Source organism: Solanum pennellii, chromosome 11, assembly GCF_001406875.1.
Source record: "Solanum pennellii chromosome 11, SPENNV200".
Classification (NCBI taxonomy): domain Eukaryota; kingdom Viridiplantae; phylum Streptophyta; class Magnoliopsida; order Solanales; family Solanaceae; genus Solanum; species Solanum pennellii.
Window position 1 is genome coordinate 52,092,216 of NC_028647.1, and position 72,089 is coordinate 52,164,304.

The 72,089-nt window shown below is 34.0% G+C and overlaps 1 long non-coding RNA gene and 2 pseudogenes across 1 annotated transcript; all 3 read right to left on the reverse strand.

Moving 5' to 3' along the window:
• Positions 1–2,326: 2,326 nt before the first annotated feature.
• LOC114074759 lies at positions 2,327–25,091 on the reverse strand (annotated as a pseudogene).
• A 9,967-nt stretch (positions 25,092–35,058) lies between these two features.
• On the reverse strand, positions 35,059–42,636 carry LOC107004390 (annotated as a pseudogene).
• A 24,616-nt stretch (positions 42,637–67,252) lies between these two features.
• On the reverse strand, positions 67,253–70,456 carry LOC114074822. The gene is made up of 2 exons (XR_003575111.1): positions 69,993–70,456; positions 67,253–67,683 (listed from the first exon to the last, which is right to left on the reverse strand). It is a non-coding gene; the product is annotated as an uncharacterized LOC114074822 (long non-coding RNA).
• Between the last annotated feature and the right edge of the window lie 1,633 nt (positions 70,457–72,089).

Consider the following 72,089-nt stretch of genomic DNA (forward strand, 5'->3'; position numbering starts at 1 on the left):
GAAATTCGTAAGGGATTTTCATAAGTAACCAAAAGTATGCATTGGATAATATTTCTGAAGTTGGATTACTAGGAGCGAAACCTGCAAATGTTTCTGTGGAGTAAACCCACAAGTTAGCCTTAGTAGAAGGAAGTCAACTTGCTGATCCAGGGAGGTATCGAAAATTAGTAGGTCGTCTCATATATTTGTTCTTCACTAGAACAGAGTTGTCCTATTATGTGCATGTACCATCTCAATTCATGCATTGCCCATAAGAAGAGCACTGGGAAGCAGCGCTACGAGTTGTTCAATTTTTGAAAGGAAAACCTAGACAAGGTATCTTATTGCGTAGTGCATGTGATCTAAAGCTATATGGATGGTATGATTCAGATTGGTAAGGTTGTCCTTTAACACGAAGATCTCTCACTAGGTGGTTTTTTCTCTTAGGCAATTCACCAAAATCTTCTAAGACTATCTAGGAAGCAACAAACGATGTCCAGGTCATCTGCAGAAGCTGAATACAGATCTATGGCCACCACAACTTGTGAATTAAAGTGGCTAATGGAAATTTTGTCCACTCTAGGGGTGACACATCCAACTCAAATAAGACTATAATGTGATAGTCAGTCAGCGTTGCATATACCAAAGAAATCCAGCATTTCATGAAAGGACGAAACATATAGAAATAGATTGTCATTTTCTCCGTGATGAGATAAACAAAAAGGGCAACAACCATCCAACATATGTTTCCTCGAATGTGCAGATCGCTGATACTTTCACAAAAGCATTAGGAAAGAATCAATTTGACTACCATCTTACAAAGTTGGGCTTCAAAATCTTACGCACCAACATGAGCGGGTGGGGGGGATTAAGCAATGCTATGTGTAAATATAGTAATTTAAGATTGTGTATCTAATTTTGTGAGAAATATTCAATGAGATATTATATGTTATATGATAGGAATAAGATTTTCTCATAATATCTTTAGGAACTATTTTAGGTGTAGGAGATTCAGTCTCATGTATATATATTCTTTTTTACTGGAATGAGATGGGAGGTCAGATTCTAAAACACTTAGCACTCTTTTCAAAAAAAATATTTTATGATATCCTCTAATTAATTCAATATCAACTATCGTCTATAAGATTCATTTGTTGACACATTTAATTTTGTTCTAGCTATTTATTCATCTTCTTGTGAGACCTCTGAAGGATTTTCAGTTCGCTGAAATAACTTCCTTCCATGTGGCTTTATCTCTATCTATCAACTTTTATCACTTTAAAATTTCAATTATCATATAATCACTTGGGCGGACTGAAGGATATATGTAAGGACATAGCTAAATCTTCTCAGACGACATACTCTCATTTATCTTATGTGTTACGTGCACTTAAGTTGAACGTGGTCATTTCTAATCTTGTTCAATATAGATCCCACATCCTTCTAATATATGTAGTTATATTTTTTGTTGTAGTTTTTAATTGATACTGGCCGGAGTTTAATGAAGGTTTTTTGGTGAACCTCAGGATTTAAGGACTGATCAGTCCATTAAGACCGAAAGTGAGCTGGATCATGACTTGTACTTGGAAGGTTGTGATTGAGGCCCGGAGGAATGGAGAAGATTGGTTTTTTAGTAACATAGATTGTAGTGGTATTTAGGTCTAAATTGTTGTAAATATTACACTCTAGTTTTTTAAGCCAACTTAGAATCTAAAGTATAAGTGTTAGTAAATATAATCCCTCAAGTTTCAGTGCCAACTTAGAATCTAAAGTATAAATGATTGTATATATAATACCTCTAGTTTCAGTGCCAACTTAGACTATAATATATAAATAATTGTAAATATAATCTCTCTGGTTTCTTTTGAGGACTTGCTAGTTATCGTCCTTTTCATAGTGACCTTTCAATATCATCACTATCGATCACGCCAAGAAGAAAACGTTTATGATAATTATCCAAAAACTTGTTCAGAAATATTGTAATGGAAGAAACATCATTAGGAATTTGACAAAACAAGATTGTTCAATTTCTATAAAAATCTATCACTAAAATATCTGTAGATGTGGATAAGGCTAAATAGAGCGAAAATGGTTGAGTTAAAACTCTATTTGGATAAGTTGAATGAAAGGACAAAGAAGTAAACCTCCCCCACAATAAAGTTTTCATTATTTACAGACGTTACTTAACACTTTAAAAAAACAATATACTAGAAAAAACTATAACAACTCTTTGAACAGACAGGTCCACGGATTATATGGAACTAAACTCCTTTTCATAAGTGAGAAAATATTTTTTTTCAAGATCCAAAATCTTGGTTCATTATAAACCTGTTTCAGCTTCAGTTCTTCAATCTGCCTTGGTACTCTCCATGGATACCGTCACACCAACTTCAGCTGGCGGAATTATTCGGTCATGCAAGGTGTACCCCGACTGCAACAAGACGCAAAGTCATGTTTGTTAGTCATTCGACTTCAATGAAAATGGATGTCTAAGTACATTCTTGATTTGCAATAATCAATAATTATAAAGAGCATGACGATTGAAATAGAAAATAAAACACACAAATGCTAGAGAAGAAATTCAAAACAGATACCTTGAGGCAGACAACAACCATGCCAGGAGACTTTTTAGGATCTGGTACTTGAAACACTGCATTATTCTTATTTGGATAAAATTCTTCATTTGTAGGATCATATTTTGTTGGAATGTATGTGTCCACTTATTAGTCAAGGACAAGGTCCCTTGACTCATCAAGAACAAAACTAAAATATATGCAGAAAGTAAACAACTTGAAGGAAGATCTGGATAAGTTGTTTACATGGAAACCCCCTTGTTAAGGGCGGTGAAAACCACGACATGTCCTTACAGGCTTTTCAACCAAAAATCCAATTCACTCAAACGGAGCAACGATTCAAATTAAAACTTCTTTCCACCTAGGAATTTACCTCTAAATTCCTTCCCCCATAATGTAGTAACTCTACTACAAAGAAAGCAACTAAGCAGATACCACACCGCCCGCTAAATTACCTAACTCTAGATAACTTAGAATTTGACTAAGCAGATACAATACTACCCACAAAATAAATTAACTCTAACCGATTTTGAATTTAACAAACCAAACAAAATATACGAATCCTTTATACATCAGGAGAAGATTTACAATGTAAGCACGAAATATATAATCCTAAGTCAACTAGACAGCTTTATAGCTCTATCGGGTCCTTGTTTCTTTTGAGGATGCTTCTTCTTGAAAGTAGGTATTTGCAAGTTTTCCTGAGAATTTTCAAGTTGCAAAAACCTATAAAATGATAGACAAAAAACTCAAGCTCAGCAAAGATGCTTCAACACTCTATCAGATCCTTTTGTTCAGTATAAGCATTGTTCTTCCTTGAACATGACCTTCTTTTCAAGATTATGAATTCTCATAAAAATCCCAATGTTTTTGTTTGTCAAATCTTAAGTTTGTATTTTGGAGAAGAGACTATATAAAATCTAACACAAACTCGTTGGGACTGCTCATTGGCTGAAAGCTTGTTGTTTAGAAAATTTGTGCACTTACCACATCAGAGGTGACAGCTTTTCTGGCAGTTGTCTCATCACACTACAACAAAAACAACTTTTAGCGGCATTAAATATTGATATTAATAAAAAGTATTAAATTCTTTACCGACATTAGATAAGTGTCATTATAACCAATGTCGCTAAAGTGTTTAGGTACATATACAAAGAGTGTCAATTACCACTAAAATACATATTTAACGGCAATTAAGAATTAATTGTCGCCAAAGATCATTTTTGTTGTAGTGTCACCTTTTCATATCGCAGTACCCTTGCAAAGTTTTCTTAGTAGCTTCTTGAGAAGATGTGCTGGCTCACTCTCCTTTTGAATGAATTAAATTGATGTTTGTCATGTTGACTATGTCAACCATAAAGAGTTGTTAACCGTTGAACTAACAACTTTGTCCACTCTAATTGGTGTAGTATGTTGACGCGTCACCAACCTCTGACACGAAAGCTTTACAGTTGTACCCCATTATAGAACTAGACGAGAGAACTCATTTAGGGACAGGCCCATGCATCTGTGACCATTATAAAAACACCTAGAATATAACATTTCCCCCTTTTTTTGATAATTACACACATATTCCTGACACTAACTTTGTTCATTCGTCTCACTGTGATTAGTCCCTATAATAAGTATCTGGTTCCTTGTTAGATCTATAAATTTGTTAAATCATCAAAACTTATCATCAGCCCCAAATTGACATATTCCCCCTTTTTGATGATAATAGACTTTTTCACCAGTTCCCCCTATCAACAAGAACACTTCACTAAAGTTTTATCATCCCCAAAGTTTGTCAAATCATCAAAAAAGCATTTCCCCTTTTTAATGATGACAAACAATTTCTTCCCCTTATCGGCATGACCATGTCCTCTTCAATTAGCTAGCATTGATTCTTTATATCGATATGGACATGTCTTCTTCAAAGTAGCTAACATCATTGATCTCATACCTTAACAATTTCCCCGCTTTTGACATCATAAAAAAGGGTCAAAGCAGTAAACCAATCAGACAGAAATGGAGTTCAAGCAAATTCATGGACACTCGGGGTACACTAAGCATGGGTAAAAATTCATAAAGTACTGAGACAACTAAGTAGAAATAAGATATTTCTTATTCATAAACAAAAGATTAGCAATAAAAGCAAAATATTATTACAAACTAGAACCAAAACAATGCCCACTCAGTTTCGATAGAAAATGAGGAATGAGGAATGAATTAGAAGTTAAGAAGAGAAGAGATGACTTAGAGACAGGGGATTTAAAGAACACAATCAATGAGCATATCCTTTAGCGTATTTTCAGAAGCCTCTTTTGAAGTTCATATTCTTTGTTGTCCTGGCATCATGTTGAACCTTCCAGGCAGCCTTTTTTTTTCAACCAGGTCCCTCTGATAGTGTTATGCCAGAAGCTCAGCCTTTAGGCAAACCATTTCAGTATCCCTGTTAGCAAGTGCAATTGTCATAGCTTCCAACACCAGCCAGAGTTTCTCATAACAAAAAGATTTGTAAATCAAACTTACTCAAGGCCTACGAGATGAATTAATCAATAATTGAGAACCAAAAATATTGCATTTAATTTTTTAGTTTTTTTTAGTAAACACCCTCCTATTCTAAATACTTTAAGTTATCAGAGTATCAACATCCTTCCTTTTTGAGCATCACCTTTTCCACTTCTTCTATTTGCTTGGTGGATCTGGTCCCTCTTCACACTTAAAAACATCTTCATCAAAAAGTTCTCCAGTAAGAACAAAGAATTTAACAATTTGAAGTGTTTTTGAGAGAGGAGAAAAGAGGGTTTCGAAAAACTCTTATATTTGGAAGTGAAACTGAATTTTCTAGGGAAATGAATGAAATATGGAATATAAAAAAGTTAAAAGGGTTTATCATGTTCAACGAGGTGTCATTTGGTATTTTAAAGATGGGCCAGTGGTAAGATACCTGAATGACAGACATGTGGCAATGCAACGATTCTCATGCATAATTCAAAATGCAATGTTAAGAGTGCTAACCTTCGAAAACGGACTAAGTCCCTCTCTATGTGATAGTCTTGATCTATCTTGACCTCAATTTTCCATCGGCACTTTTGTGATGTTTGTATGCCAATAAAAGGTATGGGACTAAACTTGCTAAAACATATATAACTGAAAAACAAGGATATTTGCGCCCTTTGCATAGTCATGAGAGAACTGATTATTTAAGGCATGATCCATTCAAAAATGTTTCAGCATTCCAAACTTCAGTTTTAATATCTTGGCCAGGTCTTCTAATAGCTTCAAGTTGTTGCTTGATCCACAAGATTGAGCCCATCAAGCTGCACCTTCTACATAGTCTGCCTCGGTTGTTAAAAGAGCAACTGAATCTTGTCTTTTAGTTACCCATGAATGAGAGATCATCCTTAATCATAAGCCATTCATGAAGTACTCTTTCTACCAACTGGATATACAGTATGATCAATATTACCACATCTCTCCAAATAAAAAAAAACTCATGATGAGCAGAATAGAAATATGTCCATGTCTTCTTCAACTAACTTAGGATTTTCTGAGTTGCCTTCAAATGTGATTCTGGTGGATAATGTTCGAATCTTGCATAAATTCTTACACTTGAATCATTTACATCTAGAACATATTTATCCCATATCCAGGTTTGATTTGGTCCCCATGAGAGTATCAATTGAATTGACATCCATAATATGAAACTCCTTCAACAACTTCTCTGAGCTGGTACCACGTTCCTATCTTAGCAACCCTTCATGATGACATTACTCCTTTTTAGCATTGTCTTGACATCAACTACTTTAACCCTTTGAGCATCTCCTTGATTAACTTTTCTTGACAAACAATGGTACCTTTAGAGGTTTGTTGAAATTGTAGTTCTAAGAAGAAGTCCCCCATCGTGCTCATTTAGAAATCACAGCCTATGAATGCGGCAAAATCTTCAGACAACAACTGAAAAGGTTTCTTCAAAGATAACATCGTCGATATACACTTGAATGATAAGCAATTCATTTACTTGTGATTTCAAAAAGGGGATTTTGTCAATTTTACCTCTTTTGAAACCATTGTTGAGAGGAACTTGGACAACCTGTCACCGGGTTGGGAAACAAAGTGTCATACTTTGACTCTTTCAAACTGGGCTTTATTAGATTCTCCATTCTCATCTCCATGATTCACATTTGAGTGTGAACTCCATTAGCTTTGTTCAATAGTGTCCACAATACTGGGTCCCTCATCAGGTTCATAATTTGAATCAACTTCCTTGAGATTGTTGGATTCATAAAGAAGATGTTCTTCAGCAAGATCACTATTTAGACTACCTCTCTGAATTTGAAGTATCTCTTAAATCTCAAAATCTTCTTTGTTTTGCAACTTACTTCTCAATTCTTCCAGGTTCATCAAAAATCATATGAACGTCTTTAACAATGCATAATTTTTATACACCAAATAAGCATTGTTGGAGGATGAATATCCCATACATACTCTATCAAACCTCATTGATATTGAGCTTCTCAATATCATAATTTTGACCACAAAATATGTAACTCATCATTTCAGTCCGAAGGATCTTTAAAAGATTATAAACCTGCATATTTTACATGAAGGATGGTTTGATTTGCTTTTCATTATTACCAATTTCACAACCTTTGTTATCTACAAATTTCATTTTGTGTAGACTAGGACCAAGTCCCTTGATAGAAGTTTGTGTAGTAGAGAAACGTTTCCAAGGGCATGTCTCTCATGTCATACCTCAATATTCTCAATTTGAGCACTAAAGCAAGTGAGAGTGTCACAACGATTAGTAATCAGATCAGTAATACACACGCTCTTGCATCTCTATTCTATCAAGATCATCACCTAAGAGAGAAAGTTTTTGACCACACGTTCTTTTTTATAAGAACTTACCTTTATTTCATTCATCACAAATCTAAACACTTAAAATATTGTACGTCAATTATTGACATAGTATACATCCTTAATAGTGTGTTCCATAGATTTCCCAAACATGTCTGCCCCCAAAAAATATACCCCTTATTTCTATCGTCAAATGAGACAGCTCCACCTTGAAGTGTCTTGAAAGAGAGGAAGTATTTTAGTTTTCCCAGTCATTTGTTTTGAGCAATCACTATTCATAAACCAACACTGACTGATGCTACCTCCTCTCATTTGCATAGCAAATATCTTGTTAGCCTTCGGAACCATTTGAGATAGAGTCCCAGTAAGCATATAACTGAGTGATGAGTGAATCCTTTGTCCAATAAGGTAGGATGGTTTTCTTCAACTCTGGAGCAAAAGCAGGAGCACTTCCTTCTTATGTCTGTTCATGTGTTAACTAGGTCCCTTCTTCTTCCTGTTCCTCTATTTGGAATAGTTTGAGACGTTATCTTCAGTCATTTTCCAAGATGAACAATGATTCGTCTAATGACCATCACGACCACAATAAAAGCAAAAAAAGTTGTTAGACACAGCCACATAATTTCTGCGGAAATTGTAAGATAGACTTTTTCTTGAATTTCCTAACCCCTTCTTATCATTTTGACCTTGACCAGTAAGATTGGCAAGCAATTTTTAAGAGGTGGTCCATTTGAGATGTTTTGTCAAGTTCTTCTTTGACATGGATCAAGTCCCTCCCTAAATGATTCGTTCTCTCCAAGGCCATAACAAGTTTTGTTCAGCAGTATTCAAACTAGTTTCTAGCTCGACTTGCACGTTGTTGGCCTCCCCCTTACCTCTGCCACATTCTCACTCAGCAAATTTTCCCTAAGTTATAGATTTTCAACTTCTACAACTACTAATTGTTGTTCCACAACAGTCATTTGGTTAACCAAGTCTACTTTTTCTTATTAAAGTATATTTAGGTTGTTGTTCATCAGATCATCTTCAGTTGTAAACTCAATGAACGAGTCAATTAAAATAGTGGCTAGATTCCTTAACGTCTTAAAAGAGTAAACTAGCAAGTTTTGTTTTAGATCAGAAAGGGTTACCTGTCTTTGGCTTCTTAATCATCAAATTTTTCCATAAAAGCAACCATGGCATCAAACAAATCTTCATCATCTTTGAATACAAGCATGGATGCATCTTTAAGATGTTCTTACACTCCTGAGTCACTTTAAGAATCACCCTAGACAAAAGATCCTTCTTCATAACACAGTCAACAGATCCGGTTCTTCTTGACTTGTCATGGACCTGGTCCCTTCTTTCGTTTTCGTCTTTAAAAGTGAGACAGTACTTTCTTCTGTGCATCTTCTAAACTTGAAGATGTTCAAATAGAGCATTAAACGATAGTACTTCACTATCCCTAGCTTCATAGACAATATCAACTTCATCAGTCCAAGATCTGGGGAAAATCTCAAGTATCTTATTGACCTGCTTCCACATAGTGACAGGTTCTTCAAGAAACATGAGCTCATTTGTGATGGTACAGAATATAGTACGCGTTTCTTGAATAAATTCACCTTCTCCCATTGTGAAGCTTTCAAACTTAGTAGTGAAGAGGTCTAATTTAGATTTCTTTGTTTATTCAGTACCTTCGTACATTATTTTCAAAGAATTCTAGATTTCCTTGTCTGATTCACTAGATAAAATTAGATTATATTCATTTTCTCCTATTCCACACATTCAGTGCTTCCTAGCCTATTTATTTTCTCAACATCCCTTTTGTCGAAGTCATTGTATATTCGTCGGGTTTTGAGAACGACCCTTGTAACATTTCCCTATTTTACTTCTATAGTTGGAACGTAGGGACCCTCACAAATAACATCCGACAACTCACAATATTTAGCCATTATATAGTCAAACATGCTCCTTTTTCACCATCAATAGTACAGACCATCAAACAGAGGTAGCTTTGTTGGAGACCGACCTTATTGCATGCTTCATGGCGAAGCCATTCTTCACAGGATTCTCTCTCTTGGTGTTAACCAAATAGAAAGCCCAAGCTCTGATACCGATTGTTGGAATGATTGTGCCCACTTATCTGTCAAAGACCAGTTCCCTTGATTTAGAAAGTAAAGTAACTAAAATATAAGCAGAAAGTAAACAGTTGGAAGTAAGATCTGCAAAAGTATTTTACGTGGAAATTCCCTTTCTCAAGAGTGGTGAAAACCACGACCTGTCCTCTCAGGCTTTTCAACCCAAACTTCATTTCACTCATACAGAGCAACGATTCATATTACAAGGTCTTGCAATGTAGGAATGTACCTCGAAATCCCTTCCCCCCTAAATGTAGTAACTCTACTACAAAGAAAGTAACTAAGGAGATACCACACTGCCCACTAATCTACCTAACTCTAGATATCTTAGAACTTGACTAAAGAGATACAATACATCCCACTAAATCAGTTAACTCTAACCGATTTAGTATTTTAAAAACCCAACAAAATATCTGAATACTTTACAGATTAGGAACAAATTTGCAATCTAAGCACGAAAGATAATATCCTAAGACAATTAGACTACTTTCATCTCTATCATGTACTTGTTGCTCTTGAGGATTCTTCTTCTTGAAAGTAGTTCTTTGCAAGTATTCTTGAGAATTTTAAACTTGCAAAAACTTATAAAATGAAAGACACAAAACTGAAACTCAACAAATATACTTAAGCACTCTATCATATCCTTTTGTTGAGTTTGAGTACTGTTCTTCCTTGAAGATGACCTTCTTTTCAAGCTTACAAATTTTCACAAAAACATCCAAGTTTTTGTTTGCCAAATCTTAAGTTTGTGTTTTGGAGAAGAGACTATATAAAATTAACACAAACTCGTTGATACCACTCATTGGCTAAGAGCTTGCTATTTAGAAAAGTTGTGCACCTACCACATCAAAGGTGACAACTTTTCTAACAACTATCTTCTCACCTTTCATATTGCAGCCTTGCAGGGACCAGATCACTTGCAAACTTTTCTTAGTAGCATCTTGAGAAGACGTGCTGGCTCACTCTCCTTTTGAATGAATTAATTTGTTGTTTGTCATGTTGACTAACTCAACCATAAAGAGTTATTGACTGTTCGACAAAATAACTTTGTCCATTCGGATTAGTGTATTACGTTAACGCCTCACCAACCTCTGACATGACAGCTTTACATTTTTACACCATTATAGAACTGGACCATAGAAATCAGTCAGGGACCAGGTCCCTGCATTGAAGAGGATTATCTAAACACCTATAATATAACATATTTTCCCACACCAATTTTTTTGAATACCTGAAAAGTAGCGAGATGTAAGCAAAAACCCGCACTAAGAAATATATAATGGAGACCTCCTCGTGGAGGTCTTTTGAAGACATTTAAGACGAAGAAGCACCGATAACATATATCAGAAGGAAACAGGAAGGATTCCAAATTCAACCCCTTGAAATTATTGAACCTTACATTACAATTGGAGTAACAGTAAGCATTTTACTAGTATTTTTCCAATATCAAAAAAAAATGTTTGGATCTGCTCTTCCAGTTGCATGTATATATAAAGCAAACTGCAAACCTTCTTTGCTTCTCCTTCGTTTCATTAGCTGGGTGGGTCATTTAGCAAAAGTAGTGTTGTCAATATGTGTTAGAAAAAACCAGAATTATTGATTTTGATAAATTTTGCAGAAATAGGAAGTATCCAAAATTTACTTCTCTGTAAGAAAGAAGAACAAAAATTTTATTTACAAAAACTAAAATTCTGTAAAACACGTACCAGAATCTAAAATATTTTAACAGGAAAAAGATCAAGTCCACTGAACTCACAGTGTCGCCTTAAGGAAATTATTCCCCTCTAATATCTGAGGTTTAATTTGGAATATGATCAACCAGGGTAAAAATGATCTCAATCAATAGAGTATTAGATACAAAAAAACTGTGGTGTCAGTGAACTAGGCAATAACAGCAAAATACGCGAAGTAATTTATTGTGCAGAAGAAGAAGAAGTGATCAAAAAAATTAATAAAGAAAATTCTGAAGAGTGAATGGTATTTATAGGCAAGAGGAACAGGTTCCGAATGGTTGCAGTCCTTTCAAAAATCACACGATCATCAATGAAACTTTGCAACCTTTCTAATGATACTGGCTTTTCGTGAAAGTTGAAAACTTTCACAACAGTCATTTCCAAAAATGGAGGAAATTTTAAATAAAATAGAAAAGTTTTTTAAATCAAACAGGTCGCGCGCGGATCCGAGTCGGGTCGAGTTAGTCAACTAAAAAGTTGAAACGTTTCAGTTAATTTCAACTAAATAACTGAAACCGTTTCTGTTATCAACTAATTAATTGAAAACATTTTGGCTATTTAATTAATTAATTAAATAAATAATTAAAATAAAATTTGTCCAAAATATAATTCCTCGATAAGCCGAAGCCGAGACGAGCGAGCGACAACGGCGCGAGGCGATCCCTCTTTTCGACCCTTTTAACAATTAATAGGAGTGTTTCAATATTTAAACTCTTCTATTTTTCTTTATACCACCGATGAGGGACAAATGCCTTTTCATTAAAGCATAAAAGGACTTTTCAATTTCCCATCTCTTCAAGTTCTCAACTTTTCAAGTTCCTCTATTTCTTATCAATTCTTACTACATACCCAACAAGTTATTGAGCAGCAATGGGTTCTAGGGCCTAAATCTGTAGGATTTTACACTGCCTTAAGGGGTAGTTTTTGGAACTATCTTGTTGAGATTTACAACTATAGTCTTCCGGAATTCACCCTTAAAGACCTAAAGTTGTTTGTATATTATGTTTGTAAAAAAAGGTTGAAGTGTTACATAGATGAATTCAGAGTCTACCAAAGCAGTAAGAAAGAACATAGGTCATGAACTATATTTAGGTGAAAAAGTGTACCTTGGAAAGTTGTTTATCAGTCATTTCAACACCTTCCAGAAGTGTCTTAGAAGTGGCACAGCACCAACAGTATCCTTAGATTCATCAATTTTGGAGAAGCTCTCTTTATAACAGAAGAAACTCGTTCCATATTATCAGCAACATCTAGAAGAGATTTCAAAAACTTATGCAATAGCATTAATGCAGAAGATAAAATAAAATCACATGCATAACATATACTAATTAGTGAATGCAGGAGCATCTGGTAAAGCATGTGCCTAGAAAAACTAACTTAAATGACAACTTTTTTCTTCATTTTCTGAAACTCGTAATCTTTTATCTTTAGGAGTTCTTCCTTCTCAGCCACTAGTTTCACCAAGTCATCCCTAGAAAGATCCTCTTTATCTAAATCAGAATCACAATCAGAATCAGAAGATACAGCTTGTTTAGTATGTCTTATTCTTCGTTTTACATTTTCATTTGTGTTATCTTTGGATGCTAAATTAGGACCGGAGTCATCATTCTCTTCTTGACCCTGAGAATCAGCAGAAACTGAAGCTTCATATTTTCAAATCACTTCTCCATTCTCTTTTGTGCTTCCTGGTTTGCTTTGGGATTGAGATGTTTCTTTTTCATTATACTGGGGGATGCAGAGGATGAAATTCCGAACCGTTACAAGACATGATCATGGAATAGAGTAACCTTATTCACTATTAGCAGAACAAGCAATATTAAGGTGCATATGAAAATTGAACATTTCTTCTTTTCAGAAGTACAGAGTAACTCATACATAATTTCTCAAAGCATCAAACTTAGTGGAACCTGACAGGTAACTATTTTTCAAATTATGTAGGTCTGGATGTCCCTTTGAAACCTGACAGAGCCAATCCAACTGATAAACAGACTACAACTCCATAACCCACTCAATACCAATCATCCCAGGAACAAGCTCGAAATATTGCAAACTATCTCAAAATAGTTGTTTCTAAAATTACGTAAGCTGCTAGCATCCAATTAAGGTAGAGAATCAAGAGTATATGCATGCAAGCTGATTTAATGTGTGCAGAGCAGGGTAAAAATGATTGCAAGAATGTAACACAAAATTTCAGAGTCAATATGACAAATTATTGATGTTGTAACGAAAAATCAACTAAGCACGATTTTCTCATATTCCATGATTATCACCGATTGTTTTACATACCACGATTTACTTCAAACATGGGTATCAACAATTTCTTAATTCAAATTCAACACAACGGATGATGGTAAGCTTCAGGTATTTGAACAAAATTACGATTGAATTGTAATTTTTTTCGTGATAACTTTAGTTGTTTTATTAAATATATTTAGACTTTTTTTTATGATCATTATCTTATGATTTATTATTTTGGGAATTTTTCTTTTTCTTACAATCTGTATCTTGTGTACATAGCAAGAGTAAATGGGAAATGGAGGAAAGATGAGAAAAAAAGAAAATTGAAAAGTAGGGAACTTGAAAAGTCCTCTTATACTTTAGTAAAAAGGAATTTCTCCCTCATTAGTGGTAGAAAGAAAAATAGAAAAGTTTAAATAGAGAAACAATTCTATTAATTGCTATAAGGGTTTAAAAGAGGGAGCCCACCCCCCTCGCGTCATCGGCGTCATCACTCAACTTTGACTACGGAAAATGATCAAGAGATTATTTTTTGGACAAATTTTGTTTTAATTATTTAGTCAATTAATTTTATAATTAGTTAAATTAAATTAAATGACCAAAACTTTTCAATTAATTAATTAAGTCTAACCCCCCCCCCCCNCGGAAAATCTCACCACACACTCCAACTTCAGATATGTCCTATTACCCGCTTGAACTTTATATTTCACGATTTTTGACACCTAAGTCCTGACCTAACATGGGAGGTGTTCTCGTCGCCTCTAGGTGCGTTAGAAGGCAAAATTTGACAAAAAAATCCGCCTTCTCCAATGGTCATCTTCCCCACCATTAAATAAACTGTTGTTTCTTCTTCCCCACCATTAACCCTTGTTCCTTTTATTAAAAAAAAAACACGATTTATTCTCAAAATTAAGTAGGATGTAGTTGTTAATGTTCATTTCTACTTTAAATCTTGAATTCAAGATTTGTAATCTTCTCTAATTTCTTAGTAAGGTCTTTAATTTGATTTGAATTTTCTCAAAATTCATCAAAAAAGGAAAATGAAAACATGAATAAGCTTTGTATGGAGGACTTAGACCCAATGCTCTACGTTGTAGTGAAATGCAAACAAGGAATTTTGCTGATTCTGCAAACTTTTTGGTCTAAATTAAATCCGAGAAGAAGATTTTGGTCTTGCCCATCCTATCAGCAGAAGACCAACATGGGTTCTAGGGGGTTCAATCGAACCCTCTCGGCAAAACATTACACGGTATATATAAGGTAATCTCCTGTATTTATATGTATATATGCAATTTGAACCCCCTAATAACAAATTGAAACAGATAGCCCAAACAAAGATTCCTGCGAAATTAACCTTCATATCTACGGTTCAAATCCTTATGTTAGCGATTGTTTTTACTATTTCCGTTTCAATTTTTTTTAAGTCTTAACTCCGGACATCTTTTTTTCTTTAGTTTTTTATTTTATAAAACATGCTAAAAGGGTGGTTTTAAAACAAAAAAAATTGAAGGGTCCGCCACTAAAATTATATACTACTAGTTCCTTCAAATTTTGTTTTGATGACTTATATACACATTTATACTTCTATTTTTGAAACCCCTAGACGGAAATCCTTGGTCCGCCATTGCATGCTATGGTGTATCTGTTTTTTCTTGTATTCTTGTTACACTTTATTTTGGACGATACTAATGTAATGTACTATTTTGGATCATCTTTAGTCTAAAAATTACAAATTGTTTCGATGGATGGACAAAGAAAAAGTTGATCCAAGATCAAGTTTTATCCTTCCAAGATTTGTGAACAAAATCAATATGTTGAAGCAAGAATTACGTATTAGACGTGTTCATATTGACAACTTGAGGAACTCTAATTTTTTATTGGAGAGTAAACTCAATAGAATGTTGAAATGGTGTAGGTTCAATAGGAAAATACTTTTGTGTATTTTGACTTGTGTTGTTGTTGTATTCATAAGCAACCAGTAGTTCATGTGTTGCATATTTGGGTATCTCTTTGATTTTGTTGTTGTTGTTATGTTTAATTAAAATTGTCAATGTATGTGTCTCATTTTGTATCTCTGATATCTATTGAAGCTTTTACTAATATGCAACACTTCATCACAACCAACAACCTAGTCATCCATTCCTATTTCAACATAGACAACACAACACCATTTGTAAAACACATAACCAACATAACATATGTACGCACACTTGAATAGAAAATACAATTCGTTAGAAAACACAACAACCATTTCAAAACACAACATCATCATTCATTGAAAAGGCCTCACATAAGGCAAAATTTACAAATATAACGCCTCAGACAAGGCAGAATATACAAAAATAAAGTGATATTCATGAGGCCTCACATAAGGAAAAATTGACCAACAAACAAAATCCAAAATAGCAAGTCATTTATGCAATTTGCATGGGCTAACTTAAAAGTTCTTAAATACATCAACATCACTACAATTTCCATGGCTTCTTTGATATTGAAGAAGTGTAATTTTTACTTGAACTACTTCTCATTGTATTTTTTCTTTGCTTCTCTCTAAGTTCATGGAGCTTTCTTGTTGAGAGTGATATTTTACCATTCCATTTCAGCTTAGTTGTATTACTTGATGTATAACCAATGTCACCAGTTACATAAGACGATCTTGTCACTTTTGCTTGTCCAGTATAGATCTTACTACTTGGCATGCCAGGCTACAGTAAAATTAGGATTATATAAATATTTAAGTTGTTTAATAAAATGAAATTAGTATTGTAATTTGATTTTTAAGTTGTTAGCATAAATCAAAGACTCGTATTCATGACTTTGAAGCTATTTGAAGTTTGGAAAACACCCATTCCCATGACACTTCGTCTTTTCTTTGGAGATGTGTTTCCCCTACCTCTTCCTCTTTTAGTAGTACCATCTATTGAAGATGATGCAGATAAGTATGAGGAGCAGAAGAGGATGCAGGAAAATCAGTAGGTGCAGTAGGTAGGGGAGATGCACTAGGTGCTACTGATGATGTATTTGTTGGTCTCCCTCTTCCCTTTTTTTAGTGGAGGCTCACCTTCTGATGGTGCTGATATTTTTTATACATATAAGAGAAAAATTAAGTCATAAAGTAAGAAAAGGTAAAAGAAGTTCAAATATTACCCTTGGTTTGCCTCTTCCCTTTGCCTGAACATGTTGGTTCTATCCTTACTGATGCATTAGGTAATGGTGCACTTTGTCTTGTTGATGATTCAACACCTTCTCTTTGAGGACACCCTCTCTTGTTATGGAATCTAACATGGCATATATTGCATGTCATTGCAATTCTAGTCCTAGGAAGCTTCCCAAACTTTTTAGTTTCTCTAGCTTATTTACTTCTAGCCTTAAGTGGCCTACCAAACACGTTTGTGATTTTTAGTGACTCAATAGTGGAGTTTGTAGAAACTGACCAGATCTCCATATTTTTCAGTGGTTAAATAACGTTGGCATTAGTCCTCAAGTAACTTTCCTTACAGTAGCAGTTGTCTATACAGTCATAAAGAGAAAACTTCTTAAATTATAATGTAGCCACTGCATCTGCACATGGTATGCCCCTTAACTACCACACCCTACAACTATAAGTTCTCCTAGCAATATCCGCTTTGTGTTGACAAAGCCATTATTTCACTTCAAATCCAGCAGCTATGTTAAACTCAGTGGTATAGTCTATAGACCTACTAATGTTCTCCTTTAAATCCTTCAGAGCCATCGGAGAGAAACTACACTTCTATGTACTTGAGGACTCCCTTAAATTTCTTTTTCTTGTCATCATCTTCACTATTATTTCTTGAAGCATAGTAATGATGGTCTTGTTTCTAGCATCCAAGATCCATGCAATAAAACACTCAGACATGTTGTTCTCTACTAAGTCAAACTTTACTTCAGTATTGAAACAAACTTGAGATAATGCATGAGTACCCCCAGACTATGATCGAAATCCTAGAGACACACATAAACTTAACTAGGGTCCTATTACCCCACCACCACCACCACAACCAAACTAGTTTAAAATGTAATAAATACACCATAGAGAGTGTGCACACTCTAGTGAAGGCAAGTGATGAGTGCACAAATTCGAGACGTGTCATTTTTTATTGGTAACTTTATAATTAGTTAGTACATATTTACTGAGAATAAAACTTATATATATTTAATTATTTTTATATCTTTATTTGTGGAATATATTTTTAATTTCTTTTCACTTTAAACTTTTTCTAATTAATTATTTATTTTTTCACTTCTAATCATACTTAACAAATTATGTGTATTTTCTTGAAAAAAAATTAATTGAAAAAGTGTCCTCTATTTTTAGCATTTGAATTTTATATGTTTTTTTTATTTTATTCTCTTATTTTGATATCCTTTCACAATTAACTTATTCTAAATATAAGACATTTGAAATCAAATCAAAATGAAAGATAATAAAATAAAATCAATAGATAAATAAAAGAGAAAAAATAATGAATGTAGGTAACAAAAAAAAGTTTGGTACAAGGTAAAAAAAATGTGTATTAATTAATTTAAATACCATATTAAAAAATTAAAAAAAATTATTTATTTTTGTTTAAAATAATTTTAATAAAATAATAATATATACACACGTGGTGAGCGAGTGTATACAAACAGAACGAACTTGGGTGGTTGAACGTGCCACATCAGCAAAAAAGTGCACAAAATACGAATAAAATGAGTTTCGGGTAATAGGATCTTAGTTAAGTTTAAGTGTGTCTCTGAGATTTCAGTCCTAGTCTAAGAGGGTATTTATGCCTTATCCCAAGTAAACTTTGCACCAAAAATTAATGTTGTAGTACATTAAGTTATCCATCATTTATTTCTAGACCTAACAACTTCATCTTCTCTATATATATTGTTCCTTAATTGAGACTCAATTTTACTCTTAGCTATATTTCAAAATTCTTATCTTCCTTGAAGACCCTCCAATCCTTGACCCAGTTAGCTAATATGTGCCTATACCACATTCTATGTTCACACTTAGGTAATACATTTGTAATTGCTAAAGATACTCCCTGCAATAAATGATTATTAGGCCACAATTACATATATAAATTGAAAATTACAAAATAAATTCACATACTTTTTGCATTTTTGTAATCAAGGTAGACCTTCACCATCTCCAAGCCCCAAATAATCCCTTATAAACTTGAGAAACATGGTCCATGTGTGTTTGTTCTCCTTTTGAACTACTGCCCAAGAAAGTGGCAGCAGCATCTGATTGTTACCATGCCTGGACACAACAACTAAAGATTGGCCTTTACTAACACCTTTTAGGAAACAATAATCTAATTCAATGAACTTCCTAGAATGTATCCATGCCTTCGTTAAAGCATCAAAACAAACTATGCATTGCATAAGTAATTTCTAGTTGTCTTGTTCCAAGTATGCTTTGGATTGTAAGTTCTTATCATGAAATTATTTGTCCTCTTATCAAGACATCCATACAAAATCCCTGGACAACCATCTTTGCATCTAACTCTAACTTTCTTTTGCTTATTCACCCACTTCTCCAATTGAAACCTCCTTTTAACTGCATATTTAATTACTGCTTGTCTAAACTCTTTTACATCTTTAAAAACCATTCCCAACTGCCACACAAATTTCTTTGCAGTAGGATCATGAATGATTTTTTGAGGTTTTGAACTCCTCTTTCTTGAAAACTTTACCCCAATTGATCTACCAGATTCATGTTCATCATTATTACAACATTCATCTTCATCTAACTCAAAACTACCCTAATCAGAACATCCAAAGTAAGACTCATCAACTCCTACCCTTCCTTCATGACTTACTTTACCTGTTCCAATTTCATCAAAACCTAAATCTAGTCCAACTTCACCTACTAATACTTCTTCATTGTCAGCTTCTACTCTTTTCCTTCTTTTCCTCCTTTGAAATCTCCTTTTTTTCAACCCTCAACTCCCTAACCTCCTCATGTACATCACTACCATACTCTTCTTCATCATCATCTCCAACTAATTCAGCTTCAGACTTAACACTATCCTCAGTTGAATAATCAGAATCCTCTACTTCTTTCATCCAAGAAATAAGGTCCAGCAATACAAACATCTATTTCACCATCTGCACTAGCACCATCTACAGTAGCAGTATTGAAAGGAGGTGTGGTAGTGAAAGGAGGTGAGGTTAAAAAAGTAGCAATAGGGTCCTCACTGTTTAAGTGGTCTTCACCTACCCTAAAGTTAAGGTTTTCACTTTCACTAGGCCTTGTAATAAAAGATGAACAAAATTCTCCCATATCCACATAACTAACATTTTCTATTAAGATGGGCCCCACAATTGCCTCATCAACCAAATGCCTAACAATTACCTCCACTTCATCCTATCTTCCAAAACACACATTGTGTCTTAAATATCTTTATCATTATCAATATCTACCAAAATGCCAATTTTAGTTGCTATAATAGTAAAAGTGCAAGTTGTACTATGTCTCAATTCTCTAATATAGTCTTTCAACTTAAAATATGACATTTTATCTACATCAATATCCAGAAATTATATAACTTTTCCACCATTATATATTGGTTCCGCACTACTTAAATATACCACCCCACCATGGTAACACCTTAGAATTATCAAAGAAAACCGACTCATCTATTACTTGAAGGTAATAAAAAAGCAGAATAGTAATTATTGACATACTCTAACTTGAGCGCAATCCAAAAAATAGAATAGTACTTAAGAACGAATAGAATACAAAACAGTAGCAACCAAACAGAATACAACAAAATATTTAGCTTCTCTATGAACATAATCTATGAAAATAAATACAGCGCAACAACAAACTAGCATCTTATCTATGGACATAATAGTAAAAATAATATATAAATAGAACACTCGATGAACATAATACTAAGACGAACTAAATACAAAACTTATGTGACATAGACGAGCATGGGAAGAACTAAATTTCATGAAAAATTTGGTATATTATGGTGTAAATGAACACCTAAGACAATAATTGTAAGCAACACGTAAGATTTCACACAATAATGCTCTAAATTTCATGAATCAACAGCAACTACAAGGGATAAATCACAAACTCAAAATTAAGGGATAAAGAACTAACCTTTCGATGATGGCAAAATCGTTTGTTGATAAACTACTAAATGAAGTTTACAATACACAGTGAAATCGTTCGATGATGGCAAAATCATTTTATGATCACCAGAAATGGAGAAGAGATGAAAATGAGGAAGGAGGGTTTTCTTTGTTCTTTTACGTTTTAGAGGGAAATGGGGGAAAACAAGAAATTGGAGTTTCAAGGCGGGGGACCGAGCACATGGAATCACATAGGATGAATTGTTTGGTTTATGTGTTGATGTCAGCACTTAGCTTTGTAGAAAATAGAGAAATGTAAAGCTCAGGTGGCTAATAGGACACTCGTGAAGTTAGACTGTGCAGTTGGGATTTCGGCATAGGTTCGAGGGGGGGGTTGACCATTTTCTCATTAGTAAATTAACCGAAACATTTTGACCCAACTCAAATCGCGAGCGACCCATTTTATATAAACTTTCCTATTTTATTTGAATTTCCCGCACAAGGTTGCAACTTTTGGAAACAACCATGACTGTTTGAAATGTTACAAACTTTCAAGAATGGTCGTGTCGATCCTAAAAGGTTGCAACCTTTCGAAATCAGTTCCTCTTGGCTATAAATACTATTGATTCTTCAGACTTTTTCATCACGATATTTTCAGATTTCTTTTTCTTTTTCTTCTGCACAACGTATTTTCAAGTACTTTTACTGTTGTTGAGTGGTTCTGTGACACCAATAATTTTAAGTATCAATACTACTAACTGAGAGCATTCTATCCATGTAGGACATATTCCAAATTAAACCTTAAATACTAGAGGGGAATATTTTCCTTAAGGGGACACTATGTATTCGGTGGGCTTGATTTTTTTCCATTTTGTCTTTTTCCAGATTTTGGTATCTTTTACAAATTTTAGTTGTTGTGAATTCATTTATGTTCTTCTGTTCTTAGTGATTCATTAAACTTTGGTAATTTCGTGTTTATGCAAAGTTTGTCGAAATCAGTAATTGTATTTTAAACACAGATTGTGCAACAATCTTAAGAAAATTAGTATTTTGTATTTAATATGTTTTTTTGGTGGAGACAAAAATCTTCATGGTTATATACTCCTATTAAGTCTGCAATTTTAAGATATAGTCTACAAAGTCTATATCGTTTTTTGTTTATCAAAAATGGAAAACAATAATGTTATGGCGGCGGTTGCTGCACCAACCTGAACTATTGTACCACTAGTAGAGAAAACGTGAAAGTTCTTAGGTGTGAATTTCAAAGGATGACAAAAACGGGTATTTTTTTGCTTACCACTTTTGGTCTGCAGATGGAGAAAAATCATAATTATTGAAGCGTAGAAACATGCAGATTTTCTATGTACATGCTACATTCTAAATGATTTAAAGGATGACGTATATAATGTCTATAGTGCAATGACAACTTCAAAATAATTGTGGGATGCACTTGAGAAGAAATACAAGGCAAAAGATGCATGCTTAAAAAATTTTATGATCGCAAAGTTTTTAGACTATAAAATGTCATATAGTAAAATTGTTGGATCACAAGTGCAGGAAATTCAACTTATTTTCCATGATATGATTACTAAAGATATGGTAGTAAATGAGTTTTCAAATGCCTGCAATGATCGAGAAGTTACCTCATTTGAATATCGACTTCAAGAAATTCGTAAAGCACAAGCGTCAAAAAATGAAGCTTGAAGATCTTATGATTGGGCTTAAGATTATTAAGATAACAAAACCGTAAAAAAGAAGTCTCATAAAAGTTCGACAGCAATTAGTGTTAATATTGTTGAAAAAGCTCCTACAAAGACAAGAAGAGAAAGAAGTCCAACGAATAGTACTCAGAACAAGCGAAGAAGAAATGCAAAAGCAATTGTAACACTTGTGGTAAGGCTGGTCATAAGTCTTCTGACTGTTGTTCTCTAAGAAAGAATAAAGAGAAAGACAAAGGCAAAAGCAAAAGTCAAGCAAACATAGTGGAAGAGATGGAAGATGCATATGACCTTTGTGCAATAATCTTAGTGTGTAACTTGGTTGGAAATCCCAAGGAGTGGTTTCTCGACTCAGGTGTCACTAGACATATTTTCTCTTCAAAAGAAGCCTTTTCAACTTACACTTCTACTAAGATCAATGGAAATTTAATAATGGGAAATACAACAACAAGGATTGCAAGAAATGGGAAAGTAATGTTGATAATGACATCCGACAAGGTGTTGACTTTAAACAACGTTCTACATGTCCCTACTATTAGGAATAATTTTATTTCTGCTGCACTGCTCGTTAAGAATGAGTTTAAGTGTGTCCTGGTTAGCTTCCTCATCACCTTACCCATCGTAGTGATAGGATACATTAATTCAAGCTTCCTTAGCACTAGCCCAATCTCTTACCCCAAGGTAAAATCCACCTAAGTATAATTCCTCGCATACACTAACTCTAATCTAGCTATTATAACTAATACACAACCAAGTACCAATTGGCAACAAGAATTCACTAGTATATATATATAAGTCTGTGCAACACTATACTAACAAGTGAATATCAAACATGTACAATATTATCAATTTAAAAAAAACTATACATTTGACATTTATATCACATCATTGCTCCTCTCATGGGACCAAAATCCAAACAGTTAGCTTGCCGAAACGTGGTAACCTATCCCATATTTAAGCCGAAATGTGGCAGCTGATATCATATTTATGCCAAAACGTGTTAGCCAACCTTATATTTATGTCGAAATGTGGAGGATGATCCCATATTTATACTAGAATGTGTCAATCCTATCCAATAAGTATGTCGAAATGTGGCAATCCGATTCCATTCACCCACCACAATGACAATCATAAGCACATCATCTAAATCATACATTTAATTCATGATTCCATGGAAATGATAATTCATATATCTCATTTACAACAAGTGTGATCAACATTACAACATGCATACATAGCAAGTATTATAATGACGCAAGAACAAGAACACATCACATATGCATAAAATCAAAACCATCACCTACTAGTTACTCCAAAATCCCTTCATTCATTCAAAATTAGGTCATGCTTAACCATAGTTGATAATCTAAGGCTCTTAAAAATTAAAAAATTCTTCTCACTAGGCATAAAACCCACATATATCAAATTCTAAGGATTATTTGTGCAATCAAAACGGTCCACGAAGGTCTACGCATAGCCTTTACCATTGATTTACATATATCAGGCAGTAAGCACATATTTATATCTACTCTATTTTAAAAACCTAGCCTACCCTGTTGCCACTCAATGGAACAGAGTTTTGACTTGATTTGAGTTCTTCAAGGTTTGTGATAGTAGATTTTCCCAAGAATTTGCGAGATTTTTCCATCCTAATTCTAGAAATATACTCTTTTTTTTTCATTTTCAAGCTTAGAGCAATTTTTCTGAAGTTTCTAGGGTAATGTATGACTTATTTAGGCATTTTGGAAATATAGAAAATATAATTTCTCGTAATTACGTTGTTCCTCGCTAATCCTGCTCTGGCACAAACTTACGTCGTACTGGCGTTGTCGCTACATTGGCATCTGGCCCGCTCTAGATGGACAGTTGCCTAAGTTTTTCGCAGATACTTTCCCTTTCTACATATTGATAGTTCGGTTCATTACAATAAATACAAATTTATTCCTTGTTCATCCCCGAACGACTAGTGCATGGTTATCACACATTAAAGACTCAGACACCCCTAACTACCAAAATGATCAAACACAAAAGTCACGACAAATCGTGACCTTTCAGATAATAAACACACCAAAATATACTATACTCCTTGGCTAGAAGAGATTCTGATGCAACACCCGGAAATCGAAAGCATTTCAAACTACATAGCTGGGCATGCCAGGGCGGCACCCCTCCCGCTCTGGAGAAGATTCTCCTTCTGCAGCAGGAGGTCGGCAATAGAAAAGTTTTTCTGATTCTCCTCATTTTCAAACTCAACTCTCCAAATACACTCTTGAATCACTTCGCTTTGAACATCAAAATTCTGGTATTTCGTGCATTCCTTACACCTCTTACTTCATTACCATACTAAAAATAATTCCATACTATTGTTTAAAATCTTAGAAAGGGTATTGGGTGGTTATATTCGAAAATGAACTAGGTTGATTGAATTTTGATATATAATGTAGCCAGGACATCTGCCTTACGACCCAATCATTTACACCACGTCTTGAGTGTAAAGATATCATAAAAACATAGGTCAATTGATACAAAATTGGTGGAGGAAGTTGAAAAGTTGTCTTGACATAAAATAAAAATTGCGCACTATTCAGAGGTTATTTTGTTAAATTAAATGCATAAATTGATTCTAGGTAGTTGATATACTCTGATCTCCAAAAATTCTGATGAAAACATGGATTTTGGGAAAAAAATGTGCAATTGTCGCACCTGGACTTCATCCCAGATGAAGTCTGATTTGGCGCCCTTTATCCCACTGTGGCGAGCTTCATCATCGCGCTTTGGAGGGACGATGGCCATTGTGGTGGGATTTTCCAGACTAGTGGCCTACCCCTAACACCCAAATTTTCTCTTTCTTAATTTTTTGCCTTAACTAATGGTCCTATCATGTTCTAAGTTATGTTCACTTATTGCAGGCTTCTAAATAGTATGACAAAATTATGAACACTTGCGCTTCATTCGATTTCTCGACGCCTCTAGTCAGGATGGGTCTAAACCCCAAACAAATAATTTTTGGGTTCTTTTCATTTCCCAAAATTTCCTAAGGTTCCAGCTTAACCGATCAATCTAAGTTCAATCTCCAAGCTAGGAAAATATTGACTACTCTAAATTTATCCTAATGAGACGGTACTCTGCCAGTTTTTATTAATCCTACGATATCACCACACATCCCCAAGATACCTCAAAACACTCACATGATTCTAAGTCATAATTTATCTCAACGGATTACATGATATTCAGGGAATTAGACTTACAATCAGTTCCACTAGAATTTTACTTACAATTGTCCAGACACCCCATATGGTGTCTTTAGTTGCACTGACCAAATGTCCTCACCTCCTCAGAAAATCAGACAACCAAACAGTACTTCCATTGACATTTACTTCACTCAACAAACAACACACATTTGTAGTGAGTTCAACAACAAGAATCACACCACCTCAGTTGATTCAGGCAACAAAAAGCACACATTCACTATCTCCAAAACAAATAAATAAATAATACATTAAAGATGCAATGCCCAGACAATTTCAATTTATTAGTTAGATTGTTCCATAAATGACCATTACTGGTCATCGATGCTCCTTATAGCCCCTCAGGCTAGATACCAATTGGACCTTACAGTTCCAATTAACTTGTTGGTGTCCCTTCGTTCGTATTAACAACGTCTTGTTCACTTCGTTGAGATACCAATTGGACTCAACTCATAATACAAGTGACCCTTAACACGAAGGAAGAGAAAGAGTGGAATGACTTCCTACAATGCTCCCTATCCTCTTGTACGTTAAATGTCGACGTCAACACACCAATCCACACGAGTCTATTTCACCTTATGCTCTTATACAAAGAGATTGTAACCTAGGCTGTGATACCAATTTGTCACAACACAACCCACTGGACCGTGCAGGCACCCACTCTAAAACATAAGTAGGAGAACCCTCATATCTCAATAGTAAAATCTACGAAAATTTAAAGAAATGGAAATAAATATAATACTTCTAGTCACACTTTTTAATACAATTCGAAAAATAGTTGAAACAACTCCCATGGATATAGTCTAAAGAGGAACAAGAGATACTAAGTGTACAACTGGACAAACAAAATAAAAAGACACAACTCCCACCATGCGGAAGAAAAAATAGAAGCTGATGGGGATGTACTTCGTTCTCACCTAATAAAACTTTACCAATCCAGCATTCAAACTATGTCAAAAAGACATAGCAAGAGTAGTATCAGTATAAACACGCGTACTAGTAGACATGATTGGTTAACCCGACTCTCACCACATAACATAAGAAACCAACTAGAATGAATCATGGTATAAACCACTCGCTTCTCCACCATTGTTCTCTCTTGGTAATGCCTAATCACATACTAGAACCCTGAGTAATAACCCCTTTCCAAATCATTCGCACTTACCAGTTTCTTAAATTATAGCTTAACCATTCTAACCACATAGAAACTTCTCAAGTACAACTACCACCCTTAAACTAACCATACATGTCTTACCGTTGCTTCTTAGCCATCTTACCTATCGTAGTCTAAGATACATTAACTCAAGATTCCTTAGCACAAGCCCAATATCTTACCCCATGGTGAAATCCACCTAAAATAATTCCTCGCATACACTATCTCTACTCTCACTATGATAACTCATGCACAACAAAGTATCAATCACCACCAAGTATCCACTAGTACAACATATATAAGTTTGTGCAACACTATACTAACTAGTGAATATCAAACATGTACAATATTATCAACTTACAAACAAAGACACATTTCACATTTTATATCACATCATTTGTTCTCTCATGTGACCAAACGCAAATAGTTAGCTTGCCGAAACATGGCAATCCAATCCAATATTTATGTCAGAACGTGGAAGTCGATCCCATATTAATGTCGGAACATGGAAGCTGATTCCATATTTATGCCAGAACTTGATAATCAGATCCTATAAATATATTGGAATGTGCCAATCTGATCTCATTCATATACCACAATCACAAGCACAAACAGATCATCAAGATCGTACATTTATGTCATGATTTCATGGCAATGATAATTTTTATATCTCATTTACAACATGCGAGATCCACATTGAAACATGAATACATATACAACTATCATAATGACGCCAGAACATATTTACATCACACATTCATAAAATCACAACCATCACCTACTAGTTACTCCACAGTTCCCGTCATTCATTTAAAATTAGGTCATGCTTAACCTGCGACAACCCTCAAAATGAAATAGGACAAGATATATATTCACATGTGTTTCTTGAGTTAATAATGTGTTATAATAATGAATAATAGCTTTAGAATCCAATTCTAAAGAGTTTGGAAGTCAAACATCAAAGGACGAGCAAGACCATCAGAAACTAGTCTTGTGTGTTCTACAATGTTTTAGCATGTTTTATGTGTTTTGATGTGTCATTAGGAGTGTAAAATGAGTTGAAGGGACCCTAGAATCTATATGGTCATGTTTAGGGTCAAACCATCTGGGTACGACTCCCCAAGGACCATCCTAAGGGTCCTTGAGGAGGACCAAAATGTTTGCAAAGAAGCTGCCAAAATAGCCTCATTGACGGACCAATTGGATGCCTCATAGATCAATGAATGCCCCATCAAAAGGGGATTGGCTCCACATTTATTTGTGGGAGTTATCCCTCAAATGGGGAGTCTTTGAAAAAAACGATGGAGCAGCAGGACGGCTCTTCATCCAGTCGACGCCCCGTCAATGGTGTCCGTCTATTGACACCTGTAATTTTTTGCACGGTCTCGACAAACTTCCCCATATTTTAATTAAGTTTAGAAAGTTATTTTAAGTGTTTTAATGTATTTTAATTTATTTTTAACACCTATACCTAGAATTAGACTTCAGTTTTCATAATCAAAATCCCTCTCCAAATAAAGTTCTCTAAAGACTCCATGGGAGCTTGAATCAAAAATGAAACTAGGATTGAGATTTTCATTCGTTCCTTAATCAATTCTCGTGGGATTTTGACTAATAAGGTATGGTGATTTCATCCTTGATGCTTCTATCATTCAAGAAGCCAATCCAAAGGCTTTTCCAAAAGATCTCAAAATCCTAAAATTCCTATTTCAAATTATAAGCATGGGTTCTTGCATATAAAGGTTTTAATGGATGAATTATGATATTTTTTATGTTAATTTATGGTTTTATGATCATAAACTCGATGGATCCATGAACATCCTAATTCTCTAATTTTGACTTATGAAGTGTGTTTGATGAATTTGATTGGATATTGTTAGAATTGTGTTTAGATGATGATATGTTATCTTTATATACTGTAAATTATTACTAATTCTGATGAATTGTTGGAGAATTTAGAAAAGTTGAATAAGGCTTCGATAAAGGCTAAGTTGACCTAAAGTGTCCTAGTTCTTATTGAATTGATCTTGTGGAGTATGGTTCACTTATGGTGGCGGTGTTTAGTTAATGTATACGAAGATATATGTGAATTGTGATTATGACCTTGAACGCATTCAATATGAAGTAAAGTGATGTTATGGTGTATATGTATAGAGATGTCGTATGAAGTTATGAATGCGTGTCTTGAAGATACTATGACTAATTCAAGTATGGTGTGAATGTGAAGTATGATTGTGTGTGGATTATGATGAATCTAGTATGATCATGTTTAGAAGACAATTTCATGAATGATGGTGGTTATATGAAAGTTTGTCTCACATATACACACAATGAATGAATGAATAAATGAAGCTAATGAAAATGTAATGGATGAGAGTCTATTGGAAGATTTTCTCAATAGAACTGTAATGAATTAAAAAAGGTGGATTTTTGGGTGGACACTCTTCGTGAGTTGAGATGTAGTGTCTAGTAGCAACCTCAATATTCCTAAGAGCTTTCGAATGAATGAATGATAGGTAAGGGGTGGATACTCTTCGTGAGTAGAGATGTAGTATCCAAAAATAACCTGTTGAGATGTAGTACTTAGAAGAAATCTCTTAACCTGTAGCTAATGAATGTAATGGAAGTCTAAAACTCTATGGGGATTAATGCTTAGCACCGAGAGGATTTGACAAAGGGGTAGATACTCTTCGTGAGTAGATATTTAGTATCCACATGTTTCCTTTTGAGATGGGTACTCTTCGTTAGTTGAGATGTAGTACTTATAAGCAATCTCCTTATCCCTTAACTATGCGCCCGCATAGGACTAGCTAGTGGTGTTCCACGTAAAGGCTAAAAGAATGACCCTACCTTAGGCAAGTGGCGATCCCTCATCAGGTAGGGGTAGCTCTCATGGTCTATGGCGGTTAAAGATAGCACCCACAAATGAATTCTATAAACTAGGTCATCCTAAGGGTGTACTGCTTTTGAGATGGGTACTCTTCGTTAGTTGATATGTAGTACTTATAAACAATCTCCTTATCCCTTAACTATGCGCCCGCATAGGACTAGCTAGTGGTGTTCCACGTAAAGGCTAAAAGAATGACCCTACCTTAGGCAAGTGGGGATCCCTCATCAGGTAGGGGTTAATACCTGCATTCCATGTTAAGATCTCATGGTCTATGGCGGTTAAAGATAGCCCCCACAAATGAATTCAATAAACTAGGTCTTCTAAGGGTGTACTGCTTAGGGTAGGCGGTTGAATGGGACGACATCTATGCATTGCACAAGTAGGCATTTGGAGGGAGTCTTGGTGTCTCATGGTCTTGTTAATGAATGAATGGGTTACTTTATGATGTTAATTAAGTAAGTTGACTTTATGTCAAATGTTGATGAAGCATGTTGGTATTATGTCAAATTTTAATGAAACATTTTGGTATTGTGTCTAATGTTAATGAAGCATGCATGTTGCTATCGTGTCTATTGTTGATGAAGGCTATGTAAATGATTGAATGTGATGTGCCTAGTTTAGGTGGTTTCTAAGGAGCACTAAGTGGGAGTAGTAGGATGGATGCTACTTTCACATTACACAAGTGTAACTTTGAGTTATCTTAGGGGGTGGTCTTTATGTGAAGTTTTTAGATGCATGAATATATCCTCTAGTATCTCTAGTAATGAATGTTAATTTGCTGTGTTGTGATGAAAAGGAAGTATCCTTATCCTTAGTAGTCTTATTGAATACTTAGATATGTATTGACGAGGTTGTATGGGCAGTGTCTTCATGTCTTACCTAGGTAGGTCTTAGGATAACTTTGGATAGAGGGTCTAAATGATTTATGGGTTACCTAATGAATATGTCTATATGTTGAGAAGTATGGAAGTATTACATTGTAAGTTAAATAATGACTTGTATGATGTCTTGTACACTTAATTCATGAAGTTTTACCAAAATAGCATGGAACGCATATTTAAACTAAAATGTCCTCTTTGAAGCATGTTCTTGCATATTGCCATACTTAGTGCTTAATTGTACTAACTCCGTATTTTTCTCTCTTTCTACAATTTTAGGTGGAAGGAAGTGAGGATCTTAGAGTTCAAGCTTGGTAAGTAGATTTTTCTCTCAAGCCTCTTCGTACGTCCTCATATGTTTGAGGACATAGATGTTATTCTTTGTTTCCTTTCTATGAAATACTTTGTATTAGACATGAGTTTCTTTTCTACGTAAGGGTATTGACCCTATGATAACGAGATGTCTGTAAGATGACTTGTGATGATGAGACTTAGTTCTTCTTACTTTTTATAAAAGATTTTCTTATTGACATTATTGTGAAAAGTTTTAATTGCGCACTACTTTTCATACCTATGTGATGAAAGCTATGAGACTTGTACAAGAACTACGAGAGGCCAAGTACGTCGTATTACTTCTAGGGGGTACTTTTGGATCGTGACATAACCCTAGTTCATCATCTAAGGCTCCAAATAATTCACCAATTCTTTCACTAGGCATAAAATCTACATACATTGAATTCTATGGATTATTTGTTGAATTTACTCGGTACATGAAGATCAACGCATAATCCTTACAATTGACTTACATATATCACAAAGTAAACACAGATTTATAACTACTCAATTGTAAAAACCTAGTCTACCTAGGCGCCATACAATTGAATGGAGTTTTAACTTTGATTTGAGTTCTTCTAGGTTCTTGATGGTAGATTTGCCTAAGAATCCGTGAGTCTTTGCATTCCCTATTCTACAAATCTCCTTCTCTTCCATTCCCAATCTTAGAGCAATTTTTCTGGAGGTTCTAGGGTAATTTACAACTTATTTAGGTATTTTGGGGAGATGGAGAAAATATGATTTCTTGTAATTACGTTCTGCCTCACTAATCCTGCTCTGGTGTCGACTACCCCGTTGTGGTGTTGTTGCTCCATCGACATCTGGCCCGCTTTGATGGGACAGTGGACCAAGTTTTTTGCGGATATTTATCCTTCCTAAAAAATGACAGTTTGGGTCGTTACAATAACACGAAATGACAGATTACCAACATAATAAATCACAACATTATGACAATATGTATTGTTTACCACCAATATAATACACAACAATTTGACCATATGATTTTCAGTTAAAATAAATATATTAAAACTATTCGAGTACAGTTTTTTGAACTAGATTTTTCAACCTTTCTTTTACCCTTCCTATTATTATTAACCATAGTATCCATTTTTTCTTGAACCTTATTGGTTGAGGAATAATTAATGACAACATATTCATTGAACCATTTAACAAATTTGTTGTTGTCCTTTATACCCTTGTTGACATGCGATTGAGTGAACATATTCAACTCAAAGAAAGGTCTTGAACATATAATGGAAGGACTATCAAGCACTACAGCTGATTTATTTAATCAATAAAGGGTAAAAAAATGGTGAAATATGAACTTGAGTTAAGATTTTGGTGCAAGCAGGGGCATAGCCAGGAATTTCAAAAAGGGTGTCAAGAAATAATCACTACCTCATTCAAGGAGGTGAAATCACTGGGCTACAATAGCTTGTTGTGTTTATGGGTGTCCAAAATATTTTATTTAATCATTTCGTGTATCATTTTACTTGCATATGTTATATGTTTTTCCGGCGAACGGTTTCCGAATGGACACCCTGACCCCATGTTGCTACGCCACTGGGTGCAAGAGGCAATTCGGACGGAAGAAGATGAAAGGCGAGGAATTAGTTTGATGGAAGGGAAGAGAAAAAGTTAATTACATAGAAAGTATAAACCACATAGGGAATAACTATGGACAACTTGTTGGTAACATAAAAAGTTTTACTTTTGTATAGATTGTATCAGAAAGGAAGAAAGTAATCTGATAAAGTTTAAACATTTAACGTAAAAGGTGAGAGAATAAAAAGTAAGAAATATAGTTTGAACTGTACTAGGAGAGATCAAAATTGACAAAATTTTATACCATAAATATTATCCAGACAGAAAGAGGCACAAAATCAAAAAGTAGGAGAGAATAAAATCAAAAAAAAATTTAAATTAGAAAATTAATTAATCTGCAATGTATGTAATTTTAAAACTATATTGTGACTAAATAGAAGTGTGTGTATATATTGTTCAGTAAAATCTTAAGTAGTATATTATTGTACTTTTCACTTTAATAACTAATTCAAGAAATGGTTGGGGAATCTCACTTATTAAAGCTGTTCTACTTGTAACTTTTCCTGATTCTCCTAATTAGTTGTAATTGTTTTAGTTTCTATATTTTTCCAGTCGATCCTCGCCAAAGTAACAGACATGTGACTTCGTTTTTCATAATTCATTAGTCGTTCTTTTTTTAAAAAAAAAACAATAATAATGTATTTCAATTTTTTTTTTGTTTTGAAATATATTTAAAATGTTTTGAAAAACATAATCATATTTTTTTAATGATTTACTAGGTTTAGAATAATCAAGAAACACACATTTGAGAATATGAGAGGTTGACATCGTTCACATGATAAATATATTATGGTATATTTAGGGGTATTTATGGAAAATGACATGGAAGGAAACCTAGTTGCTACTAGCTAAAGATTGAATAGTATACCATCATATTGAGTATCTTATACTTCATATGCAGATGTACTAAACAATACACAAAGTGATAATTAATTAATCTATGAAAAATCATTCAATATTGGGAAGTCAATTGTATCAAAGAACAAATATTATAATTGAAATATGTACAAGATAAACTCCGTTAAAGAGTAAGAATTTTAGAATCTTTCAACTTCTTAATATATGTGACAATAAATGATCATTCATAATCTTAATGAGGTCATAGATTACCGCGTGGTAATATAAGTTATCTAGTTTAAAAGAAAAACATATATTCATTTGTTTCATATATGCGGACATTATCTCTTTGTTCTTTATCATTGGTTAAAAATCATTTAAATTCGAGAAATTGGTATCAACATACTAATCGAGTGTAGTGGCGGAGTCAAACATTAATTTATTCCATATAAATTATGTAGTATTTTTTATGTCATAATTTACTCGACAAAAGCTCATAGATCTTTTGGCTCACTTGACATAAGTTTCATAGAGAATAAGTTATGTTTCTTGCGACATAAATTGTGGGTTCTTAAATCAAATTTTTTTCCTTGCTCAAAATAAGTTCGATGAAAATTAAGGTATATGTCTCTTAATATATAACTCGTGGATTCTGAATTTGAATGTTTATCTCTCTTTGCATAAGTGTATTAGGAATTGAGTTGTGCATTACAATACAACTTGTTATATTTTTTTAGGGTGTACCTTGTGGTAGATTATGATAGAAAACTAGAAACTTATACCGAATATTTTTTGTTTGTTGTTATTTGGTTTCAAAGATATATTTGATCATATACCTTTTACTTAAAAAGATGGATAAAAACTAAAACTTATCATATGTGAGGATAAAAATTAAGATGACCCCAAAATATGGACTTATGAGTCCATTTATACTAGACAACCAACACGATTGGTATACATATATCGCTCTATCTAAGAAACAGAATGATGCTTTTATATCTAAAAGAATAAACTTAATTTTAAATTTTTTGATTTATCCTTGTAAGAGATTTGTATGTAATTTTATACAATTTTATAATTTGTTTTATGCTTTTATATTTCTTTTACTAAAATTGTATACTTAACCAAAAAATATCACATTATGATATGAAACAACGAGATTAATATAATATTAATAATTAGTGATCCAATAAACGTGAAAATGAAATTGAAAAATTTTTAGGAACAAAGAAACACTTTTTTTCATCAAAGGTAAAAGAAAATGAGAGAGAATTGTGAGACAAATATAATGATGATGATAATTGTCATTATTTTATCATTATTGTCATAATTAACTATCATAAATTATAATGATTATCACATATACGAGTACTTAAAATGATTTTGTTACTTGAATAGTCATTCAATTATTTTAAATTATGTAATAAAGTCATAATTATTTTGTCATAGAAAAGCCACTCTTCTGTTAGTCTTTCTCTATAAATCATTTTGATCAATTATTCAATGTTTGAGCCTTAAATTTTTTACTTGGCATTGGGAGTTAAATAATCTCAAAATAAAAAACAAATGCCTCCAACCTCATTGACACCCCGTAGTACTAGAAAAAACATGACTTCTGGTAAAAAAATATAAGAAAGAATATGAATTTAATACTAAATTGCAATAAGTTTGAGTATTAAATAGTCAAAATAGTATTACAACAATAGGACTTATGTTGTTTGTTCTTGTTATATTACTTTCAAACACAACTACTGCAACATTGATTTTCAAAATAAATAATTGCTTTCAATTGACATTATAGAATATTAATTCCTAATCAAACATATGAAAACTTTAATCCATATCCTTGAAACTTTTCTTCTATGGTATGATTGAGTTTATCACTCAATTTTGTGGTAAAAAAAATCTTCCAATATCCAATTTCTCCTCTACGATAGAACAAATTATATGCCTCTCCAGTTGAAAATTTTCCATTTGTATTCACTTCCAAATTTCTCAAATTCTCAAAGCTACACATTTTTTGTTATTCTTATAGTGACCTGTATTTATAAGGTTAATAAACAGAAACAGAAATAAGATGAAGCAGAAAATACATAAAATACAAGAAGTAATCCGAGTCCACAAAAACTACTGTGTGTCCTTAAGAAATTTAATCCCCTCACTGTACCCAATGTTATGGATTAATTTCTCCCAAGATAAAACGGATTAAACCTGTTGAAGAAATAGAGGTACCTCAAATTTCCTTAACTTCAGCAAACTTCAGAACAGCAACAAGTCACACAGACTCAGTCGATCAACACTTTGATTTTATTTGAGAGGAAAATAAATGCAGAGAAGGAAAATTTTTTCCAGTGTTTGAAAAATCGAAAATTGACTTCCTTTTATAGCCATTTTCAGCAAGGAACGTGTCTGTTCAGTGAAATCTGTTAAGACCCGTTTTATCCAGAAAGTTGTGTCTTTTCGAAAAAATAACAACTTTTCGGAAAATTGTGTCTGTTAGGAAAATAACGACTTTTTGGAAAGTAACGACTTTTCGGAAAGAGTAACAACTTTTCAGAATGTTACCGTTACCCGCAAATTTATAAGAGATGATATTAACAGGATTTATTTGATTTAACAAAAACTGATTAAATAAATTTTGTCCAAAAAATTTATCAATCAATCATTTGCCAAATCCGAAGCCGAAGCCGAAGCCGAGGCCGAGGCCGAGCGAGCGACGACGACGGCGCGAGGGGGCATCTTCTTCTTAGCTCTTTAAGAAGTAATGGAAGTGTTTCGTTATATAAGGACAAGAATTTCCCTTTGTTTTGCGGATATGGGAGAAATGACTTTTCATTTGCACTTTGCGAATGACTTTTCATTTTCCCTCCAAAGTAGTTCCCTCACTTTTCATATTCTCTCTTTTCTTTTCCCATTCACACTTGCTAAACCCCAACAATCCCCCACATGAATGGGGAAGGCTATTATTAACACATATGCATGAAAAAACTTGTGTGTATTGTAGGTAAAGGTTCATCGCATCTGGATAAGTAGGTTTCCCTTTAAACTTTCCGTAGTGAACATATATCGGATATACTCGGTCAATTGGTAGATTTGATATCTTTGAACCGTCGAGCTTTGGTGTATACCTAGACAACATATGTCACACAATCAACCCTTGAACTGTTCTTAGTTCTCATTGTTTTGTTCGTTTCAGCCATGAACACATCTTGGATAGTAAGTGCCTAAAGAACTGGCCTTACCGGATTCTCCTTGAAGCGGCTTACACTTCACACTTACGTAGGTGATTTCTAAATGTGTTATCCCATAGATACACCATTTGATATTCCCTGTATCAAACTTAGAAACCATTAAAAAGTCCTTATGTCTTTATCCTGCTTACTAAACATTGTCTCATCATGAGAATGGACCATAAAATAATAATAATTTTTTTCCTTTGACAATGTTTAACCGTCATCAATGACTTTGTTTTATCTCCTTGAACCTAGATATTGGGATCTCCAGTCTTCTAGGTAGAGTTACCGCCACGATGACTTGTTCTCGGCCATAGTCCCATTCCCGTCGATGATTTCTCAACTCCCTATCTTTTTAGGCCTTTTGTAAGTGGATCCGACACATTATCTTTTGACTTCACATAGTCAATTGTGATAATTCCACTAGAGAGTAGTTGTCTCACAGAGTTATGTCTTCGTCTTATGTGACGAGACTTGCCGTTATACATAATGCTTCCAGCCCTTCCTATTGCAGCTTGACTATCACAATGTATGCATATAGGGGCCATTGGTTTGGGCCAAAATGGAATATCTTCTAAGAAATTCCGGAGCCATTCAGCTTCTTCACCTGCCTTGTCTAAAGCAATGAATTCAGACTCCATTGTAGAGCGAGCTATACATGTTTGTGTGGATGATTTCTATGATATTGCTCCTCCACCAATAGTAAAAACGTATCCACTTGTGGATTTTGTTTCAGTTGACCCAGTAATCCAATTTGCATCACTATATCCTTCAAGAACGGCCGGATATTTGTTGTAATGTAAAGCATAGTTTTGAGTGTCATCTAAGTATCCCAAAACTCTCTTCATTGCCAACCAATGATTATGATTAGGATTACTTGTGTATCGACTCAGTTTACTGATAGCGCAAGCTATGTCTGGTCGTGTACAATTCATGACATACATTAAGCTTCCCAATACGCTAGCATAGTCCAATTGAGACTGACTTTCACCTTTATTCTTTGCAAGATGAAGATTTACATCAATTGGAGTCTTTGCCCTTTTAAAATTCAAAAATTTGAATTTTTCAAGTATCTTTTGAATATAATGAGTTTGAGACAATGCTAGACCGTTAGGAGTTTTAAGAATTTTAATTCCTAATATCACATCAGCAACTCCTAAATCTTTCATATCAAACTTACTAGCGAGCATACGCTTTGTAGCTTTTATATTAGCAATGTCTTTGCTCATTATAAGCATATCATCTACATATAGGCATAAAATAACTTCCTGATTTGGAGTAAGTTTAATGTAAACACATTTATCACATTCATTGATCTTAAATCCATTTAGGAACATGGTTTGATCAAACTTTGCATGCCATTGTTTTGGTGCTTGTTTTAGTCCATACAATGACTTAATAAGTTTGCACACTTTCTTTTCTTTACCAAGAACTACAAAACCCTTAGGCTGTTCTATGTAAATTTCCTCTTCAAGCTCTCCATTTAAGAAGGCTGTTTTCACATCCATTTGATGAATTTCAAGACCGTATACTGCAGCTAGTGCAATTAACATCTGAATTGATGTAATCCTAGTCACTGGCGAGTATGTGTCAAAATAATGAAGACCTTCTATTTGTCTAAAACCTTTGACAACAAGTCTTGCTTTATATTTGTCAATAGTTCCATTGTCTTTCATCTTCCTTTTAAAGATCCATTTTGAACCCAAGGGTTTGTTCCCTGGAGGAAGATCAACCAACTCCCAAGTATGATTGCTTAAGATTGATTCAATTTCACTATTAACAGCCTCCTTCCAAGAGGTTGAGTCGCTAGACAACATTGCTTCCTTGAATGTTTGAGGCTCACTTTCAAGAAGAAATGTTAAAAAATCTTATCCAAATGAAGTAGATGTCTTTTGACGTTTACTGCGTCTTGGAATTTCTTCATTTTGTTCATTCTCTTTTGGTTCTTCTCTGGTTGTTTAGATCCCCCACTAGATGACTCAAGTCTAGTTTTATACGGATAGATATGTTCAAAAAATTCAGCACTATCTGATTCCATTACCGTATTATCATGAATATCCGGATGTTCGGACTTATGAACCAAAAATCGACATGCCTTAATGTTTGTGGCATATCCAATGAATACACAATCCACAGTCTTAGGTCCTATTTTTACCCTCTTAGGTATAGGAACTTGGACTTTGGCTAGACACCCCCACACTTTGAAATATTTCAAATTGGGTTTTCTACCTTTCCATTTCTCATATGGAATTACATTTGTCTTTGAGTGAGGCACTCTGTTAAGTATTTGATTTGCTGTAAGGATAATTTCCCCCCACAAGTTCTTTGGTAAACCTGAACTTATAAGTAATGCATTCATCATTTCTTTAAAGTTCGGTTTTTCCTTTCTGCAATTCCATTAGACTGAGGAGTGTAGGGAGCAGTAGTTTGATGGATTATTCCATTTTCTAAACATATTTCTGCAAATGGAGATTCATATTCTCCACCTCTATCACTTCTGATCATTTTGATCTTTTTTATCTAACTGATTTACAACTTCAGTTTTATATTGCCTAAATGCATCTATTGCTTTATCCTTACCATTTAGCAAATATACATAACAATATCTAGTGCAATTGTCAATAAAAGTTATGAAATACTTTTTTCCACCACGTGATGGTGTTGACTTCATGTCACAAATATCAGTGTGAATCAATTCTAAAGGATTTGAATTCCTTTCAACATATTTATAAGAATGCTTAGCATACTTAGATTCAACACAAATTTGACATTTTGATTTATTGCACTCAAATTTTTGCAAAATATTTAAGTTAATCAGTTTTCTCAAGGTGTTGTTATTAACGTGTCCCAAACGTTCATGACATAAACATTTAGACTCAAGCAAGTAAGAAGAAGCAAAATCTTTATTCATATCAACTACAATTACATTGAGTTTGAAAAGGCCGTCACTAAGGTAGCCTTTTCCTACATACATATCATTTTTGCTTACTACTACTTTATCAGAAACAAATAAACATTTAAATCCATTCTTGGTCAGAACTGGAATTGAAACAAAATTCTTTCTCAATTCTGCAACATATGAGACCTTATTCAAAGTCACCACCTTGCCTGATGTCATGTTTAATAGGATTTGTCAGTTCCTTCCACCTTTGGAACAGCGGAGTTTGCCACAAATAATTTTCATTTGTAAGTGCTGGAGTATATGATGAAAATAATTCTTTGTTGGCACAAACATGGCATGAGGCACCAGAATCTATCCACCATTCTCTTGGATTTCCAACCAAGTTACATTCTGAAAGCATTGCACAGAGATCGTCCATTTCTCCTTTGGATTCAGCAAAATTTGCTTGATCCTTCTTTTTCTTGTCCTTCTTTGGACCCCGGCATTCATTATCCCTATGACCATGTTTACCACAATTAAAGAAGTTTCCATTGAATTTCTTCTTAGGAGGATTGCTTTTGGGACCAGAGCTTTCTTTCTTTTCTTTAATTTTGTGGGATCTTCTTCAACAAAATTTACTCCAGATATTGCTGAATTACCACGTGACCTCTTTTCTGCAGCCTTATTATCCTCTTCGATTCTCAACCTTACTATGAGATCTTCAACAGTCATCTCCTTGCGTTTGTGTTTCAAGTAATTTTTGAAGTCCTTCCATAATGGAGGTAACTTTTCAATAATTGCACCCACTTGAAAAGCATCATCCACAATCAATCCTACATTAAAGATTATGTGAGTATTTGGGGAAAACATAATATTTCTAACATAGGCATTAAATAAATTTATACCTTCAGCAAGGAGATCATGGATTATGACCTGCAATTCTTGAACTTGGGTGACGACAGTCTTACTGTCTATCATCTTATAGTCTAGAAATTTTGCCACAGTGAATTTCTTCATTCCGGCATCTTCTGTTTTGTACATCTTTTCTAAAGCATCCCAGAGTTCTTTTGAGGTTTTGGCATTGCTGTACACATTGTACAGATCATCTTGCAGACCACTCAAAATATAATTATTACACAAAAAATCTGAGTGTGTCCATGCTTCTGTTACCAAGAATCGTTCATCAGCCGGAGTTTCATCTGACACAACAGGAACATTCTCATTAATAAACTTATGCAGACTCAACGTAGTGAGATAGAAGAACATCTTTTGTTGCCATCTCTTAAAGTCGACTCCAGAAAACTTTGCAGGTTTCTCCGCCGGCGCTAAGGCAGCATTTGAACGATTATGTGCAACCGATGTTGTTGCAGCACGTACTATTCCAGCATTTGTTTGACTTGAATTAGTCTCTTTTTTTCTGTAACAAATGGCAGATAAGTTAAGTATTTGAAATACTAACAGTAAAGAACAAATCTTTACACAAACTGTTTCTGATTTAACGATAAATTTTTTATGTTCTTTTAATCGTTAATCGAATGAATTTTAAAAATTCAAGCAGACTAGAAAACCACAAATGTTTTAATCTCCAGAAACCTCAAATACAGAAACTGTTAAATTTCTTAAGATTGTTATTCTTATAGTAACCTGTATTTATAAGGTTAATAAACAGAAACAGAAATAAGATGAAGTCAGAAAATACATAAAATACAAGAAGTAATCCGAGTCCACAGAAACTACTGTGTGTCTTTAAGAAATTTAATCCCCTCACTGTACCAAAGGTTATGGATTAATTTCTCCCAAGATAAAACGGATTAAACCTCTTAATGAAATAGCGGTACCTCAAATTTCTGTAACTTCAGCGAACTTCAGAACAGCAACAAGTCACACAGACTCATTCGATCGACACTTTGATTTTTTTTTAGAGGAAAATAAATGCAGGGAAGGAAAATTTTTTCCAGTGTTTGAAAAATCGAAAATTGACTTCCTTTTATAGCCATTTTCAGCAAGGAACGTGTCTGTTCAGTGAAAGCTGTTCAGACCCATTTTATCCAGAAAGTTGTGTCTTTTGGAAAAAATAACAACTTTTCTGAAAATTATGTCTGTTAGGAAAATAACGACTTTTTGGAAAGTAACGACTTTTCTGAAAGAGTAACAACTTTTCGGAATGTTACCGTTACCCGCAAATTTATAAGAGATGATATTAACAGGATTTATTTGATTTAACAAAAACTGATTAAATAAAGTTTGTCCAAAGCCGAAGCCGAGCGAGCAACGACGACGGCGCGATGGGGCATCTTCTTCTTAGCTCTTTAAGAAGTAATGGAAGTGTTTCCTTAAATAAGGACAACAATTTCCCTTTGTTTTGCCGATATGGGAGAAATGACTTTTCATTTGCACTTTGCAAATGACTTTTCATTTTCCCTCCAAAGTAGTTCCCTCACTTTTCATATTCTCTCTTTTCTTTTCCCATTCACACTTGCTAAACCCCAACATTTTTAATATCTCATCCTCCACTTCCCAATTTTCTTCCTATGTGGAAATTGGACATTTCAAGAATTCAGCCAACCGTTTAAGCTATTTTTTTGGTGTCTTTTTAATTTCTTCATACATTAACAAATGTATTTTGGTAGGCTTTTCTATGCTTTGTTTCCAATAATCTAGCACGTGATTCCAAAATGGACCGTAAAGGCTCACCCCCTCACAGAAAAGATCAAACATTTCTTCAAAGGAATTGGTATCGTTGTGATGAAATAATAATTTGTTTGTGAAATGGCAGATAGAAATAAAAGTGTCCCTAGGATTCCTACATAAGTAAACAAGTTTGATTTTTGAATCCTTGACTGATTTTGGCAATGAAGAAAAGGGCATATGAGTTGCCAAGAGTCTAGGTGAAGTGAAGGTTGAAAAATCAGGGACTCGACCATCAATATAGAGTTTATGCTCCAAGAATTGAACAAGAACATGAGGGTTATTGACAAGTAAAGGGTTATTAGGTTCAAAAACATGATGTTTCACTCGATTCACCGGAGCAAATAAAAGTGATTTTAACCAAATAGTTCCTGATTTTGGAGTTGTAACAAGAATGATATCACTATATTCGGCTTAAAATTGTTGTTGAAATGCAATTTCACCTTGAAGAAATCTTGGTGGTGTCCAAATACCTTGATAATTGTAGATATATGATCCAACACATCATTTATGTTTTTGCAAGATGGGTCAATTTCTGACACTCTTCACTTAGGTTATCTTCTTGTAAATATTTGGGAGAAGAAGTTGTCATGATTTTGAGGATTGAGTGTTATCTTAAAGTTCGAGGCTTTTATTGTTAGTTTTAATAATTAAGTTTAGTAAATTAGAGTTATGTTAGAAAATAAATTCTTATCTGTTTTGTTTGTCCTAGTCTTTAGGAAGTAGTTTAAATGTGGGTTGTTACCTAGGTTTTAGGAGAAAATTTTGTTGGATAGTTACTATATTTTAGCTTAACGTTTACTATGTTTTTGCTTATTAGAATAACTGCATCGCAGTTTTTTTTCAGTCAATAAAAAAAATTCTTTTCTATCAGTCCTCTCTTCTTCTCTATTGTGTTTTACTCACAGAACAATATATCTCTGGAATTTTTTTCTTTCCTATCAGTGGCATCAGAGCTGCAGGTTATTTTTAAAAAGAAAACAAAGAGAGATATTATTAGTTTATGGCCTCAGAGAACAACTTCGTGCAAGTAGCAATTCCTCGTTTTGATGGTCATTATGACCATTGGAGTATGCTGATGGAAAAATTTTTACGGTCAAAAGAGTATTGGCAAATTATCGAGGATGGCATCGGCGCTCCAACGGAAGTCGAGGCTTTGACGAATGCTCAAAAACTGGAGTTTGAAGCAAGAAAGTTGAAAGATTTAAAGGCAAAAAATTACCTCTTTCAGGCTATTGAGCTTCCTATCTTGGAAACTATTCTTTGTAAAGAAACTTCCAAGGATATATGGGACTCCATGAGAAAGAAATATCAAGGCACTGCTAGAGTGAAACGCGCACAGCTTCAAGCCTTGAGAAGGGATTTTGAGACTTTGCAGATGAAGGAAGGAGAGTCTGTAATGAGTTACTGTGCTAGAACGATGGAGAATAGCAACAAAATACGATTCCATGGAGAGAAGATGAACGATGTCACAATTGTTGAAAAGATATTGTTAACGCCGAAGTATGATTATGTCGTTTGCTCCATTGAGGAGTCAAAAGATATAGATGAGTTATCGCTTGATGAATTGCAAAGCTCGTTATTGGTACATGAACAGAAGATGAATCGAAATTCAACTTATGAGGAGCAGGCCTTGAAGGCTTCTACTTTTATTTCTTCCAATTCTAGAGGAAGGGGTAGAGGTAGAGGAAGAGGAAGAGGAAGAGCAGATCGTGGAAATAGAGATGGAGGCAACAAAGAAGGCAGTGGAAATTTTAGAGCTAATGACTACGGTAAAGGCAGAGGAAGGGATTTCGATAAATCCAAGGTAGAATGTTATCGTTGTCATAAATTTGCTCATTATCGTTCTGAATGTTATACTAGGCTGCCTGATGAGAAACAGGAGAAGTCAAATTTTGTTGAGAACAAAGAAGGAGAAACTTTGTTAATGGCAGTTCATGTTGAAAAAGATCCTGACCAACAAGCTCTTTGGTATGTGGATACCGGTTGTAGTAACCACATGACTGGAAGTAAGTTTTCTTTTACTTATTTAAATGAAAGCTTCCGATCGACAGTTAGTTTTGGTGATCTATCTACTGTGAATGTGATGGGAAAGGGTAATAAAAATTTTAGAACCAAAAATGGGTGTGTGGAGATCATATCTAATGTGTTCTATGTTCCAGCTTTGAAAAGCAATTTGCTGAGTGTCGGTCAACTGTTAGAAAAAGGATATGTCATCACCTTAAAGAATGATGCATGTGAAATTTCTGATTCTTCCAATGGAATTATTGCTATTGTGAGAATGAGTCAAGATAGGTTGTTTCCTTTGAAGATTGAAAATGTTCATTCTTGCTCTATGGCAGAAGTGAAAAACCCATCATGGTTGTGCCATTTTCGATATGGTCACTTGAACTTTGGTGGCTTGAAGATCCTTCAAAGGAAGAGTATGGTGACGGGGCTTCCTGAAATTGTTGTTCCCTCCCAAGTGTGTGAAGAATGTGTTGTTGGCAAACAACATCGTTCTCAGTTTCCGAAAAGTAAGTCATGGAGAGCCAAAGAGGTATTGGGGTTGGTACACTCAGATATTTGCAGGCCAATAACACCAATCTCGAATGGAGGTAAGAAGTATTTTATTACTTTTATTGATGATTATTCCAGGAAGACTTGGGTGTATATTCTGCAAGAAAAGTCGGAGGACTTTAATGTATTTAAAATCTTCAAAGCTCGTGTGGAGAATGAGACTAGAAGGACTGTTAAGAACCTTCGAACAGATCGCGGAGGAGAATATTGCTTTAAGGTACTTGTTGATTTTTGTGAGACTAGTGGCATTCGGAAAGAGCTCACAACAGCATATACACCGCAACAAAACGGTGTGGCAGAGAGGAAGAATAGAACCATTCTCAATATGGTTCGTAGCTTGCTGGCTCGGGGAAGAGTTCCAAAGGAATTTTGGCCGGAAGCAGTGAATTGGAGCATTCACATTTTGAATAGATGTCCCTCGTTTGCTCTTCGAGATGTTACACCTGAGGAAGCTTGGAGCGGAAGGAAACCGGCAGTAGACCACTTTAAAATTTTTGGGTCCATTGCTTATGCACATGTCCCAGAAGCAAAAAGAAAGAAGCTTGATGATAAAGGTGAGAGATGTGTTTTAATTGGTGTTAGCGACACATCCAAGGCGTACAAGCTGTTCAATCCTTTGACAAAGAAAGTTGTGACCAGCAGAGATGTCGTTTTTGATGAAGAAAACACTTGGGAATGGAGTATGGAGAAGTCTACTCCAATTGTGTTTGATACTGGAGCCGAAGAAGTAGCTGTGATGCCTGAAAGTGCAGAGAATTCAGCTTCTACAGCTGCTGGATTCTACCAGCTGTTGCTGAAATTTCACCAACTGCTGAAACTGTACCAGCAACTTTAGAAGAAACTGATGCAGCTGAACAGCCTCTTCGTTGTGCTCGCAGAAGTCCCGCGTGGATGACGGATTATAAGGTAACAGGAATTGATGTTAATGAAGATGTTTCCCATTTGCATTGTTTGCAGATTGCGATCCTACAACTTTTGAGAATGTTGTCAAAGAGGTGAAATGGAGGAAAGCTATGGATGATGAGATTGATGCTATTGAAAGAAATGGAACCTGGGAGTTATCAGATCTTCCGAAGGGGCAGAAAACCATTAGTGTCAAGTGGGTCTATAAGACAAAATTGAAAGAAGATGGTGAAAATGACAAGTATAAGGCGTGATTGGTGGCTAAGGGATACAAGCAGGATCATGGTGTGGACTACACTGAAGTGTTTGCTCCAGTCGCAAGGCATGACACCATTAGAATGGTAATTGCCTTGGCGGCACAAAATTCGTGGCCTATCTTTCAATTGGATGTCAAATCAGCTTTCCTACATGGATACTTGGAGGAAGAGGTATTTATTGAACAACCTTCTGGTTATATAAAAATTGGAGATGAGCATAAGGTATACAAGTTGAAAAAGGCTCTCTATGGACTAAAACAAGCTCCACGAGCTTGGTATAATTGCATTGAGGCTTACTTTCTAAAAGTTGGTTTCCTGAAATGTCGATATGAGCACTCTCTTTTTGTTAAAATTTGAGAATTTGGGAAAATTCTCATTGTGTGTTTATATGTTGATGATCTTATATTTACCGGGAATGATAGTGCCATGTTTTCTGATTTTAAGAAATCTATGATGGATGAATTCGAGATGTCTGATCTTGGTAAGATGCATTATTTTCTTGGTTTTGAAGTAGTGCAATCTGATGATGGTATATTTGTTTCCCAAAAGAAATATGTGCGGGAAATTTTAAACCGATTCAAGATGAAGAATTGCAATTCCGCCGATACTCCAGTTGAGTTTGGCCTGAAGCTAAACAAAGCTTGAAGAGGAGCTAAGGTAGACAACAAACTCTACAGGCAAATTGTAGGTAATTTGATGTATCTTACTGCCAAAAGGCCCGACATCATGTATGGTGCAAGTCTTATAAGCAGGTATATGGAGAGCCCGACAGAAATTCACCTGCTAGCTGCCAAGTGAATCCTTCGCTACTTACAAGGAACTAAGGATTCGGTTTGTTCTACAAGAAGGGTGAAAAATCTGATTTGATAGGTTTTGTTGACAGCGATTATGCAGGTGATCAAGACGACAGAAAGAGCACTTCAGGCTATGTTTTTGTGCTAGGCACAGGGGCTGTTTCATGGTCTTCCAGGAAGCAAAAAATTGTCACTTTATCGACTACTGAAGCAGAATTTGTTGCTGCTACAGCCTGTGCTTGTCAAGCTATTTGGTTGAGGAAAATTCTTGAAGAACTACAATTCAAACAAAAAGGAGCAACTATAATTTTCTGCGACAACAACTCTGCCATTAAGCTATCAAGAAATCCTGTTCTACATGGAAGAAGCAAGCGCATCGATGTGAAGTATTATTTCCTGCAAGATCTCAATAACGAAGGAACAGTAGAGCTGCAGTACTGCCGAAGTGAAGATCAGTTGGCGGACATTTTTACTAAACCTCTCAGGTCTCTTCCTTTCCAAAAGCTGAGGAGGTTGATGGGCATCAGCACAATGGAAGAGTTCAAGAAGCTGAAGTTAAAATGAAGCTTGAGAGCTTTCAGTTTAAGGGAGGGTGTTAGTTTTAGCAATTCATTTTAGTAAATTAGAGTTCTGTAAGAAGATAAATTCTTATCTGTTTTGTTTGTCCTAGTCTTTAGGAAGTAGTTTAAATGTGGGTTGTTACCTAGGTTTTAGGAGAAAATCTTGTTGGATAGTTACTATATTTTAGCTTAACGTTTACTATGTTTTTGCTTATTAGAATGACTGCATAGCAATTTTTTTTCAGTCAATAAAAAAAATTCTTTTCTATCAGTCCTCTCTTCTTCTCTATTGTGTTTTACTCACAGAACAATATATCTCTGGAATTTTTTTCTTTCCTATCATTTATAATAGATACACATAAATAATACACTTACTATCCACGTGAATACTTAGTCATACTCATACTTTTTTGTGACCTCACCACTCCACACATTTCATGTCTTATTATTAGTAATAATTATACTTTGATTCACTGATTTAATTTGTCAAGAGACCGCTATTAATGTGAGTGTGTTAGAATAGTTAGCAAGGCACTCAAAATTCATGCAGGGTTTTGTCATCTTTGTCATGTAATGATTCTAACTTCAAGATGAATTTTTTGGTGTTTATTAAATCACATTTTTTTAATTTATGACCATGAAAATCTAATTTAAACAAATAAATTAATTTAACTATACTTCATTTCTTTCAATTATCCCTGATAAACGTTGCACTCCTTTTAAGAGAACATAAATAATTTGAATATTTTAATATAATATATGAATTAACTAATACACAGTTTAATGGAATTGTGAGTGATTTGTGAAAACAAATAGTTAATGTTAAGCATAATTTGTTTTTACAAAGAATGTATTTCTCTTGATATGCTAAATTAAACAAATTGTCGCACCCTGAACTCTAAACCTTGGAGGTGGCCAGACCTCGTGAATTATTGAGGGCTCCCAAGTGAAGTACCCTTAGTCTGACTGTCTGCTTAGAGGAAGACCTACTCAATAATGAAAACTTTAAAACACTCAATGAAAAACAATAAGTCAAATATTGAGTCTAAACTATCTGAAAATTATAAATGCAATATAAAGCTTATGTTAGCAAAACATCTAGAAAGGGAAAAACTTAAAAAAAATCAAATATTATCTATCTGTGAAGCCTCTATTGTTTTAACATAAGCACCGCGACAAGAATCACGACAAGAACTACTGAAAGTAAACTAAAGACTAGAGTCCTCTAAAATCTAGGAAGCATCACCAAAAGTTTATAGGTGACTTGGCGATCTTAAGGAAATGCATGTTGATGATCTTGAACACTGATATATGTATCACAAAATTATGCAGATTGAATGACATTAGTGCATCGAATGTACGACTACGTACCATGGCTGAGTGAAATAATAATTGTAGTGAAAGGCTGAAATATAATTCAACTAAAGTAAAGCATAATGAAGAAATTAAATCATTAATCTTCATAAATAAAATGCAGTAATAGAATATAATATATATATATGTGTGTGTGTGTGTGTATATATGTATATATACATATACAAACATACATATATATATATATATATGTATATGTGTATATATATATGTATATATATATATATATGTATATATATATATGCATATATATATATATACATATATATATATATATATATATATATATATATATATATATATATATATATATATATATATATATATATATATATATATATATATATATATATATATATATATATATATATATATATATATATATATATATATATATATATATATATATATATATATATATATATATATATATATATATATATATATATATATATATATATATATATATATATATATATATATATATATATATATATATATATATATATATATATATATATATATATATATATATATATATATATATATATATATATATATATATATATATATATATATATATATATATATATATATATATATATATATATATATATATATATATATATATATATATATATATATATATATATATATATATATATATATATATATATATATATATATATATATATATATATATATATATATATATATATATATATATATATATATATATATATATATATATATATATATATATATATATATATATATATATATATATATATATATATATATATATATATATATATATATATATATATATATATATATATATATATATATATATATATATATATATATATATATATATATATATATATATATATATATATATATATATATATATATATATATATATATATATATATATATATATATATATATATATATATATATATATATATATATATATATATATATATATATATATATATATATATATATATATATATATATATATATATATATATATATATATATATATATATATATATATATATATATATATATATATATATATATATATATATATATATATATATATATATATATATATATATATATATATATATATATATATATATATATATATATATATATATATATATATATATATATATATATATATATATATATATATATATATATATATATATATATATATATATATATATATATATATATATATATATATATATATATATATATATATATATATATATATATATATATATATATATATATATATATATATATATATATATATATATATATATATATATATATATATATATATATATATATATATATATATATATATATATATATATATATATATATATATATATATATATATATATATATATATATATATATATATATATATATATATATATATATATATATATATATATATATATATATATATATATATATATATATATATATATATATATATATATATATATATATATATATATATATATATATATATATATATATATATATATATATATATATATATATATATATATATATATATATATATATATATATATATATATATATATATATATATATATATATATATATATATATATATATATATATATATATATATATATATATATATATATATATATATATATATATATATATATATATATATATATATATATATATATATATATATATATATATATATATATATATATATATATATATATATATATATATATATATATATATATATATATATATATATATATATATATATATATATATATATATATATATATATATATATATATATATATATATATATATATATATATATATATATATATATATATATATATATATATATATATATATATATATATATATATATATATATATATATATATATATATATATATATATATATATATATATATATATATATATATATATATATATATATATATATATATATATATATATATATATATATATATATATATATATATATATATATATATATATATATATATATATATATATATATATATATATATATATATATATATATATATATATATATATATATATATATATATATATATATATATATATATATATATATATATATATATATATATATATATATATATATATATATATATATATATATATATATATATATATATATATATATATATATATATATATATATATATATATATATATATATATATATATATATATATATATATATATATATATATATATATATATATATATATATATATATATATATATATATATATATATATATATATATATATATATATATATATATATATATATATATATATATATATATATATATATATATATATATATATATATATATATATATATATATATATATATATATATATATATATATATATATATATATATATATATATATATATATATATATATATATATATATATATATATATATATATATATATATATATATATATATATATATATATACATATATATATATAAGGAGTTTCTAGCAAACCATCACTATGAGTCTTGTCATGATACAACGTCTTACCCATGTTGGCAGAGTCTTCCTATACCTTGCCGGTGTATAGAACGTAACTAAACAGATGGATCTACTAAAAATACCTCTTGAGAAATTTTATGATTCACTCGTCGTACGACATAATTCTATATATGTTGGCGGCGTATGTTATGGATTTTGAGTTATCTTAAATCTTAACCCAAATCGGTGGTCATTACTAATACAAAATATAATTGTATTCTCATGTAAAACTACCCTCTAGGTTGAGATAATTTCTCAAAAGTCCTATTAAGCGGTGATTAAAAATCTATTATATCTTACTTAAATACACTGAAAACTCTTTGTACTTTTATGAAAATAGTGCTCTCTTTGTAAATGTAAAAGTAATACATTCAATATCATTTAAGTTCTCTTAAACTCTTTGCTAAATAATGCTTTAAACATTTTCTTAAATTCTCACTTTAGTTTCCAAAATCAATGTAAAGAATATTACTAGCTTAAAATACCTTTTGTAAAACTTGATATATAGGAGTCATGTGGAACTAAAATTCTGAACAATAATTTCAAGAATTTCATAAAAGATAGGGTGGAACCCTAGATTCAATATTCTACCGACTGAATTGAGATGTAGAGAGTGAGGATAAACTAGTCCCACACTATGAATAGCCTTACATACCTGGAAGAACAATGTTACACCCTGTATTAAGAAATAGACCTAAATGCAAATATTTGGAATATGCAGGTTCAACCCACGGTTGCCACCCATGGACCGTAGGGTGACCCATAACCCGAGCTGGTGGTCCGTAGATGGCCACCTGCAACCTTTCCCCAAAACCCTAGGAAAATCGGTTAAGTGTCGACCTACGTCGGGATCTACGGATCAGAGGTCAGACCACAGTCTGTTGTCCAATGGCGTAGGTCAAACCCCCAAATTCTAGCTCCTAATCGCCAAAGAAGGTTAACCATCACGAACCTTCGATCCATCCGCGGTACGTCGGTCAATTTATGTCATGCCCCGAGCTACCCCCGAGATGTGCACACGGGACCTAGGACCACAGGTGATCCCAAGCTAACCCTATTTGCATGATCATGTGCATAATAAAGATAATGAACTGGTGCGGAAGCTAAATCATAATTAAAATAAAAGATGGAGATTACCCATATACTAAACTGATGAGTTCAATAGAAAGAAGATATTAACTCAATACTAACCTAAAACTAACTATGTCTTAAATAAGCCTCTAACGGACTAGAAATGTTGGGTCAGACTCCAGTTAAGTCTAGAAAACTGAAAATAAAGGACTAAAAATACTGGAAGGAAACACATTACTATTGTCCTCAGAGAATGAGGACTCACCACTGATTCTGTTGAACTGGAGATCCTGAATCGATCTAAGTGTGATCTGGATGTTGAGCACCTAAACCTACATCACGAGAAGATGTAGCACACTTATGTGATAGTACATGAAAGGTACTGAGCATTAGGATAGAGTAAAGCTAAAATAATACATAACTGAACACGCACAAAAGCAAGTATAATATTCAGAACATGATGTACTGAAAGCTAAGCTAATTGGATGCAATGACCAAATTTATAACATGCTAAGACTGAATACTAATTGAATTTGTAAATATGGTCAATGCAATAGAGTCTGACTGGATTGTGGGAGCTACTAATAACCGATAATAAAATTACATGAGCTAAATGTTGACTCTGATGTATATGCCACATCAGGAAGACCCAATATATCCTACAAGAGGTATAAAGGCATGTTGGCTTGATCAGTAAACTGATTCCCATAGATGGGACTTACAACCTACTTGGCTAGTAGTTCTGCGACGATTTCAGTACGCTGAACTCTAATCCAACTCGGTATTATGTTACTCCTAATGGATTAAGTGATTAACACACTATGACAGATTTTCTGGAAATACTGGATAGCTCAAACTGAACATGTAAATTGTTAATGCAATAATTAATCTGATAATAATGATTGCATTAATAACATAGGCATGTATAACTGAATGACTGATATATCTGACCTAGCATGTGTAATTAAAGAACTAAAGAAATACATAGCTAGGGTTATTAGATTCATACAAGAAATGATGTAATAACATGGTTATTTAAGTTGGAACATATAACTAACTAATTTATGATACTCTGATGAAGTTCTAGAAATCCTAGGTGTATTCACAATAAGGGAATCAAGAAACTGGCTGAACTCTAGGGACCCAATGAGCGAAAGAAACCTACTAGCGAAATCTCACATACCGGGTGACGAATTCCACAGAGAAATATTTTGAGTTTAGGGCTGAAACTGATGAAAACTTTCTATGCTCTTGAACTACGATTCTTGACATTTTTCTACTCTTTAGCTTCTAATTTTCTAAGTTTAGATTAATGATTTTGACTTAGGTAAGCTCTACTTATGTTTCTAAGCTTAAACTGACTAAAATCTCATGATTTCTGGTTGAAACAACGTAGCTTAGGGGTTAAACGAACAAGGAAAAGACCAAAAGACCCCTGACTTAAAAGTTGTCAAAATCACTGACGGACGATTGACGGTCCGTACTAGTCAACCGTCATTTGTGAATGAGAACTAAAAGTTAGATGGTGAATCGATAGAGTCGATCAACAGATCGTAAGTCGAGTGATGGTCTGTACTAGTCCACTTTCGTTCGCGACTGAGATCTGGAAGTTAGCGGGCCAATCGACGGAGTCGCCTAACGGTCCATAATGGTCGACCGTTGTTTAAAAATGAGAACTTAAAGATAGATGGCCAATCAAAAGAGTCGACTGACGGTTCGTAATTGGCTCCGTCGCTGGCACCTGTGACTTCTACAAATCTGATTCTAAAAGCTAAAGGTTTTGTAGCCGATTTCGCAACTTTGGCAGATTTTGTTAAGTTTTTTTGGAAAAATAATAGTTTTAGAATTTCTACTTGATTTTTAAGGAAAAATTAAGAAACCCATTTATAAAGGAATTTTTTAAATAATTTTTTTTAATAAAACTAGAGTCAGGTAAGTGTAACACCCCTTATCTAAAACAGACCAAAAATAAGCTTTTCAGAAATCTGCAGGTGCAATCAACGGTTACCATCGACGAACCGTAGCCTAACCCACAGCCCGTGCTGCACATCCGTCGATTGTGACGGAAACTTCCCCAAAACACAGCCTAGAAAATTTGACCAAGTGTCAAACGATGGATGGACCTACTGTCTGTAGGTCAGACTACGGTCCGTTGTCTGTGTTTGTCGATCAACACCCTATTCGCCCTCTCTCTAACAAGATCCATGATTGACAAGTACGGTCCGTAGATGGACCGTAGGTTGAAATTAGCAAACAGTTAGGGGGGAATGCAGTTGGGTCAACTTCAAATAATCATAACTCTTGTCACAAAAATGAATTAGGTGTCCCATGACCTATGAAATGATAGATTATTGAATAAGCTTTCCATAGCCACCAAGTTTGCTAAAATTATACCTCTGAGTAAAACTTTATGCCCATTTTAGTAAAGGTCTGTCGAACAGACCCAACCTACGGACCCAAACAGTGGACCATCGACTGAACGACGGCTCGCCAGTCCAAGTCGTCATTTGGTCAGACAACAATTAGCTCAGGGGTCTTTTGGTCTTTTTCCACTTCGCTTAAACCCTAAGATACGTCGTTTTGACCCTAAATCATTAGATTTTAGTAAGTTTAAGCCTAAAAACATAACTAAACTTACCTAACTAAAATCATTAAATCTAAACTTAGAAAATTAATAGCAAGAAAGGAGAAAAAGGTCAAGAACGCAGCAAGGTTCTAGCTGTTCCAGCCCTGAAATTTGAATATTTCTCCATGAATTTTATCACCAGGTATGAGGGATTTCACTAGTGGATTCCTTTCACCCATTGGGTCCCTAGTTTTCAGTTGGATTCTTGATTCCCATATCATGATTAGACCTAGGGTTTCTAGAACTTCATGAATTAATTAGTCATATGTTCCAAATCAGATTTCCATGTTATTATTCAATTTATCGCATGAATTTAAGAACCCTAGCTATGTATTTGTTTAGTTCTTAAATTACAAATGCTAGGTTAGATGTTTCATTTACTTCAAATATACATGCCCCAGTTATAAATGCATAATTACCAGGTTAATTATTGCATTCTCAATTTGCATGTCCAGTTTTGAGCTATCCACTATTTACAAAAACTCAGTCATAATGAGTTAATTACATAAATGATTGGGAGTAGCATAATACCGAGTTGGACTAGGATTCAACGTACCCAATTAGTCCCAGAACTACTAGCCAAGTAGGTTGTAGGTCCCCTCTGTGGGCAATCAATTTAGTGATCACGCCAACATTCCTTTATACCTCTGGCAGGGTATATTGGGTCCTCTCGATGGGGTGTATACATTGGACTCCACATTTTGCTCATGTGGTTTTATTGTCAGTTATTAGTAGCTCCCACAGTTCAGTGAGACTCTCTTGCATTGACTATGTTTACAGATCAGTTAGTATTCAGTCTCAGCATGTTAGAAATTTGGTCATTGCATCCAGTTAGCTCAGAATTCAGTATATCATGTCAGATTATTATACTTGCTTTTGTGCTTGTTCAGTTATGTTTTATTTCAGCTTTACCCTATCCTACATGATCAGTACCTTCAAGTACTAATGCATATATGCGCTACATCTTCTCGAGATGTAGGTTCAGGTTCTCAGCATCCAGATCGCGCTTAGATCAATTTTCCGATCTCTAGTTTCACAGATTCAGTGGTGATTCCTCATTTTCCGAGGACATAAGTAATGATTCCATTTCAGTTTTTTAGTCATTTATTTTCAGTTTTTGTTAGACTTAGCTAGGGCTTGTCCCGGCATTTCTAGTCAGTTAGAGGCTTATTTCAGACATAGTTAGTTTCAACTTAGTATTGATTTAATATTTTCATTGTGTTAAACTTATTTTTTTCAAATATCTCAGGTGTAGAATATGGGTATTCCCCATCTTTTAAGTTTTAAATTATAATTTAGCTTCCGCGTTCGGTTTATTATCTTTAATATGCTCATGATAATGCCAGCAAGGTTATCTTGGGATCACTTGGTGTCCTAGGTTCCGTGTCCGCGTCTCGGGGTAACTCGCGGTGTGACAAAACTTGGTATCAGAGCACTAGTATTAAGAGTCCTAGAATGTCTGATAACCAACACTAAGTAGAGTCCTTTTCATGAGTGTGAAATGCACCACATTCCTTGAGAGAGAGGCTACAATGTAAGACCTCGAAAATGACTTAGGTGAGCTAGAGCATAACATGTTTTCATGATGGTCTAAGATTCTAAATAGGTATATAATATGATATTGAGGCAGTGTCTAAAATTTTAGGTGCATTAGAAGTCTAATGTCAAAGAATGACTAAGACGTTCGACGACTAAGTCACCTATGTGCCTGATATGTGGTTCTATGTATTTATGTGTGATTCATGAGGTTTTAACATCTTTGAATGAGTTATTATAGCATATATAGGCAGTGTGTCAAGTTTCGTGAAGTTTGGAGGTCAAACGTCCATGACGTTTGAAAATGTTGCTTTGAAATGGCCTTGTGTGTCTATGCATGTTTCGTCAAGTTTTACGTGTTTGTTTTTGGTGAAATTCAAATGAGAGGTTCTAAACTCGTATAAAATTATGTTTGGATTTAAAAAATCTTGGCAAACATCCCCAAGGACCCTTACCAAGGGTCCTTGAGGAAGGACCCATGTTGGTGGCAAAAACAGCCCAAGGCAGTCCAACCTACGAATGGCAAACGACAGCCAGTGGCCTGGTCGACGCCCCGTAGGTGGAGGGCATCGTCTGGTAATTATCCTGGGGGGATAAGCTTCAAGTTTCCTATCTCTGAACCCATTGACAAAGGACAGGATGGTCCGTGTGTGGACCTACGCCCAGTCGATGGGCAATCGTCGTTTGTGGTCAGTGTTCCAGCGCAGGCTACTGTTAAGTAAGGGGTGAAATGCAATTTCACCCCACTTCCAAATAAGAGTATTGGAGGTTCCTTTGGGGTCTTTTGGGTATTTTTAAATGTGCATATAAGTGTTTAACACTTGGAAGATTTCATTCTTCCAAATCAAAAACCCAAATCCCTTACAATTCTCTCTAGAACTCCATTGGAGTCATAACTCAAAGAAGGGCTTGGAGTGACGAATTGAGTGGAGATTCTTCATCAAAGTTAAGTATTAGATTCATTAAGGTGTGTATTTTGATCCTTGAAACTCTCTTCATCAAGGATCCCAACTTTTAATGATGTTTTCTAAAGTTTTCAAGTTGAATTGTCCAATTTTAGGATTTATTCCATAGTTTTTTGCATTAATGATTTCTAAACATTAAATAGTTATTGAATTGATATTGTATTGATGATTTCAAACTACAATAACCAATGAACCCATGAATTGGATGAACCCTAAATTTTGACTAAGTTATGGGTTAATTAATAATGATCTAATGTTGATGAATTCTAATGTAGTTTTATGTAGGCTATTGATTGAAGTAATAATTATAGTAAATTGATATCTAGGTTACATTGAATTGATGAATATGTTGTATTATGACCTAGTTTCATGAATATAGATATAATTATGTTGAATTGTTGGTTATGGTCATGGGTAAGGGCCTTGTGATATCGAATGTGGTGATTTTGCATTGGATTGAGGTGTTGAGGATGATGTGGTGGTAATCTGCCCTATTTCCTTTATTTTGATGTTAACTAGATTTCAATTATATTGTGATTGGTATGGTCCACTTATGGTGGAGGTGTTATGTGCTCTACTTGCAATTGATGTGGCCTTGTCGGCATTACTTTATGTATTATGATGATCATGGCCTTGTGGGCACTACTTGAAGTATTATGATGAATTGTGTAGTTGATTATGTGAAGTATGATCATATCTACCTACATGCTAGTATTGTGAAAGTTTGATGTATATTAAGAGATCATGTTAGACTATGACTATGTGCTTGTGTGTGTAGTCTTAGAATTGATACATGGTTGCTCCTATATGACTATATGAGTCTATAATGGTTATATTGATGATGATATAGAAGTGTATAGGATGACTTAGAGGTGATAATGGTTATTCCTAAGTGACTTAAAGAATGATATGCTATATGTGATAAGGTAAAGAATGTTGTGTCTTGTTTGGTAGACTTGTGTCCCTTACTTGATATATGTATGAATGATATGATAATATGAGATGTCTTGACTAGGTAGGCTTAGTTCACCCTTGGCATGTATGAATGAAAGATATGTGAGACCTCAGATGATGTTAAGAAGGTCATGTACGTGGAACCTTAAACCTAGTAGTAAGGTTATGAATGTTGAAGTCGAGAGCCGTAATGGTATTCTTCATGTAAAGTAATGGTGGAATTAGGGTTAATTGGATGGAACGACATTATATCATCCTTAGGAAAGTCATAATGAGCTATCTTAGTCGCCATTTAGAGGTATCCCTAGTGGACCTCTTTGGTAGGGTGAATATGATTGGGTTATGAAATAATAAGGAACATCTTCATGTGATCCTTTAATGTCAATTACTCTATGAGAACCAAGGCTAGCATGGAGTGATTATGTTATGGGAAGTAGCTCTACTTGAGAATGAGACTAGAGTAAAATGTACCTCTACTTGAGGATAAGACTAGAGTAAATAAAAACCCTTCATATTCCTTAACCATGTGCCTATATGGGATGTGTCCTAGTTCTACCCTTGGCAAGTAGACCACCCTCATTGGAGTAGGTTAGAACTCCGGATTCCATGTCTAGATATCATGGTCTATGTCGGTTATTGCATATTCTTATCATGTGAGATACTTACTAGCAGAGAAGTTCTATGAAGTTTAGGTGGTGGTATGGGACGCTATCTAGACATTGCACAATAGGCTTTGAAGGTGTTAGTTAGTGTGCCTAGGTATTGTTCAAAACCATTACTTTAATGTCTTTTATGTGATGTATGAGTCTCAAATGAACTAATTAACTAATGACTTATGTTATGAAGTATGTAAATGAATAAGTTTCTAATATAAAGTGACTTGAGGATTCCTTAGCTAAAGTGTGAAGAGGGCCTAAGGGATGATCTCTTCATGTCTTATCTTTGGAAGTCTTGAGAATGACTCTAGTTAGGGAAGTTGGTTGAATGTGTAAACATGCTCTAAGCCTTAGGTATTCTTCAGGATTAATTAGGTAATCTTGAAAAGGTCAGTCATGGATGTTATCTTCTTGATTTACTTAAATAGGTCTTTTGATAACCTTTGGAAGGAGAATTTCATGTTATGTATGTGTTGGTGTATCACGTGAGACTTAGAATCACCTTTGGTAGAAGAGTCTCATGTTTATATGTTGATGTCTTATAGTGTGTATGTGACTCATTATAAGTAGTCTTGAGGGCAATTAGGTATGCCTACAGAGGTTTTATGGGCGGTCTCTGTAAGTGAGTCTTAGGATAGCTTTGAGTGGGATGATTACATGCTAGAAGATGTCTACGGTAAAGATAAGCAACTTCACTTGGAATTCACTATAACAGTGAGTTGAGGTTACTGTAAAGTGACTTCTAAAAATGTGATAGTTGGTTTAAATGATTTATTTTGTGTTTCTAAATTGATAAATGTTTTTCTTATGATTTTAATATGATTTTTAAATGAAAAGATGCATATTTCAATTAGATGTCCGTTTTCATGATTTTTATGCATTATGTCATATTTAGTGTGGTTGTACTAATCCATGCTTTTATCTATCTCTAAAGTTGTTGGTAGGTGAGGAGCATTTTTGAAGTGAAGACTTTCATCATAGAATCATTCAAGAGAAGTTGAAGTATGTCCTCATTTTATTCGAAGGCATAGATTGTCTTTTATGATTCTTTTCAAAGTATTGTAATAGAGTAAGTATTTCTATATTTTGAAGTATGGGCCGTGTCCCAAGTATTCTCTTTGTCTTAAGATTGATGAGATTGAGACTTAGTATTTCCTATGACTTTATATGAAAGAGTTTTTAAAGACTATGAAATGTTCTGTGAAAGGTTTTATTTCCGCGCTACTTTTCATTATGTTTATGCGATGAATGATATGTAAGGGCTTGTACAATACCTTCGAGAAGTCAAGTACGCCGGTTAAAATCGGATATTGCCTCTATCTTCTAGGGTGTGGTTTCAGGATGTGACATACAAAGTGTTTTAGGAAAACATCACTTTATTTTTACTCTTATCGTGCGTAAGGTATGATCTTATTCCACTTTAACTTGATGTTCTACATTTCAGATCATGCCTCCTCGTAGAGCTAATGCTAGGAACGCGAATGCCAGGAATGCAAACGCAGCTCCTCCAGTCCCAGATCAGGAAGTCTCCAATTTTGAGTTTATGAATGCCATACAGATGTTGTCTCAGCTTATGGCCAACAAGAACAATCGGATTCATGCTCCTGTGAATGAAAATGGTGGATCAGCAGCAGCAAGGTATGTGACTTTGTTAGGATGAATCCGCCTAAGTTCTTAGGATCACAAACTAATGAGGATCCTCAGAATTTCTTGGATGAGATCAAGAAGACCTTTGAGGTGATGCAAGTCACTAGGAATGATCGGGTTGAGTTGGCATCATACAGTTGAAGGATGTTGCTTATATCGGTACACTCAGTGAAAGGAAAATAGGGGTACAGATGCAGATCCTATTACTTGGGATTGCTTTAGTGAGACCTTTCTGTACAGGTTTTTCCCAATAGAGTTTAGAGAAGCAAAGCTCAGGAACTTACTAACTTAAGCCAGGAAAACATGACGGTCCAAGAGTATGATCTCAAGTTTACCAACTCTCGAGGTATGCTCCTCACATGGGTGCTGACTCCAGGGCTCAGATGAATAAGTTCTTGTATGAAGTGTCGGATTTCGTGAAAACTAAGTGCAAAAATGTTATGTTACTTGGAGATATGAACATCTCTACGCTTATGACTCATCCTCAGCAGGTTGAGGGTAATAATCTTAGGGAACAGGCAAAGGAGAATAAGAAGGCTAGGACTGGGAACTATGACTATTCTTAGCAAAAATCGGGTGGTAGAAATCGCTCGCAGAGCCAGCAAAAGTTTTCACCTCCAGCCCCTTCATCAACATGTGTTCTATCCTCCAAGAACAGGTATGACCTGAAGGTTAGAGCACCAGGCTCTAAGTCTTTGAGAAGTGTTTCAGGCACCAAGACTTAGTCCACTTGCCCTAAGTGTGGTAAGAACCATCCGGGCAAGTGTCTCGTAGGAAAAGAATGATGTTTTGGGTCAGTCTGGTCACAGGTTGAGGGATTGTCCTTCTAGACAGGGTCAAGGAGGTGGTAATGGTAGAGCTCAGTCTACAACTCCATCAGTACCAGCATGTCGCCCGACTCAGCAGGGTAACTCATCTGGTATAGGTGGCGGCCAGCGCCACAGGTTGTATGATCTTCAGGCTCGCCAGGATCAAGAAGGTTTTCCTGATGTAGTTACTGGTACTTACGAGTCTTTGACCTTAATGTTTATGGATTGTTAGATCTAGGGGATACTTTTTCCTTTGTAACTCCTTACATAGCAGTCCAATTCAATGTCAGTCCAGAAACTCTCTCAGAACCTTTCTTAGTCTCTACTCCAGTCGATGACCTAGTTATAGCTAAACGAGTATACAGAAATTGCCCTGTCACAATATCTCATAAAGTCACCTCAGCAGATCTAGTAGAGTTAGAAATGGTAGACTTTGATGTCATTCTAGGCATGGATTGGCTACATTTCTGTTATTCCTTAGTCAATTGTAGAACTAGGATTGTTCGTTTTAAGTTTCCAAACGAACCAATCTTAGAATGGAAGGGTAGTAGGGTACTGCGTATGGGTCGATTCATTTTTTACCTTAAGGCCAGAAAGATGATCTCTAAGGGTCATCTCTATAATATAGTTCAGGTTAAGGATTCTAGCTCGAAACCTCAATTCATGAGTTAGTTCCATAGTCTGTAAGTTTCCAGAAGTATTTCAAGAAGATCTTCCCGGAGTCCCTCCCGAAAGGGAAATTGACTTTGAAATTGATATCCTTCCAGATACCCAGCTTATTTCTATTCCTCCTTACAAAATGGCTCCAGTCAGAGCTTAAAGAATTGAAAGAGCAGTTGAAAGACCTTCTAGATAAAGGCTTCATCAGACCTAGTATTTTGCCATGGGGAGCACCAGTGTTGTTCGTAAAGAAGAAAGATGGTTCTTTCAGAATGTGTATTGACTATAGACAGTTGAACAAGGTCACAATCAAGAATAAGTATCCCATCCCCAGGATTGATGACTTGTTTGACCAACTTCAGGGCGCTTGTCATTTCTCAAAGATAGACCTCAGATCGGGTTATCATCATCTTAGAGTTAGATATAGTGACATCCCGAAAACATCCTTCAACACCCGGTATGGTTATTACGAATTTATATTTATGTCATTGGACTAACCAGTGCTCCTACAACTTTTATGGTTTGATGAACAGAGTGTTCAAACAGTACTTGGACTTATTCGTTATCGTCTTTATGGATGATATACTAATTTACTCTAGGAATGAGGAAGAACATGTGAGTCATTTGAGAATTGTTCTGCAAACTCATAAAGATTGCCAGTTATTCGCTAAGTTTAGCAAATGTGAACTCTTGTTGAAATTTGTTGCTTTCCTTGATCACATTGTATCTAGCGAAAGGATCCGGGTGGATTCACATAAGATAGATGAAGTGAAACATTATCCCAGACCTACCTCTGCAACAGATATTAGAAGTTTCTTAGGTCTAGCGGGTTATTATATAAGGTTTGTGGAAGGATTCTCATCCATAGCCTCACCATTGACTAGGGTAACTCAGAAGATGGTCAAGTTTTAGTGTTCAGATGATTATAAGAAAAGTTTCGCAGAATTAAAAATAATATTGACTACAGCTCCTGTCTTCACTCTACTAGACGGTTCAGATGGTTATGTGATCTATTGTGATTCATCCAGAGCTGGCCTAGTTTGTGTGTTGATGCAGCGAGATAGGGTTATAGTTATGCTTCTAGACACCTTAAGGGGAATGAGAAGAACTATCCAACTCATGACCTCGATCTTGCAGCAGTGGTGATTGCACTTAAGATCTGGAGACACTAGTTGTATGGTGTTCATGTAGATGTGTTCACTGATCATAAGATCCTTCAGTATGTATTCATCCAGAAAGAGTTGAATCTTCTCCAGAGGAGATGACTTGAGTTCCTTAAGGATTATAATATGAGTGTGCATTATCATACTGGTAAGCGAATGTAGTAGCAGATTCTCTATGGGTAGTGTAGCCCATGTTGAGGAAGAAATGAAAGAGCTAGTGAAGGATGTTCACATGTTTGCTCGCTTGGGAGTTCTCCTTATAAGCATATCAGACAGTGGTGTAACAGCTCAGAATGGGACAATATCTTCTTTGGTAGTGGAGGTTAAGGAAAATCAAGAGATTGATCCAATCTTGCTTGAACTTAAGGGTGCAGTCCACAATTAGAGAGTGGAGGTTTTCTCCCAAGGGGGCGATGGTGTACTTCGCTACCGGGTACATTGTGTGTTCCTAATGTAGATGAGTTGAGAAAGCATATCCTTGAAGAAGACCATAAATCTAGATATTTTATTCACCCAGGTTCCACTATGATGTACGTGATCTGCGGGAAATCTATTGGTGGAATATCATGAAGAGGGATATAGCAGATTTTGTGAGTAAGTTCCCCAATTGCCAGCAAGTCAAGGTAGAACATCAGAAACCAGGAGGTATGACTCAAGAGATCGATATTTCTACTTGGAAGTGGGATGTGATCAACATGGATTTTATCACAGGGTTACCTCGTACTCGCATACAGCATGACTCCATTTGGGTGATAGTGGATATGATGACTATGTCTTCTCGATTTTTGGCGGTCAAGACTACAGATTCGGCAGAGGACTATGCCAAGCTTTACATTAATGAAATTGTGTGGTTGCATGGGTTCCTTTGTCTATCATATAATCAGTTTACCTCTCATTTCAGGTGGTCATTTCAGAAGGGTCTTAGTACTCAAGTTAATGTTAGCACAGCATTTCACCACACACGTATGGATAGGCAGACCGTACCATTCAGACCCTAGAGTATGTGTTGAGATTTTTTATGATCGATTTTAGAGGTAGTTGGGATGATCACCTTCCTCTTATTGAGTATATAACAATAGCTACCATTCTAGCATTCAGATGGCCCCTTATGAGGCACTGTATGGGCATAGACGTAGATCTCCCGTTGGTTGGTTTGAAGTAGGTGAAGCAGCTTTAATAGGGCCGATTCAGTCCATTATTCTATGGAGCAAGTTCAACTCATAAGAGATAGACTTAAGACAGCCCAAATTCGTCAAAAATCTTATGCATATGTAAGGAGAAAGGAACTAGAGTTCCAAGTTGATGATTGGGTTTTCTTGAAAGTGTCCCTATGAAAGGAGTGATGAGATTTGGCAAGAAAGGGAAACTCAGTCCAAGATATGTAGGACCTTACAAGATTTTGAAAAGGGTTGGCAAGATGTCATATGATTTAGATTTGCCAGCAGAATTAGCAACAGTGCATTCGGTCTTCCACATCTGACTCTTGAAGAAGTGTGTGGCGATCCATCATCTATAGTGCCATTAGAGTGTGTGGCGGTGAAAGATAGTCTTTCTTATGAGGAAGTACCAGTTGAGATTCTTAACCGTCAGGTTAGAAGGTTCAGAAATAAAGAAGTCGATTCAGTCAAGGTTTTGTGGAGGAGTCAGTCCGTAGAAGGAGCTACTTGGGAAGAAGCAGCAGCCATGAAAGTCAAGTATCCTCACCTCTTTCCTTCCGATTCCACTCCAGCTTGAGGTAACAGTTCCTCTTAAGTCTTTCATCATTCATGCGTGACTTCAGTCTTAGAATCATATTCCCTCAGTATATACTTGCATTTTCAGCGAATTTGCATGTTCTCGAACTCAATTCAGTCAGAAACTCAGTTCTCAGTATATAGTAGTAGGGATTGCAGCTCTCTCCCTCTATAACAGCTAGTTTAGTCTTCATTCGAGGAAGAATGTTACCAAGGGTGAGATAATGTAACACCCCGTATACAAAATAACCAAAAATCATCTTTTCAAAAATCTGCAGATGTAATCAATGGTTACCATCAATGGACCATAGCCTGAACCACGGCCCATGCTGCACGTCCGTTGATTGTGACTAAAACTTCCAAAAAATGCAGCCTAGAAAATTTAACTAAGTGACGAATGACGGACGGACCTCAGTCTGTAGTCTGTGTTCGTCGATCAACACCCCATTTTCCTTCTCTCTGACAAGATCCACGATTTAACAGTACGGTCCGTAGATGGACCTACAGACCATAGGTATGACCATAGGTTAAAATTAGTAGACAGTTAGGGGGGAAATGAAGTTGGGTCAACTTCAATTGATCATAAATATTAGAACAAAATAAATTAGGTGTCTCATCACCTATGAAATGATATATAATTGAATTTTCTTTCCATAGCCACAAAGTTTGCTAAAATCAGACCTCCGAGTAAACTGTTATGCCCGTATTAGTAATGGCCTGTCGAATGGACCCAAACGACGGATCGTTGATTGAACGACAGCCCGTCAGTCCCGGTCATTGTTTGGTCCTACAGCAATTATCTCAGGTGTATTTTGGTCTTTTCTCACTTCTTTTAAACCATAAGATACGTCGTTTTGGCCCTAAATCGTCAGATTTTAGTCAGCTTAAGCCTAGAAACATAACTAAAACTTACCTAACTCAAATCATTAAATCAAAACTAAGAAAATTAGAAGCAATAAAGGAGAAAAAGGTGAAGAACTCTTGTTCAAGAATGCAGCAAAGTTCAGCAGTTCCAGCCCCGAAATTTGAATATTACTCTGTGAATTTCATCACCAGGTAAGTGGAATTTCACTAATGGGTTCCTTTCACCCATTGGGTCCCTAGTTTTCAGTCAAATTCTTGATTCCCTCTCGATGGGGCGTATACATCGGACTCCATATTTTGCTCAAGTGGTTTTATTGTCGGTTATTTGTATCTCCCATTGTTTAGTCAGACTCTCTTGCATTGACCATATTTACAGATCAGTTAGTATTCAATCTCAGCATGTTATAAATTTGTTCATTGCATCCAATTATCTCAGAATTCAGTAATACATGTTCAGAATATTATACTTACTTTTGTGCTTGTTCAGTTATTTTTTATTTCATGTTTACTCTATCCTACATGCTCAGTACCTTCAAGTACTAATGCATACATGCGCTATATCTTCTCGTGATGTAGGTTCAGGTTCTCAACATCTAGAAGATCGCGCTTAGATCGATATTTTGATCTCCAGTTCATTAGATTCAGTGGTGAGTCCTTATTCTCCGAGGACAATAGTCATGATTTCATTTCATCTTTTAGTCATTTAGTTTAAGTTTTTGATAGACTCGGCTGGGGCTTGTTCCAACATTTCTAGTCAGTCAGAGGCTTATTTCAGACATAGTTTGTTTCAACTTACTAATTATTGAGTTAATATTTCCTTTGTATTAAACTCATTGTTTTTCAAATATCTCAGTTATAGAATATGGGTATTCCCCATCTTTTCAGTTTTTAATTATGATTTAGCTTTCGCATTCAGTTTATTATCTTTAGTATGCTCATGATAATGCCAGCAGGGTTAGCTTGGGATCACTTGTGGTCCTAGGTTCCGTGTCCGCGTCACGGGGTAGCTCGGGGCGTGATAGTAAGGTTCAATTAATTCTTTAAGGAAGGGTTTACGCACTTTAGAGAATCCGCTAACACACAGTTGACAAACGGATTTAAAAGTTTGGCTTATTTTATATATAAAAGAGTTAATTATAAAAATTTTATTTATTATTTTTTCAAATGAAAAATCTTTTAATACTTATACATTTGTATCCCAAATAATGAAATAATTCAAATATAGAAGTGCCAAAATAAAATTTTAACTTAATAATTTATTCGAGTCAAGTTTTTGAGTCAAATAATCAACTAAATCACTTAGACGTGGATTTAAAAAGCGAAATACTAACTATAAAAAAATATAAAATAATTCTCAAGTTAGTCTTGAAGCTCAGATTGTCTAACTTAAAAGAGTTTGAAAAATTGAAAACTTAGCAAAAACGAAATAGAAAAACTTCTCCAAGGATTCATTTAAGTTGACAAAAATAAAATATTAAAAGTTAGTGATTACCAAGATATATTCACAAATAAAGTAAAAAAAACAATGAAATAAAGTAACCGGATGAAAAGGGCATTTTGGCCCCTTTCTGGTTCCTCCTGCTGCTGCTGATTACTCAAGTAGGAATTATTTAAGTCCAAAGATTCAATTTAAGTCCCCTTGGGTCTGCTGCTACTACTGCAATAATCAAATTGGATTCTTAAATCCAAAATTCAATTTCCAGCCATTTGAATTTTTATTACTGCGCCACTTAGTTGCTGCCACTGATTGGGTTTTGACCCATTAATTAATGCTTCCCTTTCGTAACTCGAATGGAGGTCAACTTGAAGAAGAGGGAAATGCAAGAGAGGGGAGTCCATCGGACTCATTCGGATGCCACTTACAACAAACAAAGAAAAGAAAAAAAAAGTAAATTAGCAAAGTGAACAAATTTTAGATAATTAAGGAAAGCACACATCTTATCCAGCTTTAAGCAGAAAATCAAATGAAGCTTGTATTTTCATCAAATTTTAACTTAAAATGAACAATCTCAATTATAGAAAACATATCACATAATACTTGCAGGAAGGTTCTAGCCAAGACTTAAGGAATGCAGGCTAATAATAGGTATAATAATTGATGATGGGAAGAGTGCAATTCATATAATTAATACATAAAGAGATTCAAACAAATATCACGCCAAGACCAAACCCGACAACACTCAAGGATGTATACAAACTTCAATCTCTTTTAGACTCAAAATTTAAACATTTTAAAGTAACATAAGATTCAGTAACATGTATTAACTTAGTTATGCTAAAGGTAGTAAAAAGAACATATCATAATGAGGACTCCAAAATTGTTTAGACTAACATTCTTGTGGGCATTGAAAATCATTTTTTGGCAGAGATAAATCAAGTAATATGCCAAGAAAAATGAAGGCAACATTTGTAGGAGTTAAAACCATATCCTAAGGAGTTAATATAAAGTAAATGAGATAATAATTATTCATTCTATACCTAATCAAAATGTACCAACCATTGGCATAAAATGCAGTCAGACTAGGATTAGACAAAACTCAAACTTCAAGGCTTTATCAACAACAAAACAGAAGCGGAGAAAGAGCTAAAATATCGAGATATTCAAAAGAGAATCCAACATACTACTCCCGGCAGCAAAAGAAGTATAGAACAGACATCCTAGAATTCAAATTTATTTAAGTTGGAACGAGAAAAGAAAGTGATTAAGTGAACAAATACACACTCATAAGCTCACTGGAAAACATCTCAGAAATGACAACAACAAATAGATAAAAGAACAGCCAATCCTAACATCAACTAATCTTCTGGAAACAAATTCGAACATCAAAATAAGGAAAAAGGAAACTTAAAGCTAACTAAAAGTTTAACAAATTGCAGGTCAGATCAACTTAATAAACCATATACTAAGCTAGTTATTGAAAATCATTTTTAGAAAATAAGTTGGACCACACTAAGCTACTTATGCATATTGAAAAGGATTAGAATGCAAAGTTTAGTTAACTACAACTGAACTGATTAATCAGGCTTAAGAACAAAACAGAGACAACATATCGAAAAAAAAACCAAGGCATGGAAATACAAGATTACTGGAAAATCATCTTAAAATCAATGAAGAGGCAAACTGACAACTATCTCCATTTTTAAGATCAAAGCAATACTCCTTGAGGAGAAACAAATGTTAGGGACAACAATACAACAAAGACAACTATAAAACCTAGGAACTAAAGACGATAATAATCTAAACAACTCCCGAAATTAAATTTATCCTATACAAAATCCCTTCATGCTCATGGAAAAATAGTAAACCAACTTCATGCTTGTAAAACAGATTCAGGCTATTGACAGAAAACATAGGTGGTAGTAAAAAAACGTTTTCTTAAGGCAGAAAACAAAATCTCAACAGTGATATGATATAACTACAGAACATATTTCAGAAGGTTACACACCTAAACTATATTACTGTATGACTCGGTTATATCTTTTTTAATCAGAAGTAACAAGAAGATCCATAAACGAGCGAAAGAGAGAAAAATAGTTTTGACTTGAGCTAGGCTAACATTAACCACAAGAATGACAAATAGTTGTGCCAAAACTGGTATTTGAACAAAGCATTCTACGACAAGAAAGAAAATCTAGATGGAGTAAATGTAATCTGCTAGATCCAAACTATGCAATAATTTAGCCGAAAATAAATTTTAGGAACAAAGAAGCTCATCATATCATTTCGTCCAAACAGACTCGAAGCGGCAGAACATTATCTCCTATTATATTCATCTAAAGAAGGCAATGGTGAGCTATTAACAACTATATAACATGGATTTAAAAGTTGAATAATAATAACAGTAACTAGAATTACAGATATATAGGTTTATGAGCTAGAATAAGTAAGGGAATCACATTTCACGGGGGAAAAAAGCTCAAAAAAGAATTTAAACTCAGATCAGCAATACTAGGAACCTTCTCTAACTACATGATCTATAAACAGCAAACTTTTCAAGCAGTTATAATCCAAAACTTAAATAACACATAAGGAAACATTCAGCAGAAAAAGCATACATTAATATTTACAAATTAAGAAAACATAAACCAGCATTCAATCGACTTTAACAAATAAGACAACAACATAAATTGAAATTAAACTAATAGAAAAGAAAAAGAAAGAGTTACCTAGCTCCAAGCAGCGAACCGAACAACGAGTTTGAATAGAAACGATTCCACCTCTTCAACTCGAACAACCACAAAACTTTAAATTATTGAACTGAGAAGTCCCAAACATTATAGGGGTACTACTCTCGAGTCCAAAAACCTCGCTTGAACAGTGAGGAGAGGGGCTTTTATAGCACCCAAAACCTCCAAATTCTGAGAATACTTTCTATGTGAGAGAAGCCAATATTTTGAAAATTTTTCTTAGAGGCTCAGACTCCAGTGAGGTCGAATCGTACAAATATGAAATGAAATTCAAAAGAAACAAAGAAATTTTACATGACCATACCATGGTCGCCTCCGGAAGCTCCGCGTGTGTTTGGTCTCATGCCAAGCACGCTATTGCTGTACGAATTTGAGGTAGAAAAGAGGAAATTTAAGCGGAAGATTTGGGAATTGGGTTAGTTCTTTTCTGGGTAAATATTGCTGGAGTTTCGCCAGGGTTAGTTTGGGGTCACTTGTCCCATGTCCGCGTCCTAGGGGTAGATTTGGGGCGTGACAAACAAAGTGTTTGGCGATACTTGAAGAACGCTTGAAAACCTAGCTTTATAATCTTGGATCCTTGCTCTAATGCTTGGAAGAATTAATGAGAGTAATAAGGTTCATTAATATTGTTTCGAACCTTCTTCATGTGTAAAAGAGTTAGGGTTTAGGTTTAGATGAGTTAGGAATAGTCTGAAACACCTCTCTTAAAAGTTGGCAAAAACCTTCCATAGGGCCATCTAAAGTTCATGGTTTGATATACGGACCGTGGATCTCATCTGTGGAATTATTATTGAGATTTTTAGGCCCAAAGGTTTATTCTAAATGTCAAAACTATCACCGTAGAAGTTTATGACTTGTAGATGGGTCCGTAAGAATTAAATCCAAAATTTTGTCTCTTAGTAATTTTTCCACGAGTGAACAATATGGGTCGTAGAAATTTCTATGACCAGTAGAAGTGATCCGTAGGTCACTGACTTAGAAAACCCTATTGTGGTAGTCCCTGGTAAAATGTGTTAGTTTTTAAAAATTCAGTTTAGTAATTAAAGTTCTGTTAGAAATAAAATGGCTATATGTTTTGTTTGTCCTAGTTTTTACGAAGTAATTTAAACGTGGGCAGCTTTTCGAGTTTTAGGATTGTAGTTCCTAATTTTTAGCTTCAAGTTATTTTAGCATATAAAGAATTGTATCGGCAGCTCTTTAATTCATTCAGTCAAAAAACAAATCCTTCAATAATATTTATCTTTCTCTTCTAGATTCTATTTTTTTTCTATCAGTGGTATCAGCGCCATGTTAGATTATAAAAAGACAAACAGAGAAATATACAGTAAGTTAATGGGTTTAGAGAGAAATTACGTGCAAGCAACTATTCCGCATTTTGATAGTCACTATGACCATTGGAGCATGCTGATGGAAAATTTTTTTAAGGTCAAAGGAGTATTGGTCAATTGTCGAGGTTGGTATCACTCCTCCGGCGGAAGGCGAAACCTTGACGAATGCTCAAACAACGGAGTTTGAAGAAATAAAGTTGAAAGACTTGAAGGCAAAAAATTACCTTTTTTGGTCTATCGAACGTCTTATCTTAGAAACTATTCTAAGGAAAGAAACTTCTAAAGATATATGGGACTCCATGAAAAAGAAATATCAAGGCACTACTAGAGTGAAGCCCGCACAGCTTCAAGCCTTAAGAAGGGATTTTGAGACCTTGCAGATGAACGAAGGAGAGTCTGTAATGACTTACTGCGCTAGAACAATGGAGATTATCAACAAAACGTGATTCCATGGCGAGAAGATGAACGATATCACAATTGTTGAAAAGATATTACGCTCTTTGACGCCGAAGTATGATTATGTCATTTTCTCCATTGTGGAGTCCAAAGATATAGATGAGTTATCGCTTGACGAATTGCAAAACTCTTTATTGGTGCACGAGCGGAAGATGAATCGAAATTCAACTTATGATGAGCAAGCCTTGAAGGCATCTACTTTTATTTCTTCCTATTGTAGAGCAAGAGGTAGAGGGAGAGGGAGAGGGAGAGGGAGAGGGAGAGGAGATCGAGGTAATAGAGATGGAGGCAA